Consider the following 71853-nt stretch of genomic DNA (forward strand, 5'->3'; position numbering starts at 1 on the left):
TGTGGATGCTCCGGTGGGTGATGAGGGCGGAGTTTCACTTGAAGCCCTTGCTGCAGTCGGGGCAGCGGAAGGGCCTCTCCTCTGTGTGAATCCGCTGGTGCACGAGGAGATCTGAGCTGGTCTGAAACCTTTTCCCACACTCGGGACCACACTAACGTTTTCCCTTCTTTCCTGTTAACTCAAGGTGATGATGTTTCAATACGCTGCAGACTGAGTACCAGATCCCACACTGAGCCTCTACACAGTCAAGTCGCCGGATCTTGTAGCCAGGTTAAATCTTGTGAAACTCGGAATCAAGATTGTTGGCTGAATTTAACGGCTGTACAATTGTCCTCCAACGTTGTGTGTGGTAAAATGAATACCAAATATTGGGGAGAGCTTAATTTTCATGTTGTAGTACCTACCACACAGCCACCAATTAGATTGACTCCAAAAATTTCTGAACCTGGACCCTATGTAATCAGGAAAACTGGCCAACAACAAATGCTATTTAATCCAGCATGGTCTATCAAACTGTGATAGACTGGCATTTAAGAAAACAAAGAGAAACACCTAAGGAAGTTAAAACCGCTGGAGGCTGAGACAGGGGTGCCGCGACTACCCTGAAGAAGCCGTCCTGAAAAGGACTGCCCAGGGGCTTAGGCACGTCCTCTGCCCGGCGAGTGATTTCAGCTCAGCGGCAGTGTGCAGGCAACGCGGAGAGAGACACTAGAGAGCTGTATGGCATTCCACTGAGAAATAGCCTTTATTATAGCAGGGCCCTCAGTGAAGGGAGCCAGTGACAGCAGCTCCAGGGAAAAACCGGGGTATTTATAGAGAAGGAGAGGGGCGGGGGAAACTTGGATACATGTATCGGGGTGGATTGATAGGGAGGGAAACCAATGAGGTGTAACAAATTAACATGTTCAACTCTAGGGCCTCTGGGAGTGACACTTTTTCTCTGCATGACATAAAGTGTCTCGCCTAGGGAGAAGCTCTCCAGGGGAGAACCAGGATTTCTGAACTGGCCGGTTCCCTGGCCTCCACAACTCCCCCTTCTTTATTTAATAAAAAGGCATCTCCCAGAGACCTAGTTATCAACCTTTTAAAACAGGAGAAAACACACAGAACAATAACGATAATTTAAAAAATCCAAAAGATGTTTTTAAGGAGGGAGGCAACCCATCCTTTGAGTCCCCAGCTGCTCAAAAAGTCCTCAAACCACTGGGGCTCCTTTTCGGCCTTGAGTTCCTGAACCGCATGTTGGAGTCTCTGGATGCAAGTGTAGATGCCTTCACTGTGACTTGATAGGTTGAAGCAGCACAGTCCATCGAATCCTGGGGCTGTGCTACTAGCCTGGCATCCACAGCTGATGTTTTCGGGAGCATCCAGATGGTCAGGAACTCGAGGATGGTTTTGCTCTCCATTTTCTATAACAGAACATAAAAAGATCAGCTCTGACTTTTGGGGGGGGCTATTTTCTTTTCCCCTTTCTCTCCTGCCTCCCCCCTTTTTTTCTGAAAAAAGAAAAAAAAATATATATAAGCAGGGAATGGGTATTGGGGATGAGGTAGTTGATTGCTGGTGGGGCCATTTTGCGTAGAGGGGGACGCATGGCTAAGGCACCAGCAGTAGCAGCATTAAGTTGCATCTTTGTGCAAATTAGCAAGTGAGTAGTTCAAGGGTAGGTATTTAAGGTGAGAAAAGGAAGAGGGGGAGGGAAAAGGGAAGGGAAAAGAGTTAGAGGAACTTGTGCGTTTCACAGTGTCGAGCTGTACGTTGGCTCTTGTCATTTGGCAGTTTTGGTGGCACGACGATTTGGTTTATATGAAGTGGGTGGTCTGGCGGTAAGCTGTGTTGGTCGCCATCTGATCGATGGTCTGGTGGCAGGCCGGCTCGGTGGGCTCCGGCGACGTCTCCATCTCCAGGCTGCGGTGGCTTGTTGTTTTTGAGAACCTGTGTGGGTCACAGGAGATTTTGATTGATCTGGTTCTGGTGCAGGGTTTGCAGGGCCTAAGTATGGTTTTATATGTTTCCCTGGGAGCCACCTAGGACCAGATGGTGTCGACACACAAGCATACCCTCTCCCCCAGGTAATCAATGGGAAAGGTCCCAGTGTTTGCTGTGATTCAGGGTCTTTGATCAGCACCAGAGGCTTCTCCTTGAGTTTGGCATGGGTCAAACTGGAGAAGTGCCGTATTTCAGGGGGGTCAGGCTCTGTAGGTGAACAAGTCAGAAAATTCATAACATACAGAGCCTTACAGAGCCTCTCAATGGGAGGAATGATCTCTGTTCCTCCCCACTGCTGATCAAGGACTCTTTTAAGGTTCTGGTGTGTCCTTTCCACAACTGATTGCCCTGTGGGAGAGTGAGGTATGCCTGTAGTGTGCCTCACCCCCCACTGGCTGAAGAAATCTCTCAACTTGTGTGAGGTGTAAGCGGGTCCATTATCTGTTTTTATTTGTTGGGGGACTCCCAGGGTAGCAAATGCAAGGAGAAAATGTCGGATGGTATGTTTGGCATTTTCTCCTGCGTGGGCTGAGGCAAACACTGCACCAGAAGAAGTGTCTACCGAAACATGAACATACTTAACTCTCCTGAAGGATGGGATGTGGGTAACATCAGTCTGCCAAATTTGGCAGCTGTTGAGTCCTCGGGGGTTAACTCCAGAATTCATCACTGGAACTTGAAAAGATTGACAATTGGGACAGGTGGCAACTATTGTCCTAGCCTGATCCCTGGGTAACTTGAACATCCTCATCAGGGCGGGGAGGTTTTGATGGTAAAATTGGTGGGACAATTTTGCTTGCACAAAAATGTCTGGGACTATGGCCGCTCCAGCAGGCATGGCTAAGGTGTCCGCTCTCTTGTTACCCTCCACGATGGCACTTGGGAGGTCAGTGTGTGACCTCACATGCATGACATAGTATGGTTGCTTTCTGTGGGAGATGAAATATATTAATTCAGAAAGCAATTTGTATAAATTTGGGTTAGAGACTTCTTTCAGAAATGCATGTTCTGCTCTCATAGCTATTCCAGCCACATAAGCCGAATCAGTCACCAGATTGAAAGGTTCTTGGAATTTCTCAAAAGCTCTGATGACAGCTGCTAATTCAGCAATCTGTGGTGATCCCTCAACCACTTGGACATCAGACTCCCACTTCTGTGTCCTTGGGTCCTTCCAAGTCATTACTGACTTGTGAGATTTCCCAGAGCCATTAGTGAAAACTGTCCGAGCCTTGAGTGGTGTTTTGCTAAGTAATAATTTGGGGACCAAATTAAACGTGGTTGTAAATAATTTGTGGCCAGGTGGGTGTATAGAAATTTGGCTTGAATAGCTATCGAGAGCGAACTGAAGGCTCTCGTTGGTTTGGAGTAAAGGCTCCAAATCCCCAGTTGTCAATGGAAAGAAAATGCATGCGAACTCACACCCCGCAAGAGTGCGGAGACGAACTCTTGCTTTTTTAATGAGTTCAGCCATGATTTTCTGTGGAGTTGTAACAGTTTTGGTGGGCTGATTGTGTGTGAAGATCCACTCAATGATAAGGAGAGGATCCTTCAATGCCATGTCCCATTGAAAAATGAGTGCGTGTAAGCGCGGGGCTTTACCCAGGACAACCAGCTGGAAGGGCAGGCTGGGTTTATACCGGTGTGCTTGCCGCGAAGACAGGGCCTCCTGGATCTTGGTGATGGATTCTCGGGCCTCCGGTGTGAGGGCGCGTGGTGAGTCGAGGTCCTCGCTGCCACGGAGCAGATTGAAGAGGGGCACGAGGACTTCTGTCGTTATCTTAAGCAGAGGACATACCCAGTTGATAGACCCACAGAGCTGATGTAAGTCCCGCAGGGTCTTGGGGTCGTCTCTGATGGTCAGCTGCTGGGGCACGATGGTCCGCTCATGAATCCGGAGTCCAAGGTAGGTCCAAGGGCAAGTGTACTGGATTTTGTCTTCGCGGATCTCAAACCTAGTGTTCTCAATTTTCTTTATAGTCTTTTGCAAAGTCTGGTGGAGGCAGTCATCATCAGCGGCACAAACCAAGATGTCGTCCATGTAATGTAATATAACTGCGTCTGGGACCAGGACCCTCACTGGGGATAGGATGTGGGCTACGTACCATTGGCAGATGGTGGGAGAATTTTTCATCCCTTGCGGGAGAACAAGCCAATGGTATCTTTTTAGAGGCACCTGTCTGTTTGGGGAGGGAACCGAAAATGCAAACCTGGGGGCATGTCGAGGATGGAGAGGGATGTTAAAAAAGCAATCTTTGATGTCCATGATTGCAAGCTTCCAGTCCCGAGGAAGCATGGAAGGTGAGGGCATACCAGGCTGGAGGGGGCCCATATCCTCAATGACCTCATTGATTTTTTGGAGGTCATGGAGGAGTCTCTACCTGTCTTTGCCTGGTTTGCGTAAAACAAAGACAGGGGAGTTCCAAGGGCTGTTGGTCTCCGTAATGTGGCCCTTGGTGAGCTGCTCCTCCACGAGGGCTTCTAGTGCGTGCAGTTTGGTTTCGGAAAGGGGACACTGATCAAACCACACTGGATGCTGTTGTTTCCAGGTGAGTTGGGAGATGGTGGGCTTAGCGCGCTCTTCAGTGACCCCCCACTAAAAATCCCCACTGGGAATACGGAAAGAAGTCCCCCATTGGGATAAGAGATCCCTCCCCCAGAGGGTGATTGGTGCCCTCACAACAAATGGCTGGATTTTTCCCTTGGGACCTTCTACTATTACATTGTGCCTGCTTCTCATAGACACCGCCACTCCATCAATTCCCAAAATCATCCCTGCCACAGGCTGCAATTCCCAAGTGTCTGGCCACTCGGAATGGGCAATGATGGTAACATCTGCTCCGGTGTCCAGCATTCCTGGGCGATGGATCTTTTCCCTTTTACAGAACAGGCTGCACTCCATGATAGGCTTGTTGGAGCTCACAACTTGAGTCTACAAGGCAGTGGGATTGAGGGGAACCTGTTCCGGACAGTCATTTGGTAACAAAAAGGTTTGTGCCACTGGAGTCTGCTGTTTTAAAAAATAAGAAGGGTCTGTGCAAGTTAGAGAGATGAAAATTTCATCTTCTGGGTGTAAAGTCTGGACTTCAGGTGTTATATGGACTTGTCCCAGAGAGTTGGTTGGATCCCCAAGTATTAAAATGTTGGACGGACCGCCTGGTGGTGCACGTTTCCCTGTGGGGATCTTATAAACACAGTCACCCTTAAGCTGCAAGGAGAGTCTGGTTACCAATTGACGCCGGGTTCCCATCTGGAGTGCTCCACTTGCTGGGTCTGAGGTTGTGGTCCCCGTGGAGGCAGGATGGTGGACTTGGCAGGAGGGGTGGAGCGGTGCAGCATTTGATTTGATGTCAGAGCGCAGGGCTGTTCCGCGCTCTGCTTGAAGTTTCCCGAATGCCAATTTGATCTGGGTAACCATTGGTGGGTAGGTGGTTGTAGAAAATGTCTCTCTGGGCAGTCTTTAAAAAAATGTCCAGGTTCGCCACAATTAAAGCAGCGGCTTGTGCTGGATTCTCTCATTCTCTCTACTGCATAGGCGCCAGATATCCCTTCTGCCACTCCCTTTGCGACTGCAAGTGCTACTGTATTCTCAGTTGGGGCAGCAAAGTGCTTGGTGCAGGCTTCAACCATTTGGTCAATGGTTGGTTCGGGGTCAAGTGGAAGGGCTCGCAAAACTGCCTTGCATTCTGAATTTGCATTGACCATTGCCATCTTGGGATGGCATTCCTTTTGTGCTTGGGAGCCCTCTGTTTTTCAATTGCCAATTTTAGTTTATCTACAAACTTAATAGAGGATTCACTTGCCCCTTGTTTAATGTTTGTGAAGCTCTGCGTAGGCACCTTGTCATCGGGAGTAACAAAAAGAGACATCTTGGCAGCATTAGCGATGTCATGTAATGCTGCCTCGGGCAGATCTTGGGCCTGATCTCTTGGTTTCTGGAAGTCACCTTCTCCTGCCAGTTGTTCTAGAGTTAAATTTGGTTTGTTGGCATCTTTGGCACATGCATCTGCCAACTGTTTCAGATGTTTTTTCCACTGCCTTTCCCATAGCATGTATTCTGCTGGGGAGAGAAGGCAGTTCATGATATTTTTAATATCATGAGGCACCATGACATGGGTGGTGAAAGTGGCTTCCAGTAGGTGTTTGAAAAAAATGAGAGCGCCGGCCATGCTCTTCTGTCGCTGCCCGAATCGGCCTCTTTTGCCTCGGCTAGCTGTGGCCGATGTCAGCGGCAGGAGTGGGGAACCAGGCTAGCACTGCGAGGCTCAACCTGGAACCTCCAGAGCTCCTCTGCGCTCTGGCGTTGTGGCTTACAGGGCGACACGGGATGCGGCGAAGGGAGAAAGAGTGCTCAAACTCCTCCGATTTCCCAGGAACAAGTTTATTCCAACAGGTGCGGGGCTGGGATCACAGGGGGGAGGTCTGAGCCGAGACCCTGGGCACCCCCATGCGCCAGGTTTTAAGGACCGTGGGCGGCTCGTATGGTGACCAATGGGACAACAGCCACGGAGGGGTTATGGGTGGGGATTACAATATGCAGGACCAATGGTAGGGACCCGGGGGGGGGGAAAGCAACTGTACAATCAATAGGGCGTCGAGGAAGGGATGATAGGCAAGGAAAGAACTGGAACAAAAGGTGGGGGTTCACATAGATTGACAGGGCTTAGGGGCAGGATTAGGGTGATGGATGGGGAACAATCTGGAAAAATGGGAAGGGTTTACCATGATGGGCACCTGGGGACAAACCATTCTTTATGACCGGGGAGCAACTGGGGTAAACCACCTCTGAACTTAATAAAACCAAGCAATATGGGCGGCAACATCTCCCCCTTTCCTTTTAAGAAACAGAGGAAGGCGTGGGGTCTAGGGGAGCAGAGGGTACAGCAAACCATTCAGGAGAGGGAAGAGGAGGAGGAGGGGAAAGAGGGTTTACATCAACATAGTTAACTTGCCGTGGGGGGGATAACAAAGAAAGGATAAATTGAATTAAACACTTCCGCAACACCGCGAATGTACCTAAAATAATAAAAAAAATTACAAAAACAATCTATAATATGGTCCTTATAACAGAAGAGAGCCATCCGGAGACACCCCATTCTGCAGGAGCACGGTGGCCAGTGCGACGTTCGGGGTGGTCATCCTTCTGATGGCTCTCTAAAAATAAAGGAAAACAAATACTTCAGTTAACATAAAGGGAGAGCAAAAAATCAATAGAGAAAAGGGGTTCGAGACATTCCTCCTCCTCGTCGTCCTCGGGGGTTACTGGGGCGGCCTGCACGGACGCAGCGACATCCTCTTGCTCATCTGGTGGCCTGGTAGGATGTTTTGGGACATAAGGTTTCACCCACTTTTGTGGGATCCACCTTAGTCCCTGGGGCGAGGAGACGCAAGCGTAACCTCGCCCCCAGGTCACCAGATCGAATGGACCCATGATCTTTTGGGTCTCTGGGTCTCGGACCAGCACTGGAGGGCGATGTTGGAGCTCGTAGTTGCTGGTGGAGTTAAAGTGCAGTGCCACTGGAGGATTGGGATTAGTATCAGTACAGTTCAGAAAATTGATAGTAAACAGCGCCTTTGATAGCTTATCCTGAGGGGCGCAACCTTTCATTGAATCCCATTGACGTTTTAGGACGCGTTTGAGCGACTGGTGGGCTCGCTCTACAATCGCTTGGCCGGTGGGGGAGTGTGGGATGCCTCTCTTATGTGTCACTCCCCAACTCTGCAGGAATTCTTCCAGTTTCCTGGAAATGTATGCTGGGCCATTATCTGTCTTTAGCTCTTTGGGGACCCCCAGCACAGAGAAAGCCTGCAAGAGGTGTTTGCAGACATGCTCGGCTTTCTCTCCTGTGTGGGCAGAAGCAAAGACTGCCCCTGAGAAAGTGTCTATGGATACATGTACGAACTTCAGCCCGCCAAATTCGGGAATGTGAGTTATATCCATCTGCCACACCTCACAGCTCCCCAGGCCTCGAGGGTTCACCCCCGCCCCTAGAGAGGGCATGACAGTGGTCTGGCAATGGGGGCATGTGGCCACAATGGCTCTGGCCTGATCCCGCCGCAGGTGGAATTGGCGGACCAGGCCAGGCACATTCTGATGGAACATTTGGTGGCTCAGCTTAGCTTGTTGGAACCGATCGGGGAGCTGAGCCATGGAAACAGGGGCAGCGAGGGAATCAGCCATCTGGTTTCCCTCGGCTACTGGGCCGGGGAGATCTGTGTGCGACCTCACATGCATCACGAAAAATGGTTGCTTCCTGTGGGAAACAGTATATATTAATTTAGAAAGCAACTCGAACAATTTTGGGTTAGAGACCTCCTTCAGGGCAGCGTGTTCTGCTCTGGCAACCACCCCTGCAACATAGGCCGAATCAGTGACTAAATTGAAAGGTTCAGAGAACCTCTCAAAGGCCCTGACGACTGCATCCAACTCAGCAACCTGTGGAGATCCCTCCACATATTGAACATCTGCTTCCCACTGCTGAGTCTCAGGATTTCTCCAAGTCACCACAGACTTGTGAGATGCCCCAGATGCGTCAGTGAACACAGTCAGGGCTTTGAGGGGCTTCCTGCTCCGTACTTCTTTTGGAATTGGTTCGAATTTGGAATTGAAAAATTTGTGGGCAGGGGCATGAACAGAGACCTGGCCCTCAAAACTATCTAAAGCAATCTGGAGTGTCTCATTTTCCCGAAGTAACTGATTAAACATCTCTTTTGTCAGCTTATTTGGGGACTCTTTGTCCCGAGACAAGCTGACTGGTACCCGAATGCATGCAAAGTCGCACCCAGCCATCTCCCGAAGCCTGGCCCGAGCTCTCCCGATGAGCTGAGCCATCAGCTCCTGTGGCCGGGTGACACTTTTGGACCTTTGATGGCTCAAGAAAACCCACTCTATGATTAAGAGGGGATCCTTTGAGCCCTGGTCCCACTGAAAAATCAGCCCACTGAGGTGTGGCATTCTCCCGAGCACAATAAACTCAAAAGGCAGGGTCGGTTCGTACCGATGCGCCTGTCTTTCAACAAGGGCCTCTTCTACTTTCTCCAGGGCTTTCCTCGCTTCTGGGGTCAGGGTCCTGGGAGAACTCAGCTCCTTCTCCCCCTTCAAAAGTGTGAAGAGGGGGGCTAGGTCTTCAGTGGAAAGGCCCAGCCACGGCCTGACCCAGTTTAAGGTCCCACACAGCGAGTGAAGGTCTGACAAGGTTTTCGGATTGCTGTTTATTGCCAATTTTTGAGGCACAACGGTCCTCTCAGCAATCCGCAGACCCAGATACTTCCAGGGTGGCATCCGTTGAACTTTATCCTCCTGGAGTTGAAAGCCTGCAGATGTTAAAGCCTTAACCACTCGGTCAAGTGATCGGGTGAGTAGATCGTCATGGGGGGCGCACACTAGGACATCATCCATATAGTGATGGATGATGACCTCCCCCATCTCTTTGCGCACGGGAGACAGCAATGAGGAAACATACCACTGGCAGATGGTGGGTGAATTCTTCATGCCTTGTGGCAACACCCGCCAGTGGAATCTCCTCATTGGGGCTTCTCGGTTGAGGGTGGGCACCGAGAAGGCAAACCGTGGGGTGTCATCAGGGTGCAAGGGAATTTGAAAGAAGCAGTCTTTTATATCAATTACGGCCAGATCCCAATTTCGGGGGAGCATAGTTGGAGTAGGCATCCCTGGTTGGAGGGGTCCCATGTCAACAATGATTTTATTGATGGCACGAAGGTCGTGAAGGAGCCGCCACTTGTCTTTCCCCGGCTTCCGGATAACAAATACCGGGGAGTTCCAAGGGCTGGTAGTCTCTACAATATTACCTTTTAATAATTGCTCCTCCACGAGCTCGTTGAGCGCCCTTAATTTGTCTTTTCGAAGCGGCCACTGATCAATCCAGATTGCTTCATCAGTGGTCCAATCAAGTTTTTGGAAGGGGCGCTCTACAGTGGCCGCTATTAAAAATCCCGAGGGGTTTTCGGGATTTCAATCTTTACCCCCCATTGTGACATAAGGTCTCTCCCCCACAAGGGAACCTGGAAATCCGCAATGAATGGGCGTAAATTTGCCAATTGCCCATCCGGCCCCATAATTTGCACTACGCTCCTTGATACTTGCGCTAATTGAGTACCCCCTATACCCTGAATTTTCCCTGCCACAGGTTGCAGCTCCCAATGTGACGGCCATCTCCTCTGGGGGATGATCGTCACATCTGCCCCCGTATCAAGCAGACCCTTCAGATGGACAGATTCCGCACCCTGCTTGATGCTGCAATCGATGATGGGTTTGTCCTCACCCACTATTTCTGTCCAGTAGACGCCTGGTGCGTGGTCGTCCACTGGGACTCCCTCCGGGACAGGAATGTATTGGGCTATGATGTGCCCCTTCGGGAGAAAATATGGTGGGTGAATGCAGCGCGCTAAGAGGAGGAGATCTTCCGGACCCTCTGGGAAGGTGATCGGGGAGATCTCAATCTCTGGGGGTGTGTGTTTAGTGTCCCCGATGGCGATGTACTTACAGTCACATCCAGTGTTTTTCTTGCCTCCCTCCAGTGGATCCACAGCAACTACTGTCCAGTGCTGGGTTTGAAAGAGGATGTCCTTGGTGGTGGTTAGATGTCGCGTCCGGTTGGGTGTCCAAGCCTGATGTGAAAAGCCCCCCTCCCCCGCAAGACCTGCCCCATTTATCGCTTCGCGCGGGGCAGGCTCGCGCAGCTCCCCTAGTTTTTTTTTATTATTGTATTGTTTGCCCTCGCCCCCGCACTGCTCCCTTGGCTAGGATGCCCTGCCGGGCAGTCCCTAGCTAGATGTCCAGGTTGCCTGCAGCGGAAACACAGTGGTTGACGCGCTGGTGATGGTGGAAACTGCGTCACTGCTACAGTAGGCGCTCGTCTCAACTGTTGCGGTGGGATGGCTCTGGACATCCCCATCATCGGCACCTTCCTGGAGCAGGCTTCGATGAGGATGTCTAGTGTCGGGGTTGGGTAGAGAGGCAAACTGAAAATTATCTGTTTACAAATGTCATTGGCATTGGCTTTTGCCACTTCTAATACAAGCTGTTCTTGTAGATTTGCCTCTTCTACTTGCTTCTCTGCCTGGACTTGCAATCTATTGATAAACTTATTAAAAGGTTCATTAGGGAGCTGGAAAATACTCATTAAATTTATCTGGGGTCCCTCCTCAGGTAATGTATTGAAAACCTTTTCTGCGGCCTCCATGACTTTAATCAGGACAGGCCGGGGTAATACCCTGGCCTGCTCCTCTGGCTTGTCCCAATTTCCCTCACCGCACAAGTGATCTAAAGTCAGAGGGACTCCATCTATACATCCATCAATACTGTGCAAGAGGCTTGGAAGGATGGTCTCTAATGATCTCTTCCACCCCTGTTTCCACAACCTGAAGTCAGCTGTGGAAAGGAGGCAGGAAAACAGCTCCTTCAGATCACTGGGCACCATTTCGTTCGCAGAAAAGGTAGCTTTTAATAGACCTTTAAAATATTCACTACCTCTCCCAAACTCCTTCTGTGCCTTGCACAGCTCTCTCTTAGTCTGGAAGGAGAGGGCTTCCCATTCCCGGGACCGCCCCCCCCCTCCACTAAAAGTCACCGGTGCGGCAAGGGGGATTTCTACCTGTTCCGGGTTCTGGCTTCCAGGCTTACCACCTCCAGCTCCCAAAGCATGGGAACCCGGTGTGGGACCGTGGGAACCGGAAGAAAGGGCGTGGGAACCAGGAGCCGGAGGGGGCGGGACTGGAGGACCGACTGAGGAGGAGGGCAAGGGGGAGGAGCGGCAATCAGAAAAGGCGGGGTTTAGGTGCATGACTTCAGAGGGGCCCGCCCCTGAGGAGGAGGAGGTTTTCGAGGGGAACTGGGTGGAGTTAGGGTAGGGAGAAGGGGTGGAGCTAGGGAGGAAAGGGTTGTTCATGGGGGTCTGAAAGGGATTATGGGGAGAAGAGGCACAAGGGAAGGTCCCAGCCATGTGGTCCCCGCCATCTTGTGCCCTCCGGGAGCCCTCTTGAGGGTTAGGAGAGGGGTAGGGGAACACAGGGGAACATTGGAAACTGGGGGAAACTGAGGCACGGGGATCTGAGGGTGAAAACTGGGGACTTGCAACCTGGGAAATGTTTAGCTGAGGGTTTGTAACTGGGGAGACGGGGGAATGGGAAAGTGCTCTGGTAACTTGGCCAGGGCTACCAGGGCAGGGGTTCTGGGAGAGACGTGGGGGGCCAGGGATCCTGTTACCCTTGGGGGAACCCTGAACAGGACAATTTGCCCTGCAGGTCGCTCCACAGGTCTCCCTCAACTCGGGATCAGGGGGAGAGGAACACGGGGATGGGAAAACTGGGGAAACTGGGGCAGTTTGTGGCGTTTGCTCCTGCATTTTTTTTTCTTTTATTACGGCAGACTGAATTAAGATAAACAATGTTACAAATTTGTCAGCCGATGTATCTCCTTCATTCACTAACTCTGTTAACTTTATTCCGACTTCATTCCAAAACTCTACGGTGTTTGCTCTGTCTGGGGTGAAGTTGGGGAAATGCAGGAACAGCCATCTCACAAACTGTTTCACCCTCCCACGAGAAAACCGTCTACTCTCTCCTTCAAGGGTACTCACAACTTGGTAGAAAACTCTTTTTTGCTGTGCTGACAGACGTGCGCCCATCTTTCTAACCCCAGCACAGCAGTTCCCACCACCCCCTGCAGCTAAAGGCACACGTAACAAAGTACGGGTCTGAACCGGGCTACCCCACACTCCCTCCCCGAGGGATTCTCAACACACAGCAGGGGGAGCTGCACACCAACACACAGCAGGGGGAGCTGCACACACTTGCACACCCCCTCGTCCCCCACGTGGGGCTACTCACCCAATTCCGGACCGGTGCTGCAGGAGACGTCCACAAACCCCGAGGCGATCGTCGGCACGTCGACGGTTGCCACCTCGATCCCTGGGAGCAGCACTCGACAAAAATGAGTCTGCTCTACCGGGGTAGCTGCCGCTCACAGTCTTTTGTAAAATCCACACAAGTGCGTAGATTCACCGACTTCTCCGGGGGTCTCCACGCCTCACGAGAGGCCCCGCGTTGAGTGTCATCTGTCGCTGCCCGAATCGGCCTCTTTTGCCTCGGCTAGCTGTGGCCGATGTCAGCGGCAGGAGTGGGGAACCAGGCTAGCACTGCGAGGCTCAACCTGGAACCTCCAGAGCTCCTCTGCGCTCTGGCGTTGTGGCTTACAGGGCGACACGGGATGCGGCGAAGGGAGAAAGAGTGCTCAGACTCCTCCGATTTCCCAGGAACAAGTTTATTCCAACAGGTGCGGGGCTGGGATCACAGGGGGGAGGTCTGAGCCGAGACCCTGGGCACCCCCATGCGCCAGGTTTTAAGGACCGTGGGCGGCTCGTATGGTGACCAATGGGACAACAGCCACGGAGGGGTTATGGGTGGGGATTACAATATGCAGGACCAATGGTAGGGACCCAGGGGGGGGGAAAGCAACTGTACAATCAATAGGGCGTCGAGGAAAGGATGATAGGCAAGGAAAGAACTGGAACAAAAGGTGGGGGTTCACATAGATTGACAGGGCTTAGGGGCAGGATTAGGGTGATGGATGGGGAACAATCTGGAAAAATGGGAAGGGTTTACCATGATGGGCACCTGGGGACAAACCATTCTTTATGACCGGGGAGCAACTGGGGTAAACCACCTCTGAACTTAATAAAACCAAGCAATATGGGCGGCAACACTCTTCAGCGGCTTTGCACAGCTCCTGTAACTCCCTGTAGTGTAGGGTCTCCCATACATTAGTGAGTGCCCCTGCCCTGTCCTTATGTACCACAGGGAAAGCTAAGATCTTTTTGGACGGGGCTGAGTCCCCTGCCCACGTGGCTTGCCTCTGTACCTCGGCCCAGTGGTCCTCATATTCAGAATCTGAATATGAGGACTCACTGTCCTCATCTCTTGGAGGAGATGGGGGGCGCTTGCTGACAGCGCGTGGCCGTTTCGGGCAACCGGTACTGGCTCGCTTGTGAGTGGCTGAGGAAGCCAAGATGGCTTCCTTCCGGTTGCCGTCATTAGCACTTCCGGTCCCAGTCTTGGGGGGACTGGTGGTGGGATTGCCATTGGGGGCAGAGCTCTGGTTGGAAGGGGCGGGACTGGGGTCCACAATGGGGAGGGGTTTCCAGATGGAAGGGGAGGGGCCCGACGCCGTTACACCCAGCGACGCAATGGGAGGGGAAGAAGAGCAGGGCGCGACAGGAAGAGAAGGGGTAGAGGCGGGAAAGTGACCATTTTGAGGTGCAAGGGTGGGAAAACCTGGGTGCGAAGGAGACAAGATGGCGGGGCTGGCCATGTTGCCAGCGCCATCTTTACTAACGTAAAGAACCGGGGGGGATGCAACCGGGTATGTGGGCATAGGGAGGAGGGTAGAGGAAAGGTCCAGAGCGGCATGGCCAGTGCCGTCCTGGTAAGGGTAGAGAGGCGGTGGGAGGGTGTCAGGGAGACGGCAGCAACCCTGTGCCTGGTGGCTACGTCCACCTGCCAACTGTCCCTCAGGTAGGGAAGAGGGTTTAGGAACACTTGGAAAGGGTAATGGGGACGGGGGTTTCAACTGGGGGCCCAAAACTTCATCAACTCTTTTTCCCTCTTTCTCAACAGAAAGTATAATGGTTTGAAACAAAGGAAAAAACTTGGCAACTGATAAATCTCCCCCCACCTGAACAGTATACAACTTTCTCCCCACATTGTCCCAAAATTTTCCCGATTTAGCAGTAGAATCAACTAGAAAATGTTTAAAAATCCAATTAATAAATCTCTTTAACTCCCCTTTTGAAAACTTAAAATTTCCCGGTTTGAGGGTGCCCACAACTTGGATATAAAAGTCCCTCTCAGGAGGGGTCAGCTTGGGTCTGAAAAGCTGATTCCCCATCCTTCTCACTCCCCACCCAGCAGCAAAATGCAAACGAAAATGAGAAAGGCCCAAAAAACCCTTAATGGGGTGACTCACACTTTTTCTTTGGCCGATGCTGATGAGGCCAACAGAAAGCTGGTGGGTAGGTGGTCACCTGGCGGCCGGTCCTCAAGGGTTATTCTATCTTCTGTCTTCTTAGCCCCAGATGGTCAGCGAGGGTCCTGGTCGCAGCCCTTCAAATTGCCACTTGCTAGAATGCAAGTGGTTCTCCTCGGGGGGTGGCAGCTCCAACAGTGGCACGCTCTGCAGTTAAAACTGCAGGCGGACGCTTCTTCAGGGGCTCTTTGTCTGCCCCACGTTGGGCGCCACTTGCCGCGGCGGTGTAGATGACGGGGTGCCATGACTACCCTGAAGAAGCCGTCCTGAAAAGGACTGCCCAGGGGCTTAGGCACGTCCTCTGCCCGGTGAGTGATCTCAGCTCAGCGGCAGCGTGCAGGCGACGCGGAGAGAGAGACTAGAGAGCTGTATGGCATTCCACTGAGAAACAGCCGTTATTGTAGCAGGGCCCTCAGTGAAGGGAGCCGGTGACAGCAGCTCCCCCAACAGGGGAAAAAAACTGGGGTATTTATAGGGAAGGAGAGGGGCGGGGGAAACTTGGATACATGTATCGGGGTGGATTGATAGGGAGGGAAACCAATGGGGTGTAACAAATTAACATGTTCAACTCAACGGCCTCTGGGAGTGACACTTTTTCTCTTCACGGGATAAAAGTGTCTCGCCTAGGGAGAAGCTCTCCAGGGGAGAGCCAGGATTGTGAGGCTGGCTGGTTCTTAGGCCTCCAGAGGTATATATGCAGTTATATGTATTTTATATAACAAAAGAACTCACATTGAAATTACCCTATTAAAATTGTGGAAAAAACAAGCAAATAGATAATATATACTTTAACTTAACTTTGTCTTGTAAAGTTGTCTTAACTAATTGTTTTTTAAACCACAAATCTCTTCTCTAGATAACATTAATTGGAAGGTTTTTGTAGAAGCTGTAAATCACACCATATTTTAACCTTAGGTTCTAAAACCAATTATTGCAAGGCAACTTCTGTTAATATTCACCTTAAACACCTTTTTTTTTTTTTTTTTAACTTCCAAAGAATCACAATAATTTCTCTAGTAAAACACTAAAAACTGCAACTGCATAAACTCATAATTACTTAAAACACAAAATTAACTCTAAAAGGGTATATAAAAACATTTTGAAAACCCAATAAATCATGACTTTTTAACAAACTGGGTACTATCCCGGTGCTTTTTCTTAGAGAGGGAGCGGGGGGGTGGACTGCCTGCCCTGCTGCTGCTGCAGCTCTGCTGTTATCTTTCTTCACATTTTCCATATACTCTCGCAGAGAGGAAAAACGGAGAGAAAGAAAAAAAAAACCTCACAAAATTAACTTTAACAAATGCAGTTTTTTTTCTCTCAACTTCTCTCTCGTTGTTCGCCAATAGAGGAAAAAGGGCACGATTCTGCAAAAGCAGGCGATGTTACACGAAAAATCTCTTAGGGCCAGGTGGTAACAACGGTGACCATTGCAGCTTATCAACTTCTAATTACAGTGATGAAGTTTGAACTAGATACCATATAGTTTGTGATTTTTTGGCTATTTTGTCTCTCTTTGAAGCTGTCTGAGCCACCTGTTTCTGCTCAACTGCTTCTGTAATTGTTCAGCGTGGCCTTGGAACTTTTCTTGCACTGCTTCTACCCCAAGGGTGCCCCCGCTCTCTGCACACACCTCAGTGCTCCCCCATGTCCCCCTGGTTCGGGTGGAAACCAATCTAAATTTGGCTTCTTTTCTTCCAGGGTGGTAAAGTTGGAACTTAAATAAGATTGTAGTGTTAAAAATGACTCCAAAAGTGAAGCAAATAGTTCTGGATGTATCACATCCTGCCATAAGTGAACAGATTCTGTTTGTTGTTTTAGCGTTCGCTGTGGAACTTCTTTCTCATTATTTTCTTCTCTCTGCCTCTCCCTCCCTCTCTGCAAGGGCAGCATAGATAGGAGTGCTTGCCCAGCAGTGGGAGGTAAAGGCATCTGCCACTGTGATGCAGGTAGAATTACGGGGCTTACAGCCTCAGCATATCTCGCTTTTCTGGTTTTTTAAGGTATTAATTACAATTTGCCAAGTTCGACCGAGAGACACAGTGTCCTTGCTCTTTTCTGTGATTGCCGTTTCCCATATCAGAGCCGTTATATCAGTCCGTTCCTTCACTGCAAAGAGCAGTGAGGGCACTGTCAAATGCCCATGACAATTAGCCCATATAATGAGCATATCCAGGTTGTTTTCCCGGGCTGCTTCACCTCGTTTAACAAGAATGCTAAGAAGCAGTTTTTTCGCCGCCGCAAATTCCACTTCCATGCTAGCGGCAAATGATGGGGGGGAAGGTTGCGACCCCTCTACTATGCCCCCGCACCACGGACTCCCCCAGCAACCCGAATTTCCGCATCTCACTGTGCTCAGGTTGCCTATCCGGTACCGATCCAAGGCAGCATCTATCTGCGCTCAGATCTGCTCCACCAACCTCGGTCCAAGGCTCCGTCCCACTGTGCGTGGACCCACCAAAGACCCCTGCCCACAGGGTGTCCCACTCGAAGTGCTAGATATTGAGAGACCGCCAGCTATCCACCAGTCTTCACAGAAGTAAATGTGAACGCCGTTTATTTCTATCTTTAGCGCACCTTCTATAGGGTTCTACAGGGTCCACGGGCTAAGCAAGTTACTATTGGCTAATACACACAGGTTTACATTTTTTCTCTTACACACAAGGATATTGTTTTGCTTTACTCTCTCTTCTGCAAGAAGGTTTCAAGGACTTTAGCCATTAATATCATGACTTATTTCAAAGACTGGTTTGTGCAGACAGGCCCTTACTAATATATAAAATATATCAACATAACTCCATGACAAATGTCTAGCAGGGCCTATGCTGACGTGAACCCAGAAGTGTGGGCAGCCCCAGGGAAATAGGGAAAATTAGATATGAAGCCTCTCCAAATTACCCTGAAGCAACCAGGACAAGAGGTGTCTAAAAGCAATATCCTGTTCCAAGAGAGGGAAGGAAGGGCTCATAGCCTGTTAGTGAGTCCTGCTCAAGGCAGGGCTTTTGGAGCCAGGGATGTCTTCCTATAATGCTCCTATCCTGCCAAACAAGAAACCAGATGGAATCCACAGAATGCTGCAGGACCCAAGAATAATAAATGAGATGATGAAACTGAGGCACCCCACAGTCTCAGATCCTTACACTATCCTGAACCAAGTCCCCTCCTCACACTGCTGCCATTCAGAAGTTGATGGAAAAGATGCTTTCTGGGGATGCCCACTTACAGAGGATGCAAACTGAATTCTACCTTTGAGTGTGAACAAGAGGTAGAAGGGAAAATGCTGAACACATGGACGGTCCTTCTGCAGGGATGCACGGAAGCACCGGCCTTATTTGGGCAAGCCTTGCAAGAAATATCAAAGGAATTTACCCCAGCCCCAGGGACTGGGTTAATGCAGGATGTGGATGACTTGCTCCAATCAGGAGGAGAAGTAGAAGAAGCCTCTGTGCAATCACTTAATTTTCAGGCTAAAAAGCATCTTTGAGTACTTGGGGGAAAACCGCAAATAGTGGATAAAAAGGTTAAATATTTGGGACCTATTTTGACTGAAGGCTTGTGGTGTATTAACCCAGAGAGGGTCTGGGGAATCTCAGAAATAACACTTCCCAGGACTAAAAAGGAGCTGCAGCAATTCTTAGGATAATTAGGGAATTGCAGGAGCTGGATTGAGGAGTCTCTGTTCTAGCCAGAACATTGTGTGATTTTTTAACCCCAGATAGTCTCAATGTTACGGTATGCATGTGAAAAAGTAAACAAAACTTGCCACAGCTTTAATGGGAACTGAGGCCCAAAAACTGATGGCAGGAGGATCTCCTACGTTCAAGTCTGGCATCAAGTTAAAGCTTTGTACCCCAACAGAGACTCTAAATGGATGAGCAGAGCTCAGTGATTACAGTGTGAAACTTGTTCAGTGGCACAGGAGGATTTAGAATTGAGGACAGAAGAAGGGTTTAACCCAGCCTCCTGTTTGAACAGCCTGGAGAGGGGGCTGGGAAGAAACCCATGACTGCATTCCAGTGACAGAGCTCCAGACCAGGGCTGAGAGAGATTTATGAGACATTCCCTGGCCTAAGGGAGATAATGTGTTTATGGATGGGCTTTCAAGGGCAGCAGAAGGGGGAAGAATTACAAGACTCGCTATTGTTAAGGAAAGGGAATTAGACAAAGCCCAGGTCACAGCCCCCATATCAGCTCAACCTGCAGAGCTGGCTGTGCATGTAAGAGCCTGGCACTGAAATGCCCTGAGCAGGAAGGCTTAAATATCTTCTGGTGACACCAGGGCAGCTAACAGGGTGCCAAAAGCAATTCTGACTTCTCAGCAATCACTGGATCAGTTATCAAGGGATTCCTAAAAAATATTAATTCCAAGAAAATAAGGGATTATGGAAGCAACAGACTCAGGGGAACTCATTTTACAGCAAAGATCCTTCAGGGGTGTTATGGCAGCTTTAGGAATACAATGGGACCTCCACAACCCCGGGCACCCCCAGAGCTCAGGTCAGGTAGAAAGAATGAATGGGGAAACAAACAAACACCTTTGGAAGCTGGTGATAGAAACCAAGATTCTGTGGGTACGGCCTTTGCCATTGGCTTTGGCAAGAGTAAGGGAAATACTTATTCAGATTGCAGATATCTCCCTTGGAATTGGTCTTTGAAATTCCTTACCCTGGTAAATCTCCACCTAGTGCAGGGTGGAGATCAGGGATGTATATTCAAAGCAGGCTGTGGCCAGAATCCTGTCTCTTGTGGAATCCCTCCCTCAGGAAGCTCGGCTGGCACAGACCCTGCCTTGGGACTTTGCTGTTCATAACATCCAACCAGGACATCGGGTCCTGCCAAAGCAGTAGAAAGAAGCAGCTCTGGTGGCCAAGTGACACAGCTCATTCTAAGTGTCCCTGAGCACAGAAACAGCCCCAGCACAGCTGAACACGGGGGGACCCCTCAGCCTCGGCTCAAGGGCTCTGAAGCCCCGGAGATTTGTGTTGGAGTCTGAGATACAGAGTGTGTGCCCTTGTTTCTAATACTTAGTTCTAAGATTCAAAGAAACACTGAATTTCATACAATATTAAATTCATGAGCATGTTTTCATGGTGATACATGAAAACAAATGTTAAAGTTAGATAGGAAAAGTGTAAGTGTGTAGATTAGAAAGTTTCTTAAATCACTAGGTGAAAAAGTAGTTTAGAGAACAGGAGACAAGATGGAGGATTTAGGGTGTTGTCTCTTGTCCTTCTTTCTTCTTCATGTTCTTCTCCTAGGGGTTTTTGGGTAGTAGTAAGTGATTGGGTAAAAAATGCCGCAGTGCAGCACACAGGTGTTGGGTCATTGGGTCACTAAGAAAAATAATTTAGTTGGCATCTGTTAATTGGGTAAATGGACATATAAAAGACCTTGAAGAAGATCTTTGTTAGCCATTTTACCCTTTTCTATCATAGTGCACATAGCTCCTTGTACCTTGTAATGCTGATAAGGAAAAAATAAACAACTGAGACGGAACAAGAGAAAACTGCCTCCCTCTCGTCAATCTTCAGTTCAAAGGGAAAAAGAACCTAATCCAAAAGTCCCTAACGAGACAGATTTGGATTTCCTGGCTGCAGCAGGAGGATGGGAGACCGCCCCTGAGCTTGCACTGAAGGCAACGCAGCAGCAGCCAGGGCTCCCCAGCGGGGGAAGCCCCTGGGCCTGCCCACAGATCCTCTGCTGAAATCCTCGGCCTGGGCACCCTCCTTTGGCATCTCCAGCCACTGCGGGACAATCCTGGCTGGCACTGCTGGAGCTTCAGGGCTTTCTGTGCCTGCCCTCACCACAGCTGCTGGGGAAGGCACCGTGAGAATTCCACTCTGGATCTCAATTACACTCTGGGCTGGCTGGGATTAGATTCTGGGAAAATATACCAAGTGTAAAATTATTTTTTATCTGATTTCTCCAGTCAGGCTTGGTTTGCATTTACCTTGGGGAAGGGAATTTTAAAGGATTTTTTAAAGGGATGGTCCACCACTCAGCAGAGATGAGCTTAACATGTCAACAGACTGGGAAGAGCCCAAAAGATTCCCACAAAGACAACAACCATCAACAAAACATCAAGGCCAGCAGCAAACATCAACCAACATCTACCCCAGACACTGCCCTGGCACAGCTGGAGACACCTGGCCTGGAAAAGGCTGAGCAGGAAATGCAGGAGTGCAGACCTAATTCACATCAGAGACAGAAATCTGGGTGCAACAGGAAACCAAACACTAAGGACTCCACAACCTGGAAACAATGAACACAAAACCAATGGATTTCTATGGGTTCAGACTGTGCAAAGTTTAGGAAACATCTAGTAAAACTCACATGTCATGGAATGATTTTCTCTGCACATGCAGACTATATGTGGTTTAAATGATTCTGTTCAGAATCAAGTAATGCTTTATTTCTCCAAAGGCATTGTTGGAGAGTTTTTGCTTTTCACAGTTGCAGTGAAAGGATTACACCATTAGAATAATTTTTTGTAATAATTCTACTTCTCTACTGTCAGTTCTGTTTGGGCCAGTGGTGTGAGAATCAGTTTTTAGTCAGAGGAGAAGAAAAAGAAAACACTTGATTGCTTTCTAATTTCTGTTTTTATGTTTGTGCATGGCTCTTAGTGATGACAAAATTATGGTATGGGTTTTTCCATGTTCACCTTTAAGCTGCATTTTAAAAACTAGAAGAGCTTGAAAGGAGGCCCTTTAAAATGTAAAGAGTTAATAGAAAATTGTTGAAAAAAAAAAAAAGAAAAAAAAGCAGATTGTGGGGAGGCTCCATGTGAGTCATCCCAAGGCTGCCCTGGAAGAGAAGCTTCATTCCAGACAGCCAGGAGAGGCGCTTTAGAAATGCAAATCAACACCTCTGGAGCAAAGCATGGACAGTGTACCAGGGTCTTCCTGCCTGGGGGAGGAATTGGGCTGATTCCCTCTGCCCCTCACCCCAAGCTCTGCCTGCTGGCACAAGGGGAATTTGCACAGCTAAAGGCAGAGCCCATGGTGAGGATATCTGACTCTGCAGCAGAAATAGGTTAAGCTGAAAAGGAAAACAGCAAATTGAGAATGTTGTGAAAACTTCACTAAAAAAAATGGGGGGATCATCCCACTCCCCACCTCAACTTGTGCTCTCAATTTCTATGTCATATAGGGTGAATTAGAGCACTGGGGCTTTTTTTGGTACCACAAGTTAAGGGAAATCAGTTGGGAATCCAAATATGTGCTGATTTAATTAGAGAAAAGCCAACAATTGATGGAGCCCTGGCTGGAGGGAGCACCCAAAAATGGGGAAAAGATGAACGGCCACCCAAACAAATCCTGCAACACCATGGACCAGCCCCTGGGAACCTTAACAAATTCATATCAGGTGCCAGAGAACCCATTTATCATTTACATGGCATAATTAGATTACAGGATGTCCTCAAAATAATACCCAACCAGACAGCTCCAATTCCTGACTTTCTTCACAACCAATCCGCTCAGATGAGGAATGCAACATTTCACCATGGGATGGAGTCAGATTATCTTTTAGCAGGAAAAGGAGGCAGAGTTTGTGGAAAATTAAATGACTCAAACTGCTGTTGGAAAATAGATCACAAAGGAAAAGTGGAGAAACAGATAACAAAGGATATAAGAAAAGAGCTCATGTACCGGTCCATACGTGGAAAGGATGGGAATGGGCAACTTTTTTGTGGTTCCCTGGCAGACCACGGGTTAAACGAATGCAGTTTCTCCTTTTTATGTTCTATAGCAACTCTCATCTTTTCACCATGCACGACACCTTGCTGAGTGCAGCTCATTCAGCAGGTGAGCAAGGGGATGCAGGGGGCAGCCAGACCTCCTGAGCCAGAAACAGCTACAAAAGGACAGCGAATGAGGGCACTGAGAGCAATCCCAAAATGAAACACACAGGAATAAAAGACAGAGTCAATGAGTGAATCAGCTTGCAGATAGGGCCAAGGACTTGCACGTAAGGAAGCAATGGGACAAAGCATCAGTTTCAGAAAATGTTACTAATTGACAAGGACCGCTGCTCCGACAAGGTCCCGCTAAACTCCTGAACTTCCAGAAGAACAAAGACTTAACAGAGCCATCAATATCAGATGTTCTACAAAAGTGGGGTGTACATCTTAACCGGGACATACAGGAGGCAGATCGGGAAGTCTGAACCTTCCAAGCACCTCCGCCAGTGGGGAAAGGGAGAGGGACATACGGCCGGGAAAATTAGGATAAAAACGAGGCCGCGTCCTCCAGCAACTGGAGAGAGCGCAGGGCAAATGCCCCATGGCCTCTCCCTTTGGGCAGCAATAAAGTCACTTTCACACCACTCCTCTGGCTCCTTTGGGGACACAAACCTCTGGCACCGGGAATTTTCCCGCCCAGCCCCGGGCACAGCGCAGCCACCTCCGGGCTACCGACACGAACCGGGACGAGCCAGCGCTGCTCCGGCAGCGGCTCCTGCCGAGGCCCCAGCGGGAAGGAGACCGCGGGCAGCCGCTCCCGCAGCGCCCTCACGCCAGGGCCAACACGGGCCGGCCACGGCACAACTCACCGGCCACAGCCCCATGCCGCCCCCTCCCGGGCCCGCAGCGAGCCCCGAGCCCCCGCAGAACCGAGCGCGGCTCCCACCTGCGATGGCCGGGGCCGCCTCCGAGCTCCGCCGCCGCCTCACCGGGCTCCGGCCGCTGCTGCCGCCGCTCCCGGGCCCGCACAGACGCTCCGGCAATGGCGGCTCTCCTGCCCCACGGCCGCCCTGGGGGCGCCAGCGGGGCCGGGCTTGTCCCCGCTCTGCCCAATCAGAGCGCGCCAGAACCATGAGTGACGGCAGCAGCAGCCAATCGCAGCCAGCGGCGGGCTCTGCACACGGCACGGCCCCGCCCCGCGCTCTCAGGGCCCCCCGGGCTGTGTGAGGGGAAGGGCGGAGATGAGGAACAGCCCTGGAACGGGCCCGGCCCGAGCTGCCATTGAGCTCCGGATACAAACAAAGTTCTCCGCAGCTCCCGGCCCGCCTTTCCCAGCCCTGGGTGTTCGGTGGCTCCGGCTCAGCGGGAAGCCCTAGCCTCTTTTCTCCACCTCTAATTAGGAGCATCAGTGCATTGTTGGGATTTTCCCCAAAAAGGGAAAACTGCCTCAAATCCCTGTGGATGAGTGTGGGAGGAGAGAGATTTCTGGCAGAAAACTCCAAAAACTCAGAGCAGGATCATGAGAATTAAATGAACACCCTTAAAACCAGCTCCCCTCACCCCTCCCTTCTCCCAGCTGTGCCTCCTCCCCCGGCAGTGCAGGGACACAGGGAATGGGGCCATGGTCACTCCATCCCCCGGGGCTTTTCCCCCTGCTCAGGGACAGGAGTCGTTCCCCTGCTGCACCCTGGGCTCTCTCCCACCGGAGACTTCTCCAGGAACTTCTCCAACCTGAGTCCATCCCATGAGGAACAGCCCCCTCACAGTGCTGCAGCGTGGGTCACTCTGCCATGGGGTCAGTCCTTCTGAAAAGAATAGGCAAGGAGAGCAGCTCCTTTTTAATGCCTTTATTGAGGTCAGATCTAGGTGGGGGAGCTCGACCACTGCTGTTCCCAATGGACAACCCAGAAAAGGAGGTGTTCAACTTTGCAACAAGGCAGAGATGGGGATTCCATCTTCAGGAGAGTCTCTAGGAAGACGCTGGTTCATTGTAAACCTAGGGTAGTCATGGATAGTAAATGTCGTGTAGTTATAACAACAAGGTCCGGAACATCAGTCAGTTGCTCAATGTTCTCCCTTGCTCCTCAGTGTAGTTTGGAGTCCAGTTTGTGCCATGGCTCGCTGATTCTTGGGGTCTTGGGATGTTAATCCCACTTCCCCTGGGTGCTACCCCCCATGGGAGTTCGGCTCATCTACACACTGGGTGCTGTCATCGGTGCCATTGGAGGGTGCCGGGAGCAGCAGAGGCAATAGACAAGGCCAGGTGGCTTTAACAAGGCTGGTACAACAATATTGGTATTTACTAAACATGACACAACATGAGGTATATTAACAAAGAAGGCCCCTTACAGTGACAACATTCTACTCTTCAAACTGTAAAACATCTTTGTGTACTGATCAGGAGGTTACAATTTATTCTTTACAATCCTGATGCTGAATGTCTCCTTAGGAGGTCTGGTCACAGAGAAGAATGAGCCCCTTTTGGGCTGCCCCTGTTTGGACAACCTGCTCCTCACCCCGAGCCTCAGCATGTCTGACATCGCCCACCTGGGACTGACATCCCAAAGCATTCTCAGACAGGGTAAAAGGGGCCACTTTGGGGTCTATGGAGACTTTTCTGGGGAACATTTGGGGCAGTCTCAGGTCTGGGAAGGGAATTTAGAGAGCACCTGGGGGTCTGGAGGACATTTGGGGGAGCCGGGTGGGCACATGGAGGAGCACATAAGGATTCTGTGGGACAATTCGGAGTCAGGAGGAACACTTGGGGGTCCAGGGAAACACCTGGAAGTCAGGGAGGGGAATCTGGGGACCCTTCGGGGTCCGGGCGGGCGCTTGGGGGGGCTGTACCAGGGCTCCATGGGGCGCGGGGGATGATGGGAGCTGTAGGCGCCCTTATAATATGGTTTAAAGGTGCCGCGGAGCATCACGGGAGTTGTAGGCACTGCTCCAAAATCCCACAGAATTATTCATGTCTCCTCAAAATCCCTCAAAATTCAAATAAAATCCCACAAAATTTCTTAAATCTTCTCAAAACCCTACTAATTCCAGAAACATCCCACAAAATCTCCACAAATTTCTACAAAATCTGAGAAAAATGCCTCAAAAATCTTCAAGTCTCCTCAATATCCCAAAAATTCCAACAAAAATCCCACAAAATTCCCTAGATCTTGTAAAAACCCTACCAAATTCCAAAAACATCCCAGAAAATCTCCTCCAATTTCCACACAATCTAAGAAAAATTCCAGAAATCATGAAAATCCCCACAAAATTTTAGAAACATCCCACAAAATTCCAGAAAAAATCCCACAAAATTCCCTAAATTGTCTCCAAACCCCCCAAAATTCCAGAAACATCCCACAAAATCATTACAAATTTCCACAAAAATCTACAAAAAATCCCTCAAAATTCTTCAAGTCTCCTCAATAGTCCACAACATTATACAAAAATCCCACGAAATTCCCGAAATCTACTCAAAACTCTACCAAATTCACCAAAAATCCCACAAAATTATTAGAAATTTCCAGACAATCTAGAAAAATACCTCAAAATTCTTCATGTCTTCTTAAAATCCCACAAAATTCCACAAAAATCCCACAAAATACCACAGAAATCCTACCAAATTCCTGAAACACCCCACAAAATTCTAGAAACATCCCACAAAATTCCAAAAATCTTCTCAAAATCCCACCAAAGACCAGAAACATCCCAAAAAATCTCCTCTAATTTCCATAAAATCTAAGAGAAATCCCTCAAAATTCTTGAAAATCCCCACAAAATTCCAGAAAAATCCCACAAATTTCCAGAACATCCCACAAAATCATTACAAATCACCTCAAAATCTAGAAAAATACCTTAAAATTCTTCATGTCTCCTCAAAAGCATTCAAAATTCCACAAAATCCCACAAAATCCCACAGAAATCCTACCAAATTCCAGAAACATCCCACAAAATTCCAGAAACATCCCACAAAATTCCAGAAACATCCCTCAAAATCCCCTAAACCTTCTCAAAACCCCACCAAATTCCACAAACATCCCACAAAATCTCCTCCAATTTTCACACAATCTAAGAAAAATCTTTCAAAACTCTTCAAGTCTCCTCAAATACCACAAAATTCCACAAAAATCCACAAAAGTTGCTAAATCTTCTCAAAACCCTACCAAATTCCAGAAACATCCCACAAAATCTTTACAAATTTCCACACAATCTAAGAAAAATCCTTCAGAATTCTTCAAGCCTCCTCAAAACTCCACAACATTCCAAAAAAATCCTACAAAATTCCAGAAACATGCCAAAAAATTCCAGAAATATCTGACTCTTTAAATTTTCAGAAAATCCCACAAAATTCTTGAAAAGCATCATGGAACTGTGAAAAAATCCCACAAAATTCCCTAAATCTACTCAAAACCCCACCAAATTCCAGAAACATCCCACAAAACTTCCACAAATTTCCACACAATCTAAGAAAAATCCCTCAAAATTCTTCAAGTCTCCACAAAATCCCACAAAATTCTACAAAAATCCCACAAAATTCTACAAAAATCCCACAAAATACCACAGAAATCCTACCAAATTCCTAAAATATCCCACAAAATTTCAGAAACATCCCACAAAAATTCCCAAAATCTTCTCAAAATCCCACCAAATATCAGAAACATCCAAAAAATCTCCTCTCATTTCCACAAAATCTAAGAAAAATCCCTCAAAATTCTTGAAGTCTCCTCAAAATCCTTTAAAATTCCACAAAAATCCCACAAAATTTCAGAAACATCCCCAAAAATTCCAGAAACATCCCACAAAATTCTATAAATCTTCTCAAAACCCTACCAAATTCCAGAAACATCCCACAAACTCTCCACAAATTTCACCAAAATCTAAGAAAAATCCCTTAAAATTCTTCATGTCTTCTCAAAATCACACAAAATTCCACAAAAATCCCACAAAATACCACAGAAATTGTACGAACTTCCAGAAACATCCCAAAAAATTCCAGAAACATTCCACAAAATCTAAGAAAAATCTTCGCAAAATCCCACCACATTCCAGAAACATCCCAAAAAATCTCCTGTAATTTACATAAAATCTATGAAAAATCCCGCAAAAGTCTTGAAAATCCCCACAAAATTCCAGAAAAATCCCACAAAATTCCAGAAACATCCCACAAAATTCCCTAAACCTTCTCAATCCCTACCAAATTCCAGAAAATCCCACAAAATCATTACAAATTTCCACACAATCTAGAAAAATAGCTCAAAATTCTTCATGTCTTTTCAAAATTTTTCAAAATACCACAAAATCCCACAAAATCCCACAGAAATCCACAAATTTCCAGAAACATCCCACAAAATTCTCTAAACCTCCTCAAAATCCCACAAAATTCCACAAACATCCCACAAAATCTCCAATTTCCACACAATCTATGAAAAATGTTTCAAAATTCTTCCAGTCTCCTCAAAATCCCACAAAATTTCACAACAATCCACAAAATTCCAGAAACATGCCACAAAATTCCCTAAATCTTCTCAATCCCTACCAAATTCCAGAAAATCCCACAAAATCATTACAAATTACCACACAATCTAGAAAAACACCTCAAAATTCTTCATGTCTCCTCAAAATTCTTCAAAATTCCACAAAATCCCACAAAATCCCACAGAAATCCACAAATTTCCAGAAACATCCCACAAAAACTCCACAAATTTTGACAAAATCTAGGAAAAATCCCTGAAAATTCTTCAAGTCTCTTCAAAATTGCACAAAATTCCACAACATTCCAAAAAAAATCCCACAAAATTCCAGAAACATTTCCCAAAATTGTTTAAATTTTCCCAATATTCCACAAAATTCAAGAAAAATCCGTCAAAATCCAAGATAATCCCACAATGTTCAAGAAAAATCCTTCAAAATTATTCGAATTTTTTCAAAATCCCATAAAATTCCTGAAACAGCCCATGAAATTACTGAAAAAAAAAAACCCTAAATCTTCTCAAAACCCTACCAAATTCCAGAAACAACCCACATAATCTCCACAAATATCACCAAAATCTAAGAAAAATCCCTCAAAATTCTTCATGTCTTCTCAAAATCACACCAAAGCCCATAAAAATCCAACAGAATTTTATAAACATCCCACAAAATCTCGACAATTGCCCCAACATACCAAAAAAATCGCACAAAATTCCAGAAACATCCCACAAAATCTCCTCAATATCCCACAAAACTCAAGAAAAATCCCAAAAAGTTTTAGAAACATCCTACAAAATTCCCTAAATCTTCTCAAAACCCTACCAAATTCCAGAAACATCCCACAAAATTCCACAAAATCTAAGAAAAATCCCTCAAAATTCTTCAAGACTTCTCAATTTTTCACTACATTCCAGAAAAATCCCACGAAATTCCAGAAACATCCCACAAAATCTTTACAAATTTCCACAAAAATCTACAAAAAATCCCTCAAAATTCTTCAAGTCTCCTCAATATCCCACAAAATTCCACAAAAATCCCACGAAATTCCAGAAACCTCCCACAAAATCTCCTCAATATCCCACAAAATTCCACAAAAATTCCACAAGTATCTCAGAAAATTCCAGAAAAATCTGATGAAATGGTTAGCGTTCAGGAACACACATAATCACAAATGATTATATGCAGGTGCTTTATTAAGAGATCTGGGTGTCAGGGGTACACATATCCAAATCTGACCCATCTTGGTTTTGAGTTGAACATGTTTTATACTCTAGCATTATATAACTTACATATTATTAAACTTACATTGTTCTATTGTATGCATTGTTTTTACCCAAGCATGGATTTCTCCTGGTAACCCCCAGCCCCCAAACATTGTTCCTCGTGTTCTTTAAACAATAATTATATCCAGTCATATCTAACAATTGTATCATGATCATCTACCGATTACACAGGTGCAGTTGGACCTGATCTTTAGCAAGTACAAGGCCTAACATTTCCCAGGGCCAACTTTTCCAAGGCCTTTCCAAACCTAACTTTCTTTCTAAGTCCCCAAATTTTCTACCATTTTGAGATCTTTTACTATCACTTACAGGACTTGTGCTCCAGAGCCCTCACCAGCCTTGTTGCCCTTCTCTGGACATGCTCCAGCCCATCCATGGCCTTCCTAAATTGGGGGCCCAGAACTGGACACAGCACTCGAGGTGCTGCCCAACCAGTGCAGAGTAGAGGGGAGGAATCCCTGCCCTGCTCCTGCTGGCCACACTGTTCCTGATCCAGGCCAGGAGCCATTTGCCTTCTTGGCCACCTGGGCACACTGCTGGCTCATGCCCAGCCTGCTGTCCATCAGTGCCCCAGGTCTCTTTCTGCCTGGCTGCTGTCCAGCCACTCTGTCCCCAGCCTGTAGCACTGCAGGGGTTGTTGTGGCCAAAGTGCAGGACCTGACATTTGGACTTGTTAAACCTCACCTTGTTGGGTTTGGGCCCTGGATCCAGCCTGTCCAGGTCCCTGTACAGAGCCCTCCTACCCTGCAGCACATCAACACTCCCAGCCAACCTGGTGTCACCACGGTTCCATGGGGCCCTAGAGTGTCACAGTGGTCTCCAGGATTCCATGAAGCCTCCCAGCAATCCAATTTTGGATCATACTGGGAGTGACTGGACTCATACTGGGAGTACCTGAGAATGACTGGGAACACACCATGCACATCATCCCCCATACTGGGGGTGACTGGGAGCAACTGGGAGCATGTTGGGAGCCAGTGCTATCATACTGGGACTGACTGGATTGATCTAGTCAGAGGTAAATGGGACCGTACTGGGAATGCTGCCATGTGACAAGGATCATACTGGAGCTAACTGGGCTCATACTGGTGTTGAAAGGGAACAGCTGGGATCTCTGAACACCAAAGGTTCCTTTCCTGCTCACTGAAGAAGGAGCTTCCCAGTATCCATGTGTGAGGGGACCTTCATCTGAGCCAGACGCTGTTAGGAGAAAAAGCTGCCTCTGCGGGAAAATCCCACACAACAAGTCAATGCCAACAGAAAGCATTTTACTTTCACAACTTCCCTCCTGGAGTCACAGTCCTTTTGGATCACACAGCAAGCAAGAGAACGGCACAAAATACAAGGCTGTGTCCAGTTTTTGGCTGGGTGAGCAAACGGAAGGAGTGCCAGGATCTGCTGCCACAGACTCTCTTCTTGGGGAACAGAACCCCCCCAGGCTCCATTTCAAATGCTGTGCACACGCTGCTGGCTACAAACAACCCCTTTTCTAAGAAGTTGTTGGCAGGAGCACTCCCAAATGAATGGTATCTTAATGGCAATTTTCTTTCAAAATCACCTCTATTCCAAAGGAAGAACAGAAAGCCCAGAGCAAACCCAAAGGCACATATGGTGCACCTGGGGAAATCCTCGATTCAGGGGCCCAGTGGGTTAAAAAATACCCATAAGAAGCCACAGAGTCCTAAGTGTGAACTGCAGCAACCACTTGCTGGATTATTTTGGCTGTGCTGCACATGTCTGCAGACTGTCTGTCCCCCTGCAAGGACAGAAGGACACTGGTTAAGGGCTGGGCTGGCTGCTGAGAATGCCTCGGGCAGGAGGATCCTCAGGCTATGATCAGGCACCCAGAGCCGCTCTGACACTGAGGCCTCTGTGTCCCACAGCAATGGGAACACCACAAGGACATGGCAACGTTCCTGTGACATCACAGCAGTAGCTCCCCCAAAAACTGCCTGGAAGGTTCTCCTGGGTCACCAAGGAGCACAAAGGATCCTCAGAGGGCACAACCTATTGCTCAAGGGATCCAAGAGGAACTCAGAAAATGCAGCAAATGAGGACACCCCACAACCCAGCCTGAACACTGAGAAGGAACAAAGATGTGAGCAAACCAAAGGAAGTACAACTTTTGGTCACTGATGCTTCTGACTAAAACCAGCAAGGCTTGTTCCATCTGGGATCTTTGTTCTAGTTCTAGAAACAAGCAAGGTTCTCTGCCGTAAATGTACAGAAAGCGGGAACTTGGGGGAAAGAAGGCTGAGAGTGCCAAAGCCTTGTGTGACTTCTTGGACATCTTGTGGCTGAGGGTGTCCAAGGCAATGGACTCTCAAGCGGGGTCCCTGCCCTCCCGACTGACAGCTGCCATCTCTCCTTCAGCCCCATGTGTGTCTCCAACAACCTCCTGTCAAGGGCCTCCATCCACACATTCCATCACCAGCCACAGATCCTCATCCACGAGGTCACCCAGCATCCTTGAGGCCACAGCAGGGAGTGCTCCTGGCATCTGGTAGAGCTTTTCCTGGGATCCTTCTGGTGTCTGTGGCTGAGAGGAGTGGGGTGGATGGAACCAGGACGGGTCACAGATCAGCAGCCCCACTGCAAGCAGTGCTTTCTCCTGCTGGGGACCGTGGGGTGACTGATATTGGGACTCCTCTGGCTTTGGCTCCTGCAGACCACACAGTGGGTCAGACACTGAGGGAAGGGGTCTCATGGAAACCTGGCACAGGCATTTCTCTTTGGAGAAGGGGTTCTGCAGGGAGAAAGGAGAAGAAGAGACTTTCCTGTCTGCTGAGATTCACCCTCCTCTTTCAGCAGCCATACCACAGTCCATCAGTACCAGAGTTCATAGGATCACTTACTTCCATGCCAGGGAGCACAAGGCACTCAAAACTGAACCCTGCCAGAGCCCAGCCCTGCCTGCCCATTTGGAGGGTGTGGGGGAATGGAATTTCAACAGGAGTTGACCTGCAATGATACTTTGCCACTTGTGGGTTTCTCACAGCCTTAGAAGGAGTGCGAGATCTCTGTCCCCAACACCTGCTCACCCTTCAAGTGCACACACGTGCCTGGGGGCAATTCAGGTTCACTGGAGTGGTGGCTGCTTCCCTTTGAAACAGGAGCTGTTGCCTTTTCTGTTGCCCTTAACTCCCTTCTACCTATTAGAAAGTGGGTGAGTAAAGGAAATGACCCTGGAGGAAGGGGACCAGAACCTTGGAAAAAGATGAAACATCTTTTGTCTGAATTACAAATAAAATCTAATTCATTTATTTTTTTAGGACGAATCTATTACTACAAACAAAAACATGTTCCTGGGCTGATTGTTGGGATTCAGGGCTTTATTTCTTGTTCTTGTTGTTATTATTATTTATTAGTATTACTTTTCACTGTCAAGACTTTTAAATCTTAGACACGAATAAAAATGGCTGGATGTCACACACTGGGAAAATTCCCTTGCTTTTCCCACCAGAATTAAACTGTACACTCAACTCCAAGTTGCCAGTGGATTCTAAAGATGGAAAATCCTGTTAATGGTGGGTTTAGTGTGGTTTGGAGATGTGGAAGTGTCTCATCCTTTCCCAGAGGTGCCCCAAGTCCACTCTGCTGCCACGTCTGCACTCGCGGCCCCTCACGGCTGCTCTGCCCTGGGGACATGGTGGGGACCTCTCCTGCCAGGGCTGAGGCTCCTCATGGCCCCTCACAGCCCCTCATGGCCCCATAGACCCTCTCATTGCCCCATAGAACCTCTCTTGGCCTCTCACAGCCCCTCATGGCCCCACAGGACCTCTCATGGACCCTCACATCCTCTCACATCCCCTCACAGCCCCTCACAGCCCCAGGGGCTCCTCCCAAAGGAGAAGGGGTCGGGCCCTGCTCCTTCTCCTTTTATTTTGGTCCCTTCACAGCGACGAGTAAAGAAAGGCTGAATGGAGCCTTTCCCCAGCGTTTCCCTCGGGGTTCATTGTGGGCTGAAGCTCTGTGCTGGCGCTGGCCCCAGTGCCAACATCCCTGCAGCCCCCAAGGCCTTTGCTGTCCCCCCGTGTCCATTCCCTGTCCCCGAGTCCCGCCCGGCTCTGGCAGCAGCAGCAGCCGCAGCGCAGCGGGCGCCGGCCCGGCCCGGCCGGGGCTCCCGGCCAGGAGCAGCAGCAGCACCGGCCCTTCCCACCTGCTCCTGCCTCGGCTTCCCAGGGCTTTTCCCAGGGCAGTTCTGGACTACAGCAACAATCCCCCACAAACAGCCCTGATTCCTCAGGGCCCGGCTCTGCTGCCCTCAGCCAGCCCTCAGAGGAAGAAAGGATTGGGTTCCAGCGCTGTTTTCAGCACTGTTTTACTCACCCTGAGGTGACAGCAGGAGGCTGTTGGTGCCTTTGCCTTGGCAATTGTAGATCCCGGCTGCTCTTGCCCCTCTTCTGCTTGCCACTTGAATTTTAGCAGTACAGCTGCAATTGCCTCTTTTAATCAGTGCTATCCACTGTGCTTTTGTCACAGGGAACTCAGGATTTTTGTTTCTGGCATCATGATCAGTAGAGATCAAAATGCTCCCAACTCCCTGAGTACAAAATCAAGGAGAATTAAAGCCACACAGGTCACATTTGCAGTGCTCAAACACAGCCCTGTTGCTGCTGCTGCTGCTGAAATAGAATCAACTGACAGAGGCCATCACAGAAATTGCCTCTGCAGTGGCAAATAAAATGAAGAAATCCAGCAGGAGAAAGAAATACTAGAACTTCCCAACTCTATTCATTGTTTCTTCTGAGCAGCAGAAGAAAAAGGAACAGGGCACCTTTCAGGCAGTCCCACAAGCTCAGGGTTCTCATTTCATGGGGAATCTGAGATGCAATTGGCCTTTTTAAAAGGATAGAAGCAAAGGCAATGAATTGGGAATGATTAGGAAAAAATGACCCTTCTTACACACAAAGTTCACCAAGTCATTCCCTGCATTTCTCCTTTTCACAGTCTTTCTGTCATCCACTGAGAGGTCCAGCTTATCATGTTCTGATGCTTATCATCAACTGATTGTGCTCTTGATTTCTACCACTGCAAGAGATGTGGAATCATCTAAACTGAACACAGAAACAAACACCCTCTGTCAGCCCATCTTCATGTTCCAGATCACTTTCAAGATGTCCATGGGGCTATTGGAATGATTAGCTCTGCACTGCTGGCTGCAGGCTCTGGAGATTCTTTCTCCACATTCAGCCAGGCATGTATTCCCCAACAATTCCTGGTACCTCATCATGTTTTCTTTGGCTAGAAGAGTAACAGTGAAAACCTTACCAATGGCACAACTCCACTGTCCAGAAGGAAAAGAAAGAACAAGTTGTCAAGTTCTTCAAATATTTGTCCTGCTTTGCTGCAAGAGTTGTGCTGCAGTCACTGTGTGGGAAGCCAAGAGAAGCTGCAGCTGGGGGCACATCTTGTGACAGGAGCTGTGCCTTCTTCTCCAGGACAGGTTTTTGGAAAGAACAGACAGGACTGGGGAGAAGATTCTGGGAAAATTGAAACAACTTTTTTATGAAATGAAAATAAAATCAAAAGAAACAACCAATATGTTTTTCTCTATTTTTCTCTATTTATTTTTATGTTTCTCTTTTCCATCTTGCACTTTCTCCATCCCATTCATTCCAAATGGAGCTCACCTCTAAGATCTGAGACTTGGCAAGTTTTAGACACTGTAAAATACCATGAGCTATACGCAGTTTGCCTTCCCCTGTTTAATTGGAAAGCAATGCTGGAGACACAACTGCAGTGCTTGGTTCAGGTACAACTTCTGCATTCAGGGAATGTGCTCAGATGGTGTCTGACCCTCAGCAGGGACGAGGCACAGCAGCAACCAAGGGCATTCCTGTGCCCCTGTGCAGGAGTCAAGACTCTGGCTCTTGGCTCAACAAGGGAAAGTTCCCGTGTTTGGCCAGGCTCAGGGGCTGCCTGGGGAGCGCGGGGCTCGGGGCGGGGCCGAGCGGGCAACGGACAAACGGACACGGGGACAAACGGTCCCGGTGCTTCAGTTGCAGCGGCAGCAGCAGCGGCAGCGGCAGCAGCGGCGGCAGCAGCAGCAGTGGAAGCAGCGAAAGCAGCCAATTTATCAATTTTCTGTCTCTCCTCTCCCTTTCCCACTGTCCCACATTCCCTCCGGGTCTCCCTTTTCCTTCGTCCCCTCCTCTTCCAGGTTCCCTCTCCCTGTGCCCGCCCGGGCCATGCCCCCGGCCCGCCCCCGGCCCCGCCCATGGGCCCTTGCGGGGCTGCCCCGGCCCCGGCCCCGTCCGCGGCCGTCCCGCCGTGGTCTCGCCTCCGCCCGGCTCTGGCTGTGCTGGCGCTGGCGCTGCTGGGCGGGCATCATTGCCTGGGGCTGGGGCGGAATCGCTGCCCTTTGGCTCCGCCTGGCCCGATCCCGGCCCCGGCCCCGACGCAGGCTCCGGTCCCGACCCCAGCCCCGACCCCGGCCCCGGCCCCGACCCCGGCCCCGGCTCCTCCCGGGGCCCGCGGAGGACACAGGCGGAGCGGCCGCTGCCGCCGCCTCCGCTGCGGCTTCCCCGGCCCGAGCTCCGCCGCTCAGCAGCGCGGCCGCTGGCCCCGAGCCGCCGCTGCCGCGTTCCAATGAGGGAACGCCTGCGGATGCCCGGCCCGGGGAGGTCGGGGAGCGCTCGGGGGCCGTTCCTGGCCCCGGGCCGAGCGCTGATGGCCGCGACTCGCCGCCAGGGAAGGCGCAGGAGGCCCTGCAGCAGCGCTACAAGCTGGGCCCGCTGCTGGGGCGCGGCGGCTTCGGCAGCGTCTTCGCGGCCACGCGACTCTTGGACGGTGCCCCGGTGAGCGGTGGGCAGAGGAGGAGGAGGAGGAGGAGGAGGGGGCGGAGGAGATGGCGGGGGTGCGGCGGGGCGGGCAGCGAGCTCAACCCTCTGCTGCTCCTTGCTCACAGGTGGCCATCAAATGCGTGCCGCGGGATCGCGTCCGGCTCTGGGGCGAGCTGGTGAGTGAGCGGGGCCAGCGGCAGAAGCCGGGGCGTGCCGGGCAGGGATGAGCCGGGGCCCGGCAGGGTGGGAGCCGCCGAGAGCCCTGCGGGGAGAGCGGGTGTGGGGTGAGCGAGGTGTGCAGAGCATCCCGGGCTGGCTGAGGGGTCCCAGAGCCCTGGCACGGCCTCAGCCCCACTGACAGCACCGTGCTCCTCCCGCAGCCCGACGGCACCCGTGCTCCCCTGGAGATCGTGCTGCTGGACAGGGTGTCCTCTGGCTGTGCTGCAATCATTCAGCTGCTGGAGTGGCTTGAGCTCCCCGACAGCTTCGTGTTAGTGTTGGAGCGTCCAGAGCGGTGCCAGGACCTCTCGCATTTGCTGGCGGAGCGGAGGTTCCTGCCGGAGGAGGAGGCGCGGGGGCTGTTTAGGCAGCTGCTGGAGGCCGTGCAGCACTGCACCAGCTGCGGGGTCCTGCACAGGGACATAAAACCAGAGAACATCCTGCTCGACCTGGCCACAGGGGAGCTGAAATTGATCGACTTTGGCTGTGGCGCCTTCCTGCAAGACACAGCCTACACCCAGTTTGCAGGTGAGCCCTGGCAGGGGATGCTCCTGGCCATCTCATGGCCCAGCCTGGGTGTGGCACCGGGGATTCCCCGTGTTGCTGCCAGGATGGGATTAATGCTTGAGCCAAATTGATTTGAATGGGGGTGTGAGGGGGGCCAGCTCCCAGCCCTGCCAACAGCCTTCAGCACCCATTGTGCCCTGGTCTGGGGCTGGGACAGCCAGCCTGACAAAAACCCCCATGGGGGTAGCAGAGGGCAGGGGTCTGACCCCATGCCCCAGAGAGTTTGGTGCGTCAGCGAGGAAGGGCTTGAACTCCTCTGCTCCCCACGTTTGCCTTGGCTTATTAACAATTTCTTGGAGGCCATGCAGGCAGGGAGGAGAGTGTGTTTTTCTCTACCATGGGGTGGGTTTTTATTTGCTTGTGATGGTTGGGCCTCCCCAGTGCTTCTGCTGCCCTCTTCCAGCAGCAGTGGCTTCTTTTCCAGCCCTGGGTTTGTAGCCAAGTCCCAGGTGCTGGCGAGAGGGCAGTGGGTCACCCCGTGTGCCGCTGGGGCAGCCCCCACATGCCCAGGGATGCTGGGGCGAGGCTCTGGGAGCAGCAGCATCTCCCTGATGAGCTCCATCTGTGTTCCACAGGAACCCTGTCCTACAGCCCACCAGAGTGGATCCACCAGCAACGCTACCATGGCCAGGCAGCAACAATCTGGTCCCTGGGCCTCCTGCTATACCAGCTGGTCATCGGGAAGCACCCATTCATGAGGGGCCAGCAGATGATCTGGGGACGGATCTTGTTCCCACGACGGCTCTCCCAAGGTGAATCCTCATCTCTGGGCACAGGGGGAACACCGGGCTTGGGAGACAGCAGCGGGCTCATGAGCATCCTGCTCTGGCAGCTGCTGAGGAGGTGGCACATGTCCTGCTCTCCTGCAAACAGTGAATCCATGGGGAGGTTTAGGCCCAGCTCTGGGCACACCCAGCATGGCCTGGGCACTGGAAGGGGGCGGCAACTTCTCCAACTGACTGCTGATTCCTGGTTTCTCTCTTCAGAATGCCAAGATATTATTAAGAGGTGTTTGTCCATGCAACCCTTGGACAGGCCATCCTTAGAAGACCTTTTCCGCCATCCTTGGATGCAGGGTGTTCATCTGCCCTAGGAGATGGGAGAGATCCACATGCACAGTTGGATCCAAGGGCCTGGCAGGTAACAGCTCCACACATTTCTTGGCAATCGGGGGCAAAGCAAACCAGGCTGTTTTTGTCCTGCCTGTAGCTCTGAGCAGGGCTCATCAGAAGGGAACACACAGCTCTTGGGCTGAAGCTGAGCTGGACACCTGGTGTGGCAAGCACTGCTGGCCACCATTCCCCCTGGTTTTGCTTGTCTGCTTCACTGATGGCTGGGACCCTGGACAGAGCACTGACAGCCTGGTCTGGCCCCCAGGCAAGGAGAAGGAGCCCCTGGAGAAGTTGTTATCAGGTGGGGCTGCTGCTGGAGACACCAAGGGCAACCTCAAGGATGGCAATCTCTTCCTCCATCTGGCCAGCTGAAGATGATGGATTTCAATTCTGGCATGTCTTCTTCAAAGACTCGCTCCACGCCCAATTTGCAGGTGAGTCCACAGCCAGGGGATGCTCCCAGATCTGGGCATGGCACAGCCTGGCCAGCACCAAAGGTTCCCCCCTTGGCTGGGGTGGATGCAACCAATTCTTCAGTTGGCTGCCAAGCTGCTTTTTGTCTCTGGGCAGCTGCTGAGGGGCTGGATCTGCCGTGGCTGGCTGCAGGCTGGGCACATGTCCTGCCCTCCTGCTCTGCTCCCAGAGGCAGCAGTGATGGGCAGCTTTGGGCCCAGCTCTGAGCACGGCCAGCATGGCCTGGGCACCGCGGTTGGCTGGGACAAGGGGACAGGAGCCTTCAGCTGACGGGCGGTTTCTGGTTTCTCTCTTTGCAGCCGGGCTCTGCGGATGCTGAGGCTGCTCTGGGCTCTGCCAGGGCTCTGCTGGGCTCAGCCCCAGGCACAGCTGGGCTCACTCTGCCCTCACATTGCTCTGACAGCTTTGCATCACACGAGCCCGTTCCCAGCACACCGCCTGAGCTTTCTGCTTTTGCAGGTGAGTGAGACTCTCCTGCAGGCCAAGAGATTGCTGTTAGGGACACACATCCAATTGGCAAGAAGCCAAACTCTCCACAGTCCCAGCTGAATGCCTGCATCTGCACAGGATGTTTTCTATGTCCCACTCTTCCTTTCTTTTTGGCTGGAATTGTGCAATTGCACTCTCTTCCTCCTCTAGAAGTGCCACTGCTGGTTCCTGAGGCAGTGCAGTCTGGAGCTGATGAATGAAGAATTGCCCTTCTGCACTTCCAAACCAGCGCAAAAAGCTCTAAGTGGGACTTTGCATCTTTAAGAAACCCCTGAATGTTTGAAAGGGAATGTGCAGCTCATTCACAGGGTGAGAAGGAAGGGCATCTTCTAAAGGATTTGGGGTTTGACAGAGTTTAGATTCCCAGTGCTGCTTGGAGCTGGCAAGGCGCAAAGCAGTTTCTTCTTGCTTCACTCCAATTTCACCACAATTTAAAAGAACAATATTGGAATCAAACCCCAAAAACTTTTTCAAAAAGGTTCCTGAGGCCAGTAAGATGCATCATGCCATCAGCATGTTTACAAAGTAAATAACTGAGTTTTATGTTTCAAAAGACCAATTACGCCTTAATTCCAAGTTATAGAAGATTTTTCACTGCACACTTTTTATTTTTCACATTTTTTAGAAGATTTTTTCTTTTTCCACATTTTTCCCCTTAAAACAGAAATCATGCTATGAAAAAGAGGTGTCCTTTGCTCTTGGTTCCCATGTGGAGCAGCTCCCTTCCCACTGGCTGAGCTGCTCAGGCAGAGCCCGGCAGCTCCTGGCCCTGCAGGGCTGAGGCTTTTCCCCGTTGCTGGGCACAGACTGATGGAGCAGCACTGCTGAACACGGGAACACGCAGAGGGAGCAGAGCAGCTGCCTTTGCCCACCTGAAGCTCCAAGGCCAAACTCGGAGCAGGCACGGCTGGAAGAGACTCGCAGGCTCCCTGTTGGCTCTGCTGCCCCACTTGTGCCCGGCCCAGCTCTGCGTGAGGCAGAGGGAGAACAAGGGGCAGCTCCCTCCCAGCCCCAGCCCAAGGACCCCTCCAGCCCCGGGCCTTGGGGCACTGTCAGCACCCACTGCTCCAGCCATGGCTTCTGCTGGCACTGACAGCAACAACCAAACTGGGGCTGGTCCCGAGGGAGCAGCAGCAGTGCCTGGATCTGATCCCTCAGTCTGGGGCAGTGCTGGAAAAATGATCGCACCAGCAGCAGCAGCACCAGCAGCAGCAGCAGCCACAACAGCAGCAGCACCAGCAGCAGTGGCACCAGCAGTGTCAGCACCAGCAGCACCAGCAGCAGCAGTACCAGCAGCAGGAGAACCAGCAGCAGCAGCTGCACCAGAAGCAGCACGAGCAATACCAGCTTCGCCACCAGCACCAGCAGCACCAGCATCACCAGCAGCAGAAGCAGCAGTACCAGCAGCAGTGCCAGCAGCACCAGCAGTGCCAGCAGCATCAGAAGCAGCAGCAGCAGCACCATGACCACCAGCAGCAGCACCAGAAGCATCACCAACATTAGCAGCAGTACCAGCACCAGCAGCAACAGCAGTTTCAGCAGCAACAACAGCAGCAGCAGAAGCATCACCACCAGCAGCAGCAGCACCAGCATCACCAGCAGCAGCAGCAGCAGCAGTACCAGCAGCAGTGCCAGCAGCACCAGCAGTGCCAGTAGCATCAGAAGCAGCAGCAGCAGCACCAGGACCACCAGCATCAGCACCACCAGCAGCAGCAGCACCACCACCAGCAGCAGCAGCAGCAGCAGCACCAGCAGCAGCAGCACCACCAGCAGCACCACTGGCAGCAGCAACAGCACCACCAGCAGCATCAGAAGCAGCAGCAGCAGCACCAGGACCACCAGCAGCAGCACCAGAAGCATCACCAACATCAGCAGCAGCAGCACCAGCACCACCAGCAGCAGCACCAGAAGCATCACCAACATCAGCAGGACCAGCACCAGCAGGACCAGCACCAGAAGCTTTACCAACATCAGCAGCAGCAGCAACAGCAGCAGAAGCATCACCAGCAGCACCAGCAGCACCAGCAGTACCAGCAGCAGTACCAGCAGCAGCAGCACCAGAAGTGCCAGCAGCACCAGCAGCAGCACCACTGGCAGCAGCAGCAGCACCACCAGCAGCACCACCAGCAGCAGCAGCACCAGAAGCATCACCAGCAGCAGCAGCACTAGCAGCACCAGAACCAGCACCACCACCAGCAGCAGCAGCACCACCAGCAGCAGCAGCAACACCACCAGCAGCAGCACCAGAACCAGCACCACCACCAGCAGCAGCAGCACCACCAGCAGCAGCAGCAACACCACCAGCAGCAGCACCAGCAGCAGCACCAGCACCAGCACCACCAGTAGCAGCAGCAGTACCAGCAGCAGCAGCACCAGCAGCACCAGCAGTTTCAGCAGCAGCACCAGTGGCAGCAGAACCAGCAGTGCCAGCAGCAGTAGCAGCAGAAGCACCACCACCATCACCAGCAGCACCAGCCCGAGCAGCACCAGCAGTACCAGCAGTATGACCAGCAGCAACAGCACCAGCAGCACCAGCATCACCACCAGCACTAGCAGCACCAGCAGTGCCAGCAGCACCTGCAGTGCCAGCAGCAGCAAGAATAGCACCAGCAGGAACAGCAGCACCAGCAGCAGCATAAGCAGCTCCAGCAGCAGCACCAGCACCAACGCAGCAGCAGCATTAGGAGCAGCACCAGCAGCAGTACCAGCAGCAGCACCAGCAGCAGCAGCACCAGCAGCAACAGCAGTTTCCGCAGCAACAACAGCAGCAGTAGAAGCAGCAGCGGTACCAGCAGCAGCAGTGCCAGCAGTAGCAATACCAGCAGCAGCAGCTGCCCCAGAAGCAGCATGAGCAATACCAGCATCACCGCCAGCACCAGCAGCAGCAGCACCAGGACCACCAGCACCAGCAGCAGCAGCACCAGAAGTATCACCAACATCAGCATCACCAGCAGCACCAGCACCAGCAGCACCAGCAGCACCAGCAGTACCAGCAGCAGCAGTGGCACCAGCAGTGCCAGCAGCAGCAGTGCCAGCAGCAGCAGAACCAGCAGCAGCAGCTGCACCAGAAGCAGCACCAGCATCACCAGCAGCAGAAGCAGCAGTACCAGCAGCAGTGCCAGCAGCACCAGCAGTGCCAGCAGCATCAGAAGCAGCAGCAGCAGCACCATGACCACCAGCAGCAGCACCAGCAGCAGCAGCAGCAGCAGCAGCACCAGAAGCATCACCAACATCAGCATCACCAGCAGCACCACCAGCAGCAGCACCAGAAGCATCACCAGCACCAGCAGCATCAGCACCAGCAGCAGCAGTACCAGAAGTGCCAGCAGCACCAGCAGCAGCAGCACCAGCAGCAGCACCAGCGGCACCAGCACCAGCAGCACCAGTAGCAGCAGCAACAGCAGCAACACCAGCACCACCAGCAGTACCAACAGCAGCACATGGAGCTGACTTTCAGTGCAGCCTCTGCCATGCTTCCCTCCCTGTGCAGTGGTCTCACAGCAGCTTGAGGCACCTGGGAGCCCTCAGTGCCAGCAGGGACTTGAGATGGCAGCCCTGGGCTCCTGCACCTTGCGCCAGGAACAGAGCTGGAGACTCCCTCTCCATGTGGAGCTTCCAGATGGAAAATGCTGCTGTGACCAGGCAGCTCCAAGGGCACAGAAAAGAGGGGCTCGACCCCTTGCTCTGTGCCAGTCCCACAGTCCTGGGCAGCAGCCACCGAGCCCTGGGGTAACAGAGGGCACAGCAAGAGGGACAAAACCAGTCAAGGTCAGAGAGTGGGAAGAGCCAGACCTGGGAGCAGGAACAGCTGCTTCATTGAACTCCTGGAGAAAGCTCTTGGCTGCTTCAAAGCCCTGAAAGGTGTGAAGGGCAGAGAAGTGGCCACACCAAACAATGCTCCTGTTTTCACACCTCCCCTCTCTGTGTCCCAGAAGGAATTGGATGAACTCTGTTCTTCTCTCTGAGTCATCTCCTTCAGCGTGAGCAGCTCAGCACCAGGAGCTGAAGGAGCTGAAGCCTTAGGCCACAAGAGCTGAGCAAGAGGGGGCTTTTGGACCAAAGTAATGCTGCTAAGTAATGGAGCTAGCTGAATGCAGCAGATAGAATCCTGCAATTATAGAATCCATTATGCTGGAAAACACCTCTGAGCTCATCCAGTCCAGCCAGTCACCCAGCAGTGTCAAGCCCAGCACTAAACCTCGTCCCTGAAGTGCCAAGGTCTGAACAACAGGCCCTGAGTGAGGCCTGAACAACAGGCCCTGAGCCTAAGGTGACCTCTGGATGAACCCTCCAACCAAAGGTTATCTGTCTGTCTGCTCATTACTGAAATATGCATGGTCATTAGCACTGTGATAGATGTATCCACTCATCAATGAAGCATGGATTGACCTTTCTGTGTTTAGAAGCCAGACAAGGCCATGAAATCCGACATCTGGCCTTGTTTGGGGTGTATGGTCAGAGTCAACTCCCTTGGTTCCTCCTTGAGGCCTGGCCAGGCTTTGCTAGGGACCCAAGAGGAGGATGAAAGCAGATGTTCCCACACCAGAAGTGCTGTCAGTTTGTTTATTCAGCACTATCAAAGCTGGGCCCTCTCTCACAGCGGGGGTTGAGGCTCACCTGTGGCTGGAGGCACCTGCAGGATTTCCCAGTGTCCAGGAGTGGCTCTCCAGTCCTTGGCTGTGACAGCTTCCCCAGCTGCTGGGTGGATCTGGGGATGGCAAAGTCTGAGGGGAACTGGATCTTTGTTAATCCCTGCAGGCAATCTTTGGCAGTGATGATTGGGTGCATTGCTGAGCTGCTCCTTTTGTGATCCTTTGCTGCTTGGAGCTGCAGTAAGTGACACTGATTCCTTCAGGTGGTGTTTGTGCCTTTGGTGCTGACCCTGCCCACTGGTGAAACAAAATTGGCAAAGTCTGGCCAGATCCCAACAAAATACCATTTTTTAAATGTAAATGTAAGGAATCAGTTTCATCTGAAATTCCCAGAAGGGAAGCCCTCCCCAGAGTTCACTGGCTCTGGAGTGGGGCTGAGGTCAGAGCACCGTGCGAGCAGTGGGGCAGTCGGTTAAAAGAGCCTGAACCGCAGGATGTCTTAAAATGCATTCAAATATTGCATATGGAAAAAGAAAAAGACCTTGTGGGTTTGGGAAGACAAGGATGGATTTTGTTAACAGCACCAACGGAAGGAACAGTTGTTTTTGGAATGCTCCCACATGAAGGGACAGAAAAAGGTTTTAGTCTTGAGCTCAGGTTTGTCCGTCCAAGACAAATAATAACAATAACAATAGAAATAACAATAATATAACACAATAATATATATTTATATAAGTAACTAAAAATCAATAATGTGAAATAATGCTGAAAATACCAATTTGTGAGCTTTCGCTGCTCACTGTAACAGTAAATACCCTACAAAAAAGAAATGGCAAAGACCCAAATGTCAATGGTAAACTTTGTGAATTGTATACAAGGAATAAAAGAGGACGGGGTGAAATTGGCTGTTTTTATAGGGTTTGGTGATACTATGATGTGGAATGCTTTGTCTGTTCCTGTGAAAAACACAGGGATTAAGACTGCTGGGTTTTTCATGTACCAGACTATCTACAAGCTGCAGGATTTGTTGAACAGGTGAAGGAGTTGTTAAAAGAGCAGTTGATAAAATGAGGAGATGGGAACCTGTCCTGGTGAAGAACCCATCTCCCAGATGTGTTCCATGCCCTTAACAATGGGCCCACTGGGGAAATGGAAACCCCTGGGTGTGCAGGGCTGCACCCAATTTGCAAACACAACCATGGACAGTGAGACTTGGACTGCCTGGGAAATTGTTCTGGGTGTGATGGCCCCTGACAGGGCCACCCCAGAGGCTGCAGGGCTGGCCCTTCATGCACTGGAATTAGGAAAAAGCAGAAGCAAATGAAAGTTAACAACAGAAGAATAGGAATTCAGATTCTTCCAGGACGCTTTGGTTTGGTAACTGCTCACTGTAGCTTGGCCTTGCAAAGTGTTGATGTCATGGGAGGAGGAATTGATGCAAATTATCAAGGAGAAATTAAAGAAATTCTGTTAAAAATGGATGAAGAACATTGGATGATTCAACCCCATGACAGGTTATCACAAATATTGATATTGCAGTTTAAAAGCGATTGTGAAAGAAGGAGATCCACCTCCAGTCAGCACTGTTTGTGGAGATAAAAGGTTTGGACGCACCAGTCCTAATAATTGGTCCAGAGTGTGGGTCCAGAGGCCAAATGGCCCTCCAGAGGCAGCTGAAGGAACAGCTCTGGGGAAAGACAACACTCTTTGAATCCTGAAACCTGAGCATGGAGCATGGAAATATATCCCTGCAGCCAAGTGTTCTCTGCCAGAACAAGTCAATATTGTTTTACAGATGCTGCCAGGCCAAATCTCCCTGTTTGCCCCAACGACCCCTTTGGACAATGCTCTGATCCACGGGGCTCCATGTGAAGGCTGATGTGACACTGAGGGACTTCCACACCAATTCCAGCCAGGAGCCTGGGTGCCCGTCACGGACTGGGACCTGGCATGTCCAGCCGAAGGGGAGAGGATCCCAATTTCCAGCTCCTGGCTGGAATTGGTGTGGAAGTCCCTCAGTGTCACATCAGCCTTCACATGGAGCCCCGTGGATCAGAGCATTGTCCAAAGGGGTCGTTGGGGCAAACAGGGAGATTTGGCCTGGCAGCATCTGTAAAACAATATCCCATAACATCAGCTTGTTGTGTCAGAGAACACTTGGCTGCAGGGACATACTCCCATTGTTCCTGCCCAGGTTTCAGGATTCAAACAGTGTTGTCTTTCCCCAGAGCTGTTCCTTCAGCTGCCTCTGGAGGGTCATTTGGACTCTGGACCCACACTCTGGCTCCATTATTAGGTCTGCTGGGTCCAAACTCTTTATCTCCATGAACAGAGGTGATTGGAGGTGGATGTCCTTCTTTCACAATTGTTTTTAATACTGCAGTATTAATAATTGTACTACCCTGCCATGGTGTTGGAAAACCAAATCTTGTTCATTATTGTTTAACATAAAGACTTACTTCAATTTCTCTTTGATAATCTGCATCAATTCCTCCTCCCGTGACATCAACACTTTGCAAGGCCAAGCTCAAGTGAGCAGTTACCAAACCGAAGCGTCCTGGAGGAATCTGAATTCCTATTCTTGTATTGTTAACTTTCATTTGCTTCTGCTTTTTCCTAATTCATTCCAGTGCATGAAGGTCCAGCCCTGCAGCCTCTGGGGTGGCCCTGTCAGGGGCCATCACACCCAGAACAATTTCCCAGGCAGTCCAAGTCTCACTGTCCATGGTTGTGTTTGCAAATTGGGTGCAGCCCTGCACACCCAGGGGTTTCCATTTCCCCAGTGGGCCCATTGTTAAGGGCATGGAACACATCTGGGAGATGGGTTCTTCACCAGGACAGGTTCCCATCTCCTCATTTCATGAACTTCTCTTTTAACAACTCCTTCACCTGTTCAACCAATCCTGCAGCTTGTAGATAGTCTGGTACATGAAAAACCCAGCAGTCTTAATCCCTGTGTTTTTCACAGGAACAGACAAAGCATTCCACATCATAGTATCACCAAACCCTATAAAAACAGCCAATTTCACTCCTTCCTCCTTTATTCTTTGTATAAAATTTTCAGTTTACCACTGACATTTGGGTCTTTGCCAGTTCTTTTTTGTAGGGTATTTAGTGTTACAGTGAGCAGCCAAAGCTCACAAATCAGTACTGTCAACATTATTTCACATTATCTATTTATTATTATGTATATAAATATATATCATTGTGTTATATTATTATCATTATCATTATCATCATTATCATCATTATTATAATTATTATCATCATTGTTCTTGTTGTTGTTGTTTCATTTGCACAAACAAATCTCAGCTCAAGGCTATAACCTTCTTCTGTCACTCCACATGGGAGTGTTCCAAAAACAATTGTTCCTTCTGTTGGTGCTTTTTCCTATGTGCTGTTAACAAAATCCATCCTTGTCTTCCCAAACCCACAAGTTCTTTTCCTTTTTCCACATGCAATTTTTGGATTCATTTTAAGGCTGATTTACTAAAATATGGATATGATCTGGTATCAATATCCAACTGAGACAGACAAAGACTCTTTAACTGTTTTAGGGTTAAAAAGTGTATGTTTATTCACAGCGATGGGCTGATGTGTCAGGTCACCCCTTAATACACACGGCCCCGAGCACAGGTGAATACAGGCTTTTTATTGACAGAAGTATTGAATACAAATACATATTCATGACCCAGTTCCCACCAACTTTTCACTTCCTGTGCTACTTCGGAAAAAAAGCAATTAAGCATGGGTAGTTTGATCCTTGAAATGGATCGGTGGACTTTTTATGAGGAGGGGTCATAGAAAGGAGGAAGGGATATGGCTCTTCCTCGTTCTGACCTTTCTACCTTTTCAATGCAAAGTGACAAATGGACCCTTGGCTGGGCTCCTTGTTTCATATCTTCAAGGAGTTTCTGATTTGCAACTGGCTTATGTTCTTGAAGTTCTTTACCAGATACTTTATTTCTCATTATAAGCCCAACTGAACAAGCATAAAGTTGACAATTAGTTATTAGCAATGCTTAACCTCTATTTTAGCAAGGCCTCTCTATCTACCTTTAATTTTAGCAAGGACCATCTGTTGATTTTAATTAGAGTTAGCAAGGCTTGTTTTTAATTAAGGCCTCAGCTTCTCTATAATCTTAAATTCTTCAAAGTTTGTGTCTCACCATGCCCATCTGCTTTTTGTGTGTTTTGTTGTAAAAAGGCAGAATTGGCAGGATTCAGTTCTGAGGCCGATTCTGCAGCTGCTGCCTTGTGGGGCTGGTGCTGTCCCTATGCAGGCCCAGGTATTTCTCCTGCAGCTTCCTCTGTGGGGGCTATAGGAAAACTTAAGGGGAAAGTATTTTATTATCTTTCCTTGGTTAATTTGTTAGTCACCTCCCTCCGCCTAAGATGGACTTGATGTGAAAAATTGGGACAGGGAGCGATTGGTTACTAAAACAAAAAATGTGATTGGCTTTAGGCAGTGGCATTGGGGGCAGCTCCCTCCCAGCTTCAGCGCAGGGACCCCTCCAGCCCCGGGCCTTGGGGCACTGTCAGCACCCGCTGCTCCAGCCACGGCTTCTGCTGGCACTGACAGCAACAACCAAACTGGGGCTGGTCCCGAGGGAGCAGCACCAGTGCCTGGATCTGATCCCTCAGCCTGGGGCAGCCCCCTGGGGGAACAGAGGGCACAGCAAGAGGGACAAAACCAGTCAGGGTCAGAGATTAGAAAAAGCCAGACCTGGGAGCAGGAACAGCTGCTTCATTGGACTCTTGGAGAAAGCTCTTTGCTGGGTCAAAGCACTGAAAGGTGTGAAAGGCAGAGAGGAGGCCACACCAAACAATGCTCCTGTTTTCACACCCTCCTGTAATAAATGGAAATGATTTGTGCTAACTAAATTGTAACTACTTGGAAAGTTATTATTAGAAGCAATCAAGGGAATTGGTGTTACAAGGCAGATGGACCCCTCTACAGATGTTACATGTTAAAATTAAGGTACAGAATGTAGTTTTGAGATAATAAATGTCCTAAAACAAAATCGACCATGAGATGGATAAACAAACGACTTTAGGCATAAGGCCTGAAAATTATAAAATATAAGACTTACATAACACAACGCTTAGGACGCACGTGCAACCTGTGAGGTTATCCAGAGGACAACAAGGATGAGTGTAAGCCTTCATCCAAAAGACCACCGAAAAAAGACTGAAGACCCCCTAGCAACAAGTGAAGCATGCTCCATGAAGAAGAGTGATGTAAAGTTAAAGAATCATAAATTGGAGGAGACTTACTGGAAACATGAATGAATATTTATAAGCATAGACTATATAAGATTACTTTGAATTGCTTTGTTTTGTACATGAGGCTGGGTGTGAAGCCCTCCCCGTACCCCAGTCAGTCTTGCTTATGCTTTAATCATACTTAATTACAGGCAAGCTACATTCATATATACGTATATATATATTTTCATATATATATATATGTATATATGTATATATGTATATGAATATATTCACTAAATTGTAATCTTTCACTAAATTGTGTTCCTTCTATATCAAATTGCTATTCTATCCATTAAATTGTATTATTTTATTGAATTGTATTTTTGTATTCAACTCACTAAATTTTATCATTTTTTTCCAGGTTATTAAACTGCTGTTAACTCAATAGTCCTATCCTAGTTGTCCAAATTTCAATTTCATTTATAACACTGCCCTTGTGTGAGTTACAGCCTCAGTGAGAGGGCGGAGGAGATGATCCCACCCATGACTGCGGCTGGGTCCAGACATTCATGGAGATAAAGCTGAGCCAGAGGTTCAGCATCTCTCCCAAAATCACGGAATCACAGAATGCCTTGGCTTGGAAGTGACCTTAAAGTTCATCTCATTCCACCCTCTGCCATGGGCAGGGACACCTTCCACTATCTCAGGCTGCTCCAAGCCCTGTCCAGCCTGGCCTTGGACACTTCCAGGGATCCAGGGGCAGCCACAAATTCTCTGGGCAAGCTCTGATCTCTGCCCAGGTGAGCAGGGACAGGACCCAAGGGAACAGCTGGAGCTGGGCCGGGGCAGGGCTGGGCTGGAGATCAGCAAAAGCTTCTTCCCCCACAGGGGGCTGGGGCACTGCCCAGGCTCCCCAGGGAATGGGCACGGCCCCGAGGCTGCCGCAGCTCCAGGAGCCTTTGGACAGCGCTGCCAGGGATGCACAGGCTGCGATTTTTGGGGTGCCTATGCAGGGCTGGGGCTGGACTCCATGATCCCAATGGGTCCCTCCCAGCTCAGCCCCTTGTGCAATTCTCACCCTTTGGCTCAGCCTTTGTGTCCCCTCGAGGCGCTGTCAGAGCTGATGCGGTGGGGCAGGAGTGGGGCAGCCCCAGTGTTCCCCTGGCAGTGACACCACAGCCGGGGCAGCCCCAGTGTTCCCCTGGCAGTGACACCACAGCTGTGGCAGCCCCAGTGTTCCCCTGGCAGTGACACCACAGCTGTGGCAGCCCCAGTGTTCCCCTGGCAGTGACACCACAGCTGTGGCAGCCCCAGTGTTCCCCTGGCAGTGACACCAGAGCTGTGGCAGCCCCAGTGTTCCCCTGGCAGTGACACCAGGGCTGTGGCAGCCCCAGTGTTCCCCTGGCAGTGACACCAGAGCTGTGGCAGCCCCAGTGTTCCCCTGGCAGTGACACCAGAGCTGTGGCAGCCCCAGCGTTCCCCTGGCAGTGACACCACAGCCGGGGCAGCCCCAGCGTTCTCTCCCTGGAGATGCTCCAAGGGAAGCGTCCAGAGCCGCGTCCAGTCAGCGGAACTGAGCGGCCACTGAGCACCCCCGGCCTGGGCTGCTGTGGATTCCTCTGCAGACAGCTCAGGGAAGGTCCCCTTGGCCACCTGCACAGTGCCACAGACAAGTGTCACACACAGTTACAGAGCTCTGCCCAGAGCTGCCAGCAGGAATCAATTAAAAAAAAAATTAAAAAATTAAAACCACAAAAAAAACAAGAAAAAGAGGACTCCTCCCAGCAGATCCTTTCCATCCTTCAGTTTTCACATCTGCATGTGCACAAGACCTGGGGCTGCAAAAAATGAGGCTTCATTGGCACATTTGCAGGAAAAGCAAGTTTAGGACAGGTTATCAGCAGAACTGTTCTCAGCTGGGTGAAAAAGGCCCCTTTGGCAGCTGCAGGGCCATTGAAAATGCACACCCTCAGGCCATGGGGGAGAAAAGGGCTCTGAATTCCCCTCCCCTCACACACAAACCCTGCTCCCAAGCTGCTCCCCACACAGGATTCTACTGGAAGACTGTGGAAAGCTGAGAGTTGACTCTGGCTTCTCCATGTTCCATGTCCTAAAGCTGCCTGGGAGAAGAAATTTAGGGTCAACTCCACTGGCACAATCCCTCCTGGCCCAGGGCACAGCGCCAAGAAGGTCTTTGCTCCTCCCTCGGCCCTCCCTGAGGAGGATGGCAGGGCTTGCAGTTTTATGGCATTTGTCCTTGCTGCCCCTCATGTCCCACTACCCCACAAAGAGCCCCGAGCCACCCGTGAGGGACAGGCCCTGCTGTGCCAGGCCTGGGCTCAGGGCTTGGCCTTTCTGCTTCCTCCAACCCAGCCAGGGCTTGCTGAGCATTGCAGTTCCCTGTGCTGTGCCCCAAGTTCGCTCGGCCCCTGCTGGAAAGGGACTTGAGGTACCTCGATCCCCTCGGGCAGTGCATGGGAGAAAACAACAAACTTCCCAGGAGGGGGGAAACAAACTTTTACTTGCAAAATTTAGAGAATGAAGTACTTGGGAAATCATAAAGTGACATGGAATTACAGTAAAGCACTTCACAGAGCACTGACTAAGCAAACTCTAACCTGTCCAACTTCGAGTTATACAGATTTGGAGAAAAGGAATTCAAGAGAAGAGAGAGGGACAGAGATCCACAGTCAGCCTTGGATCCAGTGCCATCTCAGCTGCTGTGAGCTCCAGGGCTGTGACACATGTCAGTGTCTGTAAGAGACGCTTTCGGGGTGTGGACGTTCTGGGACACAGCAGAGACCTCTATAATCAAGTTAAATGTTAGTAGTTTATTTCAGGGCGTGGGAGAGAGAGAGAACCTGCTAGGAACCAGCAGACGAAGCTCAAAGCATGCTCAGAGGGAACAATACAAAAGGGAGTAAAATATGAATACATGAGTTCTAGATTTAAGATAGCTAAGAAAGAGAGTAACAGAACAGAAGTGAGAGAGCTGGGAAAAGAGCATAAAGAAGTAAAAAGAGCAGGAAAAAGAGTGTAGAAAAAGTGAGGCAAGAGAGACAAGAGAGCGTAGCAAGAGTGACCAAGAGCAAGCAAGAAGAGTCTTATAAACGAGGCTCGAGACTTTTTGGTGTAATTAAAGCCTGGCCTGTTTATTAATACTGAGCTGCAGCCGAAGGCAGACACAGGCTAGCCCCGTGTACTACACGCTACAGACCGGGACAGCAACAATGTATCAAACAAGAACTCACCAACAGTACAGAAAAAAACCCCACAAGATAAGAAAGAAAACGCCCCCGCTAATGTGTAACACCCTGTTTTATACCCTCCCTCAGGCTTGGATTGGTCCGTTTTGGATCCGTCTTAGGATTGGCTGCTTTCTTGGGCTCTGGTTGGTCCATAGCTACGTTCATCCTGGTCCAATCATTTTCCCAGGGCGTCGAATGATTGGTGGATATTTCTTCCAATCCTTTCTCACTCTGTTGATGACATCATGTTCTTGAATGTTCCACTCCATGTCCCCATAAGCCCTCTTATATCTCTTACCAATCCCCATTTTATCTGCCCAACCCCCAATCCAATACCAACCCCGAACATCTAAAACTACACTCAACAATTATCTTAACACTCCTACAACATAATTAAACATATCAATTAACTCTCTAACAACTTTAATTAATCTCCCAAGTTCAAAAAAAAATCCCTTATAACAAGCACATAGCAAGAAAGCAAGCTCTCCTTTACAATTGCTTATATAACCTATACATTGAATATTTTATTCCTTCACTAACCAATCTTTCTAAGTATACTAATACAGTAACATTTGTGTGTGACCTATAGAAATCGCTGCTTTTGCATATTTTTAGTTATCTCAGGGTCCTTCAGACCTTTCCTTATAAGGCTGGGAAGAGGGGTCTTAGCTTAGTTTTATTGGGGGAAAGAATGTGTTCTGGCATACCAGACCGGCTTCTTTGAATTATTCAAACTGTTCTTTCATTTGTATTTCTTCCTGAGCCTTTCTGGATAAGGAGTCATATTTATAATTTCTTTCTAATTCTACCTTCCCAACAAGTGTCACACCCGTGTCACAGCCTCACCTGCTGTGGTTCCTCTCCCAGGTGGGGTTTTTGGGGTGCCAGGGGCTTGGCAGCCACTTTGGGGCTGGAGCAGAGGCTGCAGTGCCAGGGCTGTGGCAGTGACTGCACCACCCATGCAGAACTTGTTCTGCCCCCCAAACACACCCTGGAGAAATCTGAGGCCATTCATCATTTCTCTGCTCTCCAGCACCAAGGCAACGCACTCTGGCTGCAGCTCTGAGCTCATGCCCATGGCAACTACCCCTGACAATGGGGCTCCATAGAGCTGCTCTCAGGAACCCCCCAAGAGCTGGGAAGTGCCCCAAAACTGCCTCAGAAATGTGGGATACCCCAAAATCTCTTCAGGAATGTGGAATATCCAAAAACTCACTCAGTAACGGACACGCCCTCCCTTCAACATTCCCAAACTTTGGCTGTCTCATTGCAGGCCCCACCCCACATCCCCAATCCCAACCCCAACCCATCCCATCCCTGCTGGACATCAAGACCCACTTCCCAAGCCTGATTTCCCCCACTTCACACCTCCCAAACTCCATCACACCTATCCTGCCCCACCCAATGCCCATGTCACACCCCTGATCTGCATCCCACTTCACCCAATCCCCTTCCAACCCCATTCCACCTGATGCCTTCAGAAGGCTGACCTAGAACAGAGGATAGACAGAGCTAAGAATAAAGTTTATTAAAAGGCCTTAAAGGATACACCTTGGGCAGTACAAGAGCCTGCCCAGGGCTACACCCAAAATGGACCAAAAATGGTCAAAAAAAACCCAACAAACCAACTCATCATGAGGCCTCACATTTTTAGAAGTTTAGGTCTATCTGGATATTGGGGTTCATGGTCCAATTATAGCTTCAGATGATGAAGTCCTGTCCTTCTTGTTTTCTCTCTTCAGTCCACCCTTGTTTATGCTTTTGAGCCTGAAACGTGTAATGATTGTCCTTGGTATCAAGCTAGAAAAGGAATTGTTTTGTCTACCTACTCTGTGAAGAGAGCTCAGTAACAAAACAGGAAGTTCAAAAATACAAACCTGGACAGTGCAAAATATGAAAAATATGGAAGCTAAAACTTAAGGCATCACACCCTGAGGGGTTGTGGAATCCAATAGTTTTCAGAGGCACTGTGCAGTTTTCAGTGGCATTGAGTAGTTTTGAGGTGACAGATAAAACTCTTGTTGCTTTGAGTGCCAAAAAATGGAGAAAACTCCACCAAATAGCTCCACAACCCCCAAGTATTTCCCTGAATACCAGATTACCTTGAAGCACTAGTAAAATGTGAGGCTCTAGATGCCTTTGATGAATTTGTAGACTTTTACCCCAATTTTGTGTGTTTTAAAGGGATGAAGATGAATCAAAAGATAATCGGAACAAAACAAAAGGACCACCAGCCCAGTGTCTTCCCAACACAGATCACTGGGAACGTGGGTCATCAGGGTTCTGCCCAACGTGGGTCCTCTGATGGGGGATGGAGTTGGGACAGCACACAAAGCTCTTCCTGCACTTGGAGCACTCACAGGGCTTCCCTTACTGGTGCCTCTGTTGGTGTCTGGTCAAGTGAGAGCTCTGGGTGAAGCTCTTCCCACACTGGGGACACTCGTAGGGCCTCTCCCCAGTGTGGATCCGCCGGTGCCTGACAAGGGTGGAGTTGTGCTTGAAGCCCTCCCCACAGTCAGGGAAGCAGAAGGGCCTCTCATCTGTGTGAATCCGCTGGTGAATGAGGAGATGAGAGATGAGAGGAGATGAGAGGAAACCTCTTCCCACACTCAGAACACTCGTAGGACCTCTCCCTAGTGTGGATGTGCTGGTGACGGATGAGTTCGGAGTTGCAGCTGAAGCCCTTCCCACATTTGCCACACTCGTAGGGCAATTCCCCAGTGTGGATCATCTGGTGGCGGATCAGTTTGCTGCTCCAGCTGAAGCTCTTCCCACACTACAAGCATTTGTAGCGCTTCTCCCCATCCTGAAGCTGCTCATGGACCACCAGCTCAGAGCCCCGGCTGGATCTCCAGCTGCCTTCCGGACACAGGATGGGTCTTTCCTCCTCAGAGCACCCTGGTCTGGGTTTGGATCCCCTCTTCCTGTGGGATCTCTGAAGCTTTTCCTCCCCGTGGGATTCCTGGAATGTGGAGCTGCTGAAGACAGCCTCTTCCATGAGGTTTTGCTGTGAGGATTTGTCCTCCCTGGTCTCCATCCTAAGTTCCTTGTCTGGGAGAGGAAGGATAAGGAGAGGATGGGATTTGCCTCTGTGCCAGAGGGAAGGGGAAGGAGATCCCTCCAGTGTGTCCCTGGCAGAATGGTATCAGCAGCGGGGTTGTCCTGCAGCCGGGGGCCATGCTGGGCTGGGAGATGGAGCAGGAGAGAGGGGGAAAGGGGCACTGACTTCCTCCTCACCTGCCTGGGTGTCCTGGGGCATCTTCCTCTTCCTCACAGCGTCCTTCTCCATCCAGACAAGGTTTGGGATTGGGAAATCCTGGTTTGGGAGAAAACAAGGAATGAGCACAATGAGTTTGAATGTCTCTTGGCCCAAGTCCCTCTCTAGAAGCCACTGGATATCTGAGGTGTCTTGGTTTGAAAGGAAAGGTGTTTTCTAAGGAAGGCAGAAACCTCCACTGAAATTGATAAAAATGTAAGCAACAACCCCCTCTGAATTATTATAATCTTGATATCAAAGTGCTCTCAGATATTGCTATAGGAATACAAATATTTCTTTACTAAAGAAAGAAAAATGAAAATGCAGCAGGACAAAAAAAACAACAAAAAAACAACTCACTGAGAGAATCAGAATACAACCTGACACCCTGTTGGTCAGGGTGTTGGAGGCAGTCTGATTAAATGGTGGCTGCAGTCCGCATGGAGTGACAGATGTGGTTCTGTTGAAGCAATGATCCCATAGAAGGCTGTAGCTTACCTCTGAAGTTCCGGTGCTGTAGATGCGTCTTCTCTCTCCTCTGGGATACAAGTGGAGAAAGACTGCCTGTGGTGTTCTGATGCTCAGATTATATCCAGTAGGAATGTTTGGCTCCTCACCCTGGGTGGAGCATCTCACGATGGAATGATGTCATTTTATCAGTCATGCTGTGAGACTCAATGGCCCATTACCAGAAGCTATCCCCCTGGAGGGAGGATGGGTGGTGGGAGAGATAAAGAACACTGCCCCACCCAGTTTTAACAGCTGGCTCATTAACAGAAGACATCCCCCCCATTATGAGGGATGGGTAATGAAAGAGATAATGAAAACTGCCCCCCCTGGTTTTAACAGATGGTGATAGAATGCATACTTCTGGTTACATCTTGCATTGCAACCTAAGACATGAGATCCATAAAAACCTCCCAAACACCAAGATTCAGCCCTGAAAATGCCTTCCAGGAGTTCCCCATCTCTGGTCTCCCTCCTTTGGTGTTCAGGGTTTCCTCCCTGTCCCAGCTGCTGAGGGTCACGCTTTTACTGGGGGTCCCCTGTCTACTCGGTCCCTGACCTCTTCAGGCTGCTGGGAGTGCCAGGAATTTGAAATGTTCCCCCTATTTCTATCTTCTCACTTATGGATGGTGGTACCCCCCAGCATCCCCCCAAGGGGCATTTTCCACTCAGCTCTGGAGTTCTTCATTCTCCAAACATCCTCCCCAAAAAACCCAACCCCTGAGGGACCCCTCAGGATATCTGGGCCGAGCTCCCCCTCCCCAGGCACCTGCCGGATTGGGGGGTGGGGGATGATGATCCCACAAGTAGGGGGCTATGAATTCAGAGAGTGCTCAACCTCGTGGTTCCTTCTATTTTTCCTGATCCACTTTTGTCCCTCCTTCAGGCTGAAGAAGCTGCTCAAGGAGTCAGAAGCAAAACTCCAAGACCCTTGGAGCTTCAATCGGCCCCACTGAGGGCAGGGACTGACAAAGGCTCCCCAGGCACTGGTGAGAGCAGATTCTGGAGGCCAGGATTGCCGGGAGCCAAAGGCTCTGAGCAGGGAACTGCAATGCTGAGCAAGCCCTGGCTGGGTTGGAGGAAGCAGAAAGGCCAAGCCCTGAGCCCAGGCCTGGTACAGCAGGGTCTGTCCCTCACGGGTGGCTCAGGGCTCTTTGTGGGGCAGTGGGACATGAGGGCAGCAAGGACAAATGCCATAAACCTGTGTGACACTCCAGATCCTTATGGTACCAAGGGGCCAGTGGGACACTGTGGGAAGTTGTGGAACCAAGGGGATCATTTTGGCACTCTTGGGCCCATAGAACCAAGGGACCAGTGGGACACTCTGGAGCCTTATGGAAACAAGAGGCCACTGTGAGTCTGCAGGGCTGTAACACCCCAGAACACTTCAATGCTGGTGGTAACCAAAGGTTCCTGTGCTTGAGTTTAGTGCACAGGAGGAACACCAACCAGATATTCTCAGAATGGACAGATGCAAAGAATATTCTTGGTAGGAAGGGACCCACAAGGACCATCAAGTCCAACTCTTAAGTGAATAGCCCCACAAAGATTGAACCCACAACCTCGGTGATGCTGGCACCATTCTCTGACCAACTGAGCAAAAAGATCAAAATGATACAGAATTTAACTGGCAGAATATAGACAATCATGGAACTATGGCAAAGGGTTTAATACAACATCCAACTGAACATACAACTCTTACCATAGCATTAAGTTTACCAACTTAGCTCATTTAACCTAAAAAGTGTTAACCCTTAAGATTTTGGGTAACATTAAGATATCCAAAAATGTTCCAGGTATGTAGGATAAGAAGGAGAAGAAAAAGAGACCAGAAAGACAGAAGATCTACAGAAAAGCATTTCCAGGATGATCCCAGTCACTCCCAGTACAATCGCAGTCACTCTCAGGTATGAGCTGTTGCACCCAGTCACTCGCAGTATGGTTCCAGTCACTCCCAGATCCTCCCAGCATGATTCCAGTCATGGCCAGAGTGACTCCCTGTCACTCTCAGGATGGGCCCAGTTGCTCCCAGTCACCTCCAGAATGCTTCCAGTCACAGCCAGCACCTTTCCATTCCATTTGCTCCCAGTAGGATCCCAGTTAGTTCCACTAGGATCCCAGTATGACCCCAGCATGGGCACAGCTGCTCCCATGATTATCCAGTGTGGTTCCAGTACTCCCATTTACCTGCACTGTGGTTTCAGTCTCTCCCTGTCTATCCCAGTAACTCTCAGTCACTCCTCAGGTGCTTCCAGCCTGATCCCAGTTGCTCCCAGCCACTCCCAGTCATCCTGAGTGCAGTTACAGTTGCTGCCAGTATGGTCCCAATCTTGCCCAGCATGGCCCAGCTGCTCCCACTGTGTTCCTGGCAGGATGCCAGTTGCCCTCAGCATGGTTCCAGTTGCTCCCTGTTCCTCCCAGTGTGATCCCAGTTGCACCCAGTTGCCCCCAGTATAGTCTCTGTCCCTCCCCAAATGATCCCAGCCGCTCCCAGCATGGTCCCAGTCACACTCAGTTGCCCCCAGTGCAGACCCAGTCACTCCTACTTGCTCCCAGTTGTCTGCAGCACAGGGTCCCAGTTGTCCCCAGCACAGTTCCCATTGTTCCCAGTGTGTTCCCAGTGTCATGGGGTAGCTTTACCTTTAAGACAGCTTTGAGAGTTAAGGAAGTTGAAGCGGCTGGTGGCTGATGGGAGTTTTTCCTCCTGACCAATTATCAGTCATTTCCAAGAATTGACAGCAGTTCTGACCATTAAAAAGTGAATTCAACTTGTAAACACTCCCTTAAGATGTACAGTCAGAGATCTCTTGCCTTCTTTGGTTTCTGGCTTCTGAGAAGGTAACAAGGCTCTGTGGTAGCCTCCTCCACTCCCCTTCCCCTTTCTCTCTCGGCCGAAGAAGGCTGCAGAGGATGGGGGGGGGGGGGGCGGGGGGAGGAAAGGAAAGCAGAGCTGGCAGCCTGGTTTAGTTTTCAGTTTCTGCTGCTGGACTGAAACCTGACACCATGAACTCTTGCAGCTTTTCTAAAGCTTTTAATTCTTTTACTACCTGGATAAATGAACCGATTACTCCTTTTGCTCAGAAAAGACAGAGAACGAGAGAGACAATCAACATAAAGAAGACATCATAGAACCACCAAAAACAGTGAGGAAAAGAGTTACGTTTTAAATAAGGGAGAGAGAATAAGAAGATGCTTACAGCTGAAATATCTTTCTGTTAAAGCTATGGAGATGGACAACAGTAGTTTAAAAAGACTCCTTTAATTCATGACTAGAGTATGGGAGGAATAGAGTGTTCAAAGTGTGGTCTTTTGAGAAAAAGAGAGAGTGGTTGTGATACTGTGGGTTGCTGGAAATGGGTAGAGTGAAGATTTTGGAGCCTTGGGGGGGCAAAGGGAAAGCTGTTTTCCAAGAAGGCTCACAGAGACAGATGAAGAGGACTTCTGCCTTTGAATAACTCATCCTTAAAATGGCATCTCTAGACTCATTGACCCATGCACACCTCGAAGTGATGTGAAGTGGGAGGAGTGAACTCTGATAATAGATTTCCGAGCAGCTGGCATTAGAGAAATAGAAAACTATAACAAAAATAGTTTTCTTGTGAGAAACTCCATAAATTGGCAGAAAGAGACTTCTGTTTCTCTACAAAGACTGATGAAAAGACTCTAGCAAGAACTGAGACTGTTTTTGACCACCAAAGTTCTAAAGTTGTTTTTTGTCTCTATGTTATCATGTGTACAAACAAATAGTCAAGTAGTGAGAGATAAAGGGGTTTTCTGGAAGTTTATTCTGGTGTTCTTATTCTTGTGGTTTGTTAATAAACTGTCTTTATTCCTTTTAAGTTTTAAGCCTGTTTTGCTCTTGTTCTAATCCATATCTCACAGCAAAAAATAAGTAATTTTTTTAGTTATTGGTTTAAAACCACGACACCCAGTCATCCCCAGTATGGGCACAGACACCCCCAGTATATCCCAGTTGGCCTCAGCATGTCCATAGCCATTCCCAGACACTCCTAGTAATCCCAGTCAAGTGCTTCTTATCCCAGTATGATCTCAGGCCCAGTACATCCCAGCTGAGCATTCCCTGAATTCACAGCCTCCCATCCGTGGGATCTTCACCCCACCATCCCACAGGTGACTGGGAAAGGCAAGCTCGGCCCAGATATCCTGGGGGCTTCCTGGGTTGGGTTTTGGCGGGGGGGGGATGTTTGGAGAATGAAGAACTCCAAAGCTGAGTGGAAAAGGCCCCTTGGGGGGACATTGGGGGATCCCAGTGGCTGCTGCTGGCAGAGGCAGCCTGGAGGAGCACAGCTCTGTGATCCCCAGGACCCCAAAGTGGGGAGCCCAGAGAGGGGGAGAGCCGCGACTGGTGGGACACTCAACAGCCTGGAGAGGGGCAGGGGGGGGGAGTCTCCACGGACCCCCTGCACCCCCAAGAAGAGAATAAGGGGAGCAGGGACCCTGGGACCCCAAAAACTTCCAGCATCCCTAAGTGTTGAGATGGAAACAGGGGAAACTTTTTAGATTCCTGGCACTCCCAGCAGCCTGAAGAGGTCAGGGACCAAGTAGTCGGGGGACCCCCAGTACACACTTGACCCCAAGGAGCTGGGACAAGGAGGAAACCCTGAACACCAAAAGGGAGAAAACAGAGATGGGGGACACCTGGAAGGCATTTTCAGGGCTGAATTTTGGTGGTGTAAAATTTTTATGGACCCCATGTCTTGGGTTGCAATGCAAGATGTAACCAAAAGTATGCATTCTATCACCATCTGTTAAAACCTGGTGGGGCAGTTTTCATTATCTCTTTCATCACCCATCCCTCATAATGGGGGGGATGTCTTCTGTTAATGAGCCAGCTGTTAAAACTGGGTGGGGCAGTGTTCTTTATCTCTCCCACCACCCATCCTCCCTCCAGGGGGATAGCTTCTGGTAATGGGCCATTGAGTCTCACAGCATGACTGATAAAATGACATCATTCCATCGTGAGATGCTCCACCCAGGGTGAGGAGCCAAACATTCCTACTGGATATAATCTGAGCATCAGAACACCACAGGCAGTCTTTCTCCACTTGTATCCCAGAGGAGAGAGAAGACGCATCTACAGCACCGGAACTTCAGAGGTAAGCTACAGCCTTCTATGGGATCATTGCTTCAACAGAACCACATCTGTCACTCCATGCGGACTGCAGCCACCATTTAATCAGACTGCCTCCAACACCCTGACCAACAGGGTGTCAGGTTGTATTCTGATTCTCTTAGTGAGTTGTTTTTTTGTTGGTTTTTTTTTGTCCTGCTGCATTTTCATTTTTCTTTCTTTAGTAAAGAAATATTCGTATTCCTATATCTATATCTGAGAGCACTTTGATATCAAGATTATAATAATTCAGAGGGGGTTGTTGCTTACATTTTTATCAATTTCAGTGGAGGCTTCTGCCCTCCTTAGCAAACACCTTTCCTTTCAAACCAAGACACCTCAGATATCCAGTGGCTTCTAGAGAGGGACTTGGGCCAAGAGACATTCAAACTCATTGTGCTCATTCCTTGTTTTCTCCCAAACCAGGATTTCCCAATCCCAAACCTTGTCTGGATGGAGAAGGACGCTGTGAGGAAGAGGAAGATGCCCCGGGACACCCAGGCAGGTGAGGAGGAAGTCAGTGCCCCTTTCCCCCTCTCTCCTGCTCCATCTCCCAGCCCAGCATGGCCCCCGGCTGCAGGACAACCCTGCTGCTGATACCATCCTGCCGGGGACGCACTGGGGGGATCTCCTTCCCCTTCCCTCTGGCACAGAGGCAAATCCCATCCTCTCCTTATCCTTCCTCTCCCAGACAAGGAACTTAGGATGGAGACCAGGGAGGACAAATCCTCACAGCAAAACCTCATGGAAGAGGCTGTCTTCAGCAGCTCTACATTCCAGGAATCCCATGGGGAGGAAAAGCTTCAGAGATCCCACAGGAAGAGGGGATCCAAACCCAGACCAGGGTGCTCTGAGGAGGAAAGACCCACCCTGTGCCGGGAAGGCAGCCGGAGATCCAGCCGGGGCTCTGAGCTGGTGGTCCATGAGCAGCTTCAGGATGGGGAGAAGCGCTACAAGTGCTTGGAATGTGGGAAGAGCTTCAGCCGGAGCAGCAAACTGATCCGCCACCAGATGATCCACACTGGGGAATGGGCCTACGAGTGTGGGAAATGTGGGAAGGGCTTCAGCTGCAACTCCGAACTCATCCGTCACCAGCGCATCCACACTGGGGAGAGGTCCTACGAGTGTTCTGAGTGTGGGAAGAGGTTTCAGAGGAGCTCTCATCTCCTCGTGCACCAACGGATTCACACAGATGAGAGGCTCTTCTGCTGCCCTGACTGTGGGGAGGGCTTCAAGCACAACTCCACCCTCGTCAGGCACCGGCGGATCCACACTGGGGAGAGGCCCTACGAGTGTCCCCAGTGTGGGAAGAGCTTCAGAAACAGCTCCCACCTGACCATCCACCAGAGGACCCACACTGGGGAACAGCCCTATGAGTGTGCGGAATGTGGGATGACCTTCAGCCAGAGGTCCCAGCTGACCGTTCACCAGATGCTCCACACTGGGGAGAGGCCCTATGAGTGTCTCCAGTGTGGGAAGAGGTTTCACATCAGCTCCACTCTCCTCGTGCACCAGCGGATTCACACAGAGGAGAGGCCCTTCCGCTGCCCTGAGTGCGGGAAGGGCTTCAAGCAAAACTCTCACCTCATCACCCACCGGCGCAGCCACACCGGGGAGAAGCTCTACAAGTGCCCCCAGTGTGGGAAGAGCTTCACCCAGAGCTCTAACTTGACCAGACACCAACAGAGGCACCGGTAAGGGAAGCTCTGCGAGTGCCCCAAGTGCAGGAAGAGCTTTGTGTGCTGCCCCAACTCCATCCCCCATCAGAGGACCCACGTTGGGCAGAACCCTGATGACCCACGTTCCCAGTGATCTGTGTTGGGAAGACACTGGGCTGGTGGTCCTTTTGTTTTGTTCCGATTATCTTTTGATTCATCTTCATCCCTTTAAAACACACAAAATTGGGGTAAAAGTCTACAAATTCATCAAAGGCAGCTAGAGCCTCACACTTTACTAGTGCTTCAAGGTAATCTGGTATTCCGGGAAATACTTGGGGGTTGTGGAGCTATTTGGTGGAGTTTTCTCCATTTTTTGGCACTCAAAGCAACGAGAGTTTTATCTGTCACCTAAAAACCACTCAATGCCACTGAAAACTGCACAGTGCCACTGGAAACTATTGGATTCCACAACCCCTCATGGTGTGATGCCTTAAGTTTTAGCTTCCATATTTTTCATATTTTGCACTGTCTAGGTTTGTATTTTTGAACTTCCTGTTTTGTTACTGAGCTCTCTTCACAGAGTAGGTAGATAAAACATTTCCTTTTCTAGCTTGATACCAAGGACAATCATTACAAGTTTCAGGCTCAAAAGCATAAACAAGGGTGGACTGAAGAGAGAAAACAAGGACAGGACTTCATCATCTGAAGCTATAATTGGACCATGAACCCAAATATCCAGATGGACCTAAACTTCTAAAAATCTGAGACCTCGTGATGAGTTGGTTTGTTGGGGGTTTTTTTGACCATTTTTGGTCCATTTTGGGTGTAGCCCTGGGCAGGCTCTTGTACTGCCCAAGGTGTATCCTTTAAGGCCTTTTAATAAACTTTATTCTTAACTCTGTCTAGCCTCTGTTCTAGGTCAGCCTTCTGAAGGCATCAGGTGGAATGGGGTTGGAAGGGGATTGGGTGAAGTGGGATGCAGATCAGGGGTGTGACATGGGCATTGGGTGGGGCAGGATAGGTGTGATGGAGTTTGGGAGGTGTGAAGTGGGGGAAATCAGGCTTGGGAAGGGGGTCTTGATGTCCAGCAGGGATGGGATGGGTTGGGGTTGGGATTGGGGATGTGGGGTGCGGCCTGCAATGAGACAGCCAAAGTTTGGGAATAATGAAGGGAGGGCGTGTCCGTTACTGAGTGAGTTTTTGGATATTCCACATTCCTGAAGAGATTTTGGGGTATCCCACATTTCTGAGGCAGTTTTGGGGCATTTCCCAGCTCTTGGGGGGTTCCTGAGAGCAGCTCTATGGAGCCCCATTGTCAGGGGTAGTTGCCATGGGCATGAGCTCAGAGCTGCAGCCAGAGTGCGTTGCCTTGGTGCTGGAGAGCAGAGAAATGATGAATGGCCTCAGATTTCTCCAGGGTGTGTTTGGGGGGCAGAACAAGTTCTGCATGGGTGGTGCAGTCACTGCCCCAGCCCAGCCACTGCAGCCTCTGCTCCAGCCCCAAAGTGGCTGCCAAGCCCCTGGCACCCCAAAAACCCCACCTGGGAGAGGAACCACAGCAGGTGAGGCTGTGACACGGGTGTGACACTTGTTGGGAAGGTAGAATTAGAAAGAAATTATAAATATGACTCCTTAGCCAGAGAGGCTAAGGAAGAAATACAAATAAAAGAACAGTTTGAATAATTCAAAGAAGCCGGTCTGGTATGCCAGAACACATTCTTTCCCCCAATAAAACTAAGCTAAGACCCCTCTTCCCAGCCTTATAAGGAAAGGTCTGAAGGACCCTGAGATAACTAAAAATATGCAAAAGCAGCGATTTCTATAGGTCACACACAAATGTTACTGTATTAGCATACTTAGAATGATTGGTTAGTGAAGGAATAAAATATTCAATGTATAGGTTATATAAGCAATTGTAAAGGAGAGCTCGCTCTTTTGCTATGCTCTCTTGCTTGCTCTTGGTCTCTCTTGCTTCACTCTTGCTACGCTCTCTTGTCTCTCTTGCCTCACTTTTTCTACACTCTTTTTCCTGCTCTTTTTACTTCTCTTCTTTATGCTCTTTTCCCAGCTCTCTCACTTCTGTTCTGTTACTCTCTTTCTTAGCTATTTTAAGTCTTGAACTCATGTATTCATATTTTACTCCCTTTTGTATTGTTCCCTCTGAGCCTGCTTTGAGCTTTGTCTGCTGGTTCCTAGCAGGTTCTCTCTCTCCCCCATGCCCTGAAATAAACTACTAACATCTAATTCAATTATAGAGGTCTCTGCTGTGTCCCGGAATGTCCACACCCCAAAAGCGTCTCTTACAGACACTGACATGTGCCACAGCCCTGGAGCTCACAGCAGCTGAGATGGCACTGGATCCAAGGCCGACTGTGGATCTCTGTCCCTCTCTCTTCTCTTGAATTCCTTTCCTCCAAATCTGTATAACTCGAAGTTGGACGGGTTAGAGTTTGCTTAGTCAGTGCTCTGTGAAGTGCTTTACTGTAATTCCATGTCACTTTATGATTTCCCGAGTACTTCATTCTCTAAGTTTTGCAAGTAAAAGTTTGTTTCCCCCCTCCTGGGAAGTTTGTTGTTTTCTCCCATGCACTGCCCGAGGGGATCGAGGTACCTCAAGTCCCTTTCCAGCAGGGGCCGAGCGAACTTGGGGCACAGCACAGGGAACTGCAATGCTCAGCAAGCCCTGGCTGGGTTGGAGGAAGCAGAAAGGCCAAGCCCTGAGCCCAGGCCTGGCACAGCAGGGCCTGTCCCTCACGGGTGGCTCGGGGCTCTTTGTAGGGTAGTAGGACATGAGGGGCAGCAAGGACAAATGCCATAAAACTGCAAGCCCTGCCATCCTCCTCAGGGAGGGCCGAGGGAGGAGCAAAGACCTTCTTGGCGCTGTGCCCTGGGCCAGGAGGGATTGTGCCAGTGGAGTTGACCCTAAATTTCTTCTCCCAGGCACTTTAGGACACGGAACATGGAGAAGCCAGAGTCAACTCTCAGCTTTCCACAGTCTTCCAGTAGAATCCTGTGTGGGGAGCAGCTTGGGAGCAGGGTTTGTGTGTGAGGGGAGAGGAATTCAGAGCCCTTTTCTCCCCCATGGCCTGAGGGTGTGCATTTTCAATGGCCCTGCAGCTGCCAAAGGGGCCTTTTTCACCCAGCTGAGAACAGTTCTGCTGATAACCTGTCCTAAACCTGCTTTTCCTGCAAATGTGCCAATGAAGCCTCATTTTTTGCAGCCCCAGGTCTTGTGCACATGCAGATGTGAAAACTGAAGGATGGAAAGGATCTGCTGGGAGGAGTCCTCTTTTTCTTGTTTTTTTTGTGGTTTTAATTTTTTAATTTTTTTTTTAACTGATTCCTGCTGGCAGCTCTGGGCAGAGCTGTGTAATTGTGTCTGACACTTGTCTGTGGCACTGTGCAGGTGGCCAAGGGGACCTTCCCTGAGCTGTCTGCAGAGGAATCCACAGCAGCCCAGGCCGGGGGTGCTCAGTGGCCGCTCAGTTCCGCTGACTGGACGCGGCTCTGGATGCTTCCCTTGGAGCATCTCCAGGGAGAGAACGCTGGGGCTGCCCCGGCTGTGGTGTCACTGCCAGGGGAACACTGGGGCTGCCACAGCTCTGGTGTCACTGCCAGGGGAACGCTGGGGCTGCCCTGGCTGTGGTGTCATTGCCAGGGGAATGCTGGGGCTGCCACAGCTCTGGTGTCACTGCCAGGGGAACACTGGGGCTGCCACAGCTCTGGTGTCACTGCCAGGGGAACACTGGGGCTGCCACAGCTGTGGTGTCACTGCCAGGGGAACACTGGGGCTGCCCCAGCTCTGGTGTCACTGCCAGGGGAACACTGGGGCTGCCCCGGCTGTGGTGTCACTGCCAGGGGAACGCTGGGGCTGCCCTGCTCCTGCCCCACCCCATCAGCTCTGACAGCGCCTCGAGGGGACACAAAGGCTGAGCCAAAGGGTGAGAATTGCACAAGGGGCAGAGCTGGGATCTGGGACCCATTGGGATCATGGAGTCCAGCCCCAGCCCTGCATAGACACCCCAAAAATCGCAGCCTGTGCATCCCTGGCAGCGCTGTCCAAAGGCTCCTGGAGCTGCGGCAGCCTCGGGGCCGTGCCCATTCCCTGGGGAGCCTGGGCAGTGCCCCAGCCCCCTGTGGGGGAAGAAGCTTTTGCTGATCTCCAGCCCAGCCCTGCCCCGGCCCAGCTCCAGCTGTTCCCTTGGGTCCTGTCCCTGCTCACCTGGGCAGAGATCAGAGCTTGCCCAGAGAATCTGTGGCTGCCCCTGGATCCCTGGAAGTGTCCAAGGCCAGGTTGGATGGAGCTTGGAGCAGCCTGGGATAGTGGAAGGTGTCCCTGCCCATGGCAGAGGGTGGAATGAGATGAACTTTAAGGTCTCTTCCAAGCCAAGGCATTCTGTGATTCTGTCATTATGGGAGAGATGCTGAAGCTCTGGCTCCGCTTTATCTCACCAAATCTCTGGACCCAGCAGCAGCCATGGGTGGAATCATGTTGAGGGTTAGGTGTTTTTTTTTGTTTTGTTTTGTTGTTCTGGCCTGCCCGTGGAATTTTTACCCATTAGCTGCAGAGACAACCTAACTGTGGGTATTTAGTGGGTGATTGATAAAGGACAAAGAGTTGCCGGGCCCAGGGGGGGAAGGGGGGCAGGAAAGGAGGGTGGGGACAGTTTTTGGCTGGGGGGAAGGGGGCAGGAAAGGAGGGTGGGGACAGTTTTTGGCTGGCTTTCTTCGGCTTTGGGGAAACACATTCGTCTGTGGGTCGCAGAGCTGCTGCAGTGGAGAGAATTGAATTCCGCCATCACCCAGATGGAGCTGCTGCTTCTTCTCCTTCTCCCCTCTTTGTTGGTGGCCTCGCACCCCCTGTCCTGCCAGGCACCGCCACGGAGCTGCTGATCCACCTCATCCACCAGTGCAGGATCTCAGCTCGTCCCTGCTGTTCCAGCTGACTGTTCCTCAGAGCCCCACAGGAGCACCGGGACTGACTGCCCGAGGGGGGTTTGTGAAAACAAAGCCTCTGCTCCATCCCGTCTCAGCTGAGAAAGCTGTCCCGGGGCCCCTGGTTCTGTGTTCTTGTTATTGCTGTAGTTATTGTTTGTTTGTTTGCCTGGTTATACTAGTAAACAACTGTTATTCCTATGCCCAGATCTCTGCCTGAAAGACCCTTGATTTCAAAATTGTAATAATTCGGAGGGAGGGGGTCTACATTCTTTCATCCCAAGGGAGGCTCCTGCTCTCCCTAGCAGACACCTGTCTTCTAGAACCAAGACACAGAGTTACCAGTTTCCCTGATCCTGAGGCTGTTTGAGCTCCACTCCCAGAAGCTGAGAAGGAGACTGCTTTGGCTCACAGCCCAGAGCCTGTGGAGGTGTACTGGGTTATACAGTGGGGCATTCGATACAATGAACTTGGGACAGTGCCAATTAGAAATTACTTTTAAGTGATAAGTCATCCATTATGTTTCTGGGGACCCTCTTCTTTATCCTTAGTGACCACCAGTACTGGTGGTTAGAGATTTTTCTCTTTTCTGGGTTTTCATTAAGAGAACCAATGTATCTAACACCCTTTCCTTTCTCTGATTTTTCTTCTGGGATTTTTACAGGTTCATAATTTCTACAGTAATTAATTAGCTCTTTTGCAACTTTGCTCCATGTCCACATTTTATGTTTCCTAGCAGGAGAACGCAGTTGTGAACCTGTCAGCTGAGAGGGGGTGGTGAAGGGAGTAAACCCAGGATCAGTGGAATCCGGTCGATCAGTCGGATTTCCAAGAAATCTATCTAGTCTACCCACAGGGGTTATAGCTGCTATGGGTTTTGGGGGGTTTTTCTGAGAAAAATTGCTGTAGGTTTAAGTGATTCTGGAAGGCCTTGAATTCCAGAGGTCATAATTTCAGTTTTCACAGGTAACAACATTGGTGATTCATAACCAGCAATTAATTTTCTTTTGTGTATCATTTGTGAGCAGGCAGCTTTGTGAATGTTTTCCAGTAGTTGGTTGGGGGTACTCACTATAGCTATAGGGTCCCCCCTTTCCAAGGGGTGAAGCCCCTCTGCCCAATAAGCTGTGTGCTGAGTTAGGGACCATGGGTTACGTCTGTTTCCTGCTGTTAAGAAGATTCCATGTCCCCAGTACCCACTGGATTCCCGTTCTCTCAATCGAATTTGATCTCCTTCAGTGAGAGACACTCGGAATATGTATTCTGTCTCTGACTTGTGAGGGAGACGCCTGTACTCCCTTTTTTTCTTTTTTCTTTCTTTATTTTTTTTTTCTTTTTCATGGTTATATGCAGATCAAGATCCTTATCACTGATATAATTATATTCTGTTTTAATTAGACGTTTCAAACTAGGACACCAGTGTTCCCCACAATTTTATCCAAGTTAGCTCCTTTGGAGGGTAAATTTGATTAATGAGAGGGGTTTCCCTCTCTTGTTTCTTTTAGCAAGTCAGCATTTTTTGAATATTTATCATGGAGGGCTACTCACAACAGATTGACCTTAATCCTTTCTTCATCCAATTGTTCTTGCAAAATTTTAACTAGGTTTTAGAGGGAGTCTATTATACTTCTTTCCTCACTTCTTCACTTAAAGCGAGTTTCTATAGCTGCTGTAAGACAAGCTCCCAAAACTGAGCAGAGTATAGTTTTATTTTTGCCCAGTTTAAATTCTGTTTCATGTTGTAAAAAAAACATACTCTATCAATCACATTTTCCAAATTGAACCAATTATTAAGCACCAACTTTTCCCTCCTGGAGGTCTGGCACTGTGTTTTGCTAACAACGCATAACATGCATAAAATGCAGCTTTAACTTCTGCACTGCCGTTTTTAGTCATTTTTACAAAGGGAAAAACCAATACAGGGAGGTATAAACTTAAATTATACACACACACACACACACACACACACACACACACACACACACACAACTTTTTGCTTCCCTGTATGGGTAAAAAGAACAAATCTGCTTGGGAGGCACTCCTTCAGTTTAAAATTCTGGTTGTCTCTTTGCTACACCAAGCAGTCAAAGTTCATACACACAACAACAAAACCAGTCCCACCCTTTTGCACTAAGAGATCTTTTGCGAAATTCTGCAGACAGAGCCCTCAAGTGAGCATGGGGTGCTTTTCACCTCGGCATGTGCAGTTTGCAGGAAATTCAAGTCGCACCCCTTGCTTTCTAGACACTGCTCACTCTTTTGGGAGTGTCGGGCTAGGTGCAACTGGAGCAAAATGTCCTTCCCCTAATACGGACTGCACAACAAACCTGCAGCTCCTTCTGTCTGTCAGAAATCCTGTCCGTGACTCCAGTTTAAATGTCACGATTCGCTAACGCGAGTGGGAGTTGCAAGAAGTTCATTTCAACTCAGAGTGCAAAAAAGGACACAAGGGATTTCAGTTGAAATCACAACAACAATAATGTACCTTTATTTTAGTGCCAACAAGGGTTATGTGAGAGAGGAGAGGGAGAGAGAGGGAGAGATAAAGAAAACAAAGTAAAGAAAGAGAGAAGAGGGGGTTATAGCTACCAACAGAGGAGATGGGGTCACTGGGGTCTATTGCTGTGGGAGATCTCGCTGAAATTAACTCAGTCTTATGTAATTCTTCCCCAAAGTTACCTTGTTTCCAATGTGCTAATAAGCACCCCAAAGGAGAAGTACCCAGTGTGGGAGCATTGCTGCCCAAAACCCTTGTAATCTTCTCCATGTTACAATAACAATACACCACAACTGCTGAACCTGCAACGCTTTCGCAGTCGTCTGACGGACGGTGCCTGGGCAATACCAACGGGAATTCCTTTAGCCCAACCACGCACAGCTTTCACTGTGTCTTACTGGCAGGCACCCAAACCAAAGTAAAGCACCTTACCTTTCTCTCCTGGGGAAATTGTGAGCAGCAGAGACAGTCGCAGCTGATGGGGTCCCCGAGAATCCCTCGGTGCTGGCTGGAGTGTGATCGGGTCACGAGTTCGCTCAGCAGCACTCACAAGGTCCCATCTGGGGTCGCCAAAATGTTAGTGTTCAGGAACACACATAATCACAGAATGATTATATGAAGGTGCTTTAATAAGAGATCTGGGTGTCAGGGGTACACATACCCAAATCTGACCTGACTTGGTTTTGAGTTCAACGTGTTTTTATACTCTATCGTTATATAACTTACATATTAATTATTAAACTTACATTGTTCTATTGTATGCATTGTTTTTACCCAAGCATGGATTTCTTGTGATCCCCCTCAACCCCCTAACATTGTTCCTCATGTTCTTTAACCAATAATTATATCTAATCACATCTAACAATTGTATAATTTATCATATATCGATTACACAGGTGCAGTTTGACATGATCTTTAGCAAGTACAAGGCCTAACATTTCCCAGGGCCAACTTTTCCCGGGCTCGCCAAACCTAACTTTCTTTCTAAGTCCCTGAATTTTCTAAGATTTTAAAACCTTATACTATCAGAGTGACACTTGTCTTTACAAACAAACTGTGAGTCTGCTGATAAAATGAAACTATCACTGAGAGATAACAGAAACAATGGGATGGATTCAACTGAAAGATGAAAGAGACACTGGGGAAACACCATAAAATTCCACAAGGGCTAAGAACTAAGAAGGAGATTATGCACTGGGGGGAGGAGGGATGGTATCTCAGGTATCATGCATACCAGGAAGTCTGTACCTCTCAAATCCCTCAGCCTATGGGGAAAGGGAGAAGGGACGTACGGCTGGGAATTAGGATAAAAGGGAGGCTGCGCCCTCCAAAAATTAGAGAGATCCCAGGGGAATTCCCCATGGCCTCTCCCTATATTTGAATAAATTAAAAGGACTCCTCTGTCTCCTCTTTGGATATAAACCTCTGGTGTTTGTGGATTAATTTTTTCTGACAGTAACAATTAAATGAAGTTCAAAACTACAAACCTAGGCAGTGAAGAAAATGAAAAATATGAAAGCTAAAACTAAGGGCATCATAGCCAGAGGGGGGGGTGGAATTGAATAATTTTGGGGTGGGACTGACTAGCATTCAGAGGCACTGAGAGGTCTTGAGGTGACAGATTGAAGCCCCTCATCTCTTTGAGTGCCAAGAAATGGAGACAACTACACCAAATACCCCACAACCCCCAAAAACTCTCAAGTAGCACCCT

The 71853-nt window shown here is 49.7% G+C and overlaps 1 pseudogene; it reads left to right on the top strand.

Annotated features, from left to right (window-relative positions):
• The first annotated feature begins 15258 nt into the window (after positions 1-15258).
• Positions 15259-38176, top strand: LOC131589777 (serine/threonine-protein kinase pim-1-like; annotated as a pseudogene).
• Positions 38177-71853: the final 33677 nt, after the last annotated feature.

This window comes from Poecile atricapillus, chromosome 30 (genome assembly GCF_030490865.1).
Source record: "Poecile atricapillus isolate bPoeAtr1 chromosome 30, bPoeAtr1.hap1, whole genome shotgun sequence".
NCBI lineage: Eukaryota > Metazoa > Chordata > Aves > Passeriformes > Paridae > Poecile > Poecile atricapillus.